Here is a 72,089-nt window from a genome sequence, read left to right as displayed (position 1 = left end):
ACATCAGTTTACAAATACATGAATATATTAAAGCCAGAATCTGATTCTTTTGCAAAATACATATTTTTTTGTCCTTCAAAAAATTTACTCAAATTTGTTTCTTCTTTAGTTAGTTTGGAAAGTTTTTCTTTTCAAGTAATTTTACCATTTCATCTATTCATCTATGTCTTTGACTTTATTGGCATAAAGTTGCTCACAATATTTCCTTACTATGTCTGTACAATGTGTGGTCATAGCCTTATTTCAACCCTGATATTGATAATTTGTGATTTCTTTTATTCTTGATTCATTTCTTAGACATTTAATGCTTTTATAGTATTTTCAAAGAACCAATATTTGGCTTTGTTAATTTTTTCTGGTTTTTTATTTAGCTGTTTTCTGCCTTATTTTACTATTTCTTTGCTTCTATTTACTTTGGAAAAGTAAGCTTCTGTAGATGGAAATTTAGATCATTAATTTTAAATGTCTCTTCTAATATAGACATTTAAAAGTACAGATTTTCCTCTAAGCTTTGTTTTAGCATCTATCTAATATGTTATCACTGAGTTTGAAATATTTCTAATTTGTGATGAATTTTTTTGACCTGTGGATTATTTACAAGTGTTATTTAAAACATTGGTGTTTTTTCTAGATATTTTTTATTTCTTATTTTTGACTAATTAACTTTTTATAGTCAGAGAACATACTCTGTAAGTGCTATTCATGCAAGTCCAAATAGCACTGAAAGTACACCTTGGTAACAGGAGGAATAAAACCTTCATTTTAAAATATTAAGTCAAACAAACTATTTTTCTTTTTTTGAGATTTTATTTTTAAGTAGTCTCTATACCCAGCATGAGGCTCAAACTCACAACTTCAAGATCAAGAGTCACACCCTCCACTGAGTCAGCCATGCACCCTGAAACAAACTATTTTTCTAATTGTCCCTTCCCATGGTAGTTTCTACTATTGACTGAGACATTATTCTGAATGTTTCTGTGAGGGCCATTTTGGATGAGACTGACATTTAAGTTGGTGGACTTTGAGTGACACTCTCCATAAGGTGGGCCTCGTCTAATCAGTTGAAGGCCTGAATGAAGCAAAAGACTTAACCTCCCCCAGGCAAGAAGGAATTCTGCCAGCAGTTGGCTTCTGAGCTTGAACTGCTACACTGGCGCTTCTTTGGTCTCCAAACCTCCAATGTATATAGCCACATATTTGCCATTTTCTGTACACTTCTTTCTTCTATGTAGAGAGGCACATTTCCAGCAAACATCATTTTTCTTCCACCTCAAAACTCCCTTTACTATTTCTTATAGTAGCATGATGGTGAATACATTGACCTTTGTTTGTTGGGAAAAGCCTTTATTCATCTTGATTTTTAAAGGATATTTTCACTGGATATAGAATTCTGAGTTTACATTTTTTCCTTCAGTCTCTTAAAGTTGTAATTTCATTGTCTTCTTGTAAATTCTCGTACTGTGTGGAATCATGCTTAAATTTATATTTTAGTCTATAACACAACCTTTTTCTGAGGTTTCTATACAGATTTTCTCTTAGCAACTGCTTTTTAGGACTTTGATTATGATATACTTTGATTTGGCCTTCTTTTCAAAGTACAGATAAGGGGCGCCTGGGTGGCTCAGTCGGTTAAGAGTCTGCCTTCTACTCAGGTCATGATCCCAGGGGATTGAGCCCCATATCGGGCTCCTTGCTCACCATAGAGACTGCTTCTCCCTCTCCCTCTGCCTGCTGCTCCCCCTGCTTATGCTCTGTGTGTGTGTGTGAAATGAATAAATAAAATCTTAAAAATTAAAGTACAGATATAATTGACATATTATATTAGTTCCAGGTGTACAACATAATGATTTGATATTGGTATACTGCAAAATAATACCACAGTAAGTCTACTTAACATTCATCAACACACATACGTACATTTTTTTCTTTTTTTTCCCTACGACTACTTCCAACAACTACCAGTAAATCATCTTGCTCACAAAGTGCTAAAACCTTACTCCACCAACTCAGTGGGGGAAACTGACCAATGAGGACAGGATACAGATTTTCTTCCTTGGATGAAAACTTTTAAGATCTGCTCTCTTAGCAACTTTAAAATACACAGTACAGTATTTTTCTCACTATAATTCCATTTATTTACCCCTTATATACAATATATGATCCTTTCAACGTGTAATCAAAATAAAAATGAGATATTTTACATTTTTTCCTACCATATAGTAATATTAACTATACTCACCATGCTGTACATTACAACCCTAGGACTTCTTTATTTTATAACTGGAAGTTTTGACTTCCTTTTGACTGTTTTCACCCATTTTTCTCACTTATCCCCCAACCCATGCCTCTGGCAACCACCAATCCATTGTCTATATTTATGAGTTTGGTGGGTTCTTCTTTTTTTTTAAATATTCCACATATAAATAAGATATCATATTTGCCTTTCTCTAACTCATTTCACTTAGTACAATGCCGTCGGGGTCCACCCATGTTGTCACAAATAGGAAGATTTCTTTCTTTTTTATAGCTGAATAATATCCCATTGTCTATATATACCACAGTTTGTTTATTCACCCACTGATGAATACTTAGTTTGTTTCCATAGCTTAGCTATAATAAATAATGCTGCAGTGAACATGAGAGTGATGTGAATTCTTTTTGTTTCTCCTACTAGAGGTTTATTATGCTTCTTGGATCTGTGAGTTTATAATATTCATAAAACTTAGAACTATTTCAGCCATTATATTTTTCTTTAACTTAAAAGATTTTATTTATGTAAGAGAGAAAGAGTGTAAGCTGGGGGTGGAGCAGAAGGAGAGAGAGATTCTCAGTGCGGAGTCTGACCTGGGGTTTAATCTCACAACCCCAAGATCATGACCTGAACCAAAATCAAGAGTCAGGTGCTTAACTGACTGAGCCACCCAGGCACCCAGCCATTATATTTTTCAATCTATTTTTTGTCTCACATGCTTTCTTCTTTGTCTGAGGCACATTTCCAGTTATACTACTTTGTATTGATCAACCTCTCATTTATTTTTTACTGTGGTGCAGTTTCCGTAGTTTCTATTGCCATGTGTTCATTGACTGCTCTTAAATAAAAACTTTATTGAAATATAATTCATATCATTTAATTCCCCAGTTTGAAGTGTGTAAGTCAATGCTTTTTTAGTATGTTCACAGAATAGTGCAACTATTACTACAGTCAATGTTAGAACACTTTAATTACCTCTAAAGGAAACCTACTTGAAGTAACTCCCTATTTCTCTCCAAGCTACCAAGCCTATGTAATCACTAATCTAATTTCTATTTCTATAGATTTGTCTATTCTGGAAATTTCATAGAAATGGAATCATACAAAATGTGATCTTTTTTGACAGTCTTCTTTCACTTACTCTATTGTTTTCAAGGTTCATTCATGTTGTAGCATGTATTAGTACTTTATTTTTATTGCCAAATAATATTCCATTGTACCAACCTACCACATTATAATTATCCATTTATCAGTTGATGGACATATGAGTTGTTTCCAAGTTTTGGTTAATATGAATAAGACTACTATAAACGTTCATGAACAAATTTCTATGTGGACATGTGTTTTTATTTCTCTGTGTATATACCTAGGAGTGAAATTGCTAGGTCATATGTTAATTCTATATTTAACTTTTTGAAGAACTGCCAAAATGATTTCCAAAGCGGTTGCACTGCTTTACATTCCCATCAGCAATGCATGAGTCCCAAGTTTTCCACATCCTTATCAACATTGGTTGGTTAGCCACCCTAATGGGTATAAGGTGATATTTCACTGTGGTTTTGATTTGCATTTTCCAAATGACTATCATGATATCGAACATTGTTTCATATGTTTGTCAGCCATATTTATACTTTCTTTGATATATGTCTATTCATATCATTTGCTCATTTTTAATTGGGTTGTCTTCTTATTATTCAATATAATAGCTCCTTACATATTTTAGATACAAGCTCCTTGTCAGATAGATGATTTGAAATTTTTTTCATGTTCTGTTGAGTATCTTTTCATTTTCTTGATATCCTCTGAAACATAATAGTTTTTAATTTTGAAGATTTCTGATTTTTTAATTTTTTTGTGCTGTTGCTGTCATATCTAAGAAACCATTGTCTAATCCAAGGTCACAAAAACTTAAGGGTTTTATAGTTTTGTTTCTTACATTTAGGTCTGTGATTCATTTCAACTTAATTTTTGTACATGATGAGAGGTGTTCAGCTTTATTCTCTTGCAAGTGGTTATCTCATTCTCTCAGTAACATTTGTGAAAATTCAACTTTTTCCCCCATCAAATTATCTTGGTGCCATTCCAAAAATCAAATGCCCATAGCATATGGGTTTATTTCTAGAGTTTCAATTTTATTCCACTGACTTGTATATCTATCCTTCGTCAGTGCCACCTTATTTTGATTATTATAGCCTTTTAGTAAGATTTGAAATCAGGAAATGTAATTCCTCCATCTTTGTTCTTCTTTGACAAGATTATTTGGTTATTTCAAGTTCCTTGCAATTCCATTATGTAATAGAAAGTCTACTTTAGGGGTTCCTGGGAGGCTCAGTTTGTTAAGCAGCTGCCTTTGTCTCTGGTCCTGACCTGGGGGAAGGGGGGTCTCAAGGTCAGCCCCCGCCCCCTCCACAGCGGTCAGGATCCCTGCTCCGCTGGGAGCCAGCTACACCGGCTTCCTGCCTCTCTCTGCCTCTCCCTGCCTCTGCCTGTGGCTCTGCCTACTTGTTCTCTCTGTCATATAAATAAAACCTTTTTTTAAGAAAGAAAATCTACTTTTTCTTTTGTTTTAAATTTATTTGAGAGAGAAGGAGTGAGCGCACGTGCGTGAGAGAGAGAGAGAGAGAGAGAGGGCGCATGAGCAGGGGGAGAGGAAGACGCAGACTCCCCACTGAGCAGGAAGCCTGATGCGGAACTCCGTGTGGGACTCCATTCTAGGACCCTGGGATCATGACCTGAGACAAACACAGACGCTTAAGGGACTGAGCCACCCTGGTGCCCCAATTTATTCATTTCTTCAAAAAAGTTCATTAAAATTTTGGTAGGGATTGCATTGAATCTGTAGAGCTCTTTGAGGAGTATTGCCATTTTAAAGATTTAATCCTCCAATTCATGAATATGGAATGTCTTTCCATTTATTTAGGTCTTTAATGTATGTCAGTAATTCTTTGTAATTTTCAGAACGTTAACTTTGCACTTTTTTGGTTAAATATCTTCCTAGGCATTTTTTCCTTTTTATGACACTGTAAATAGAATTGTTTCCTTAATTTTCTTTACAGATTGTTCATCATAGGTGTATACAAACACTACTGGGTTTGTTCAGTGATCTGTGTACTCTGCAGCTTTGAATTCATTTATGAGTTCTGGTAGCTTTCTTACAGATTTTTAAATGATTTTCTATGTATAGGATAATGTTGCCTGCAAATATAGATGGATTGACTTCTCCTTTTCCAATGTGGATCCTTTTGATTTCATGTTTTTTGCCTAATTGCCCTGTCGGAAACCTCCAGTACAATGCTGACTAGAAGTGGTAAAAGCAGGCATTTATGTCTTGCTTCAGCTCATAGGAGGGAATCATCCAGTTTTTTGCCACCAACTATAATGTTAACTGTGGGTTTTCCTTCTATGTCCTTCATCAGGTTAAGGATATTCCCTCTATTCCTACTTTTTTGAGAGTTTTCTTTATTATTATGAAGAGTTGTATTTTTAAAAAACTTTTTGGGCAGTTCATGGAAATGAAATGATGACATGAAATAGTAATGTGGTGAGGTTTTTTATTCTATTAGTATGGTGTATACATATATTGACTTTCTTGAGATTAACTTTGCCTGGTAATGGTCTATAATTCTTTCGATATGTTTCTAAATTCAGCTTGCTAGTATTTTTTGAGGATATTTGCATCTATAGCATAAAAGTTATTGATCTGTAGTTTTCTTGTGATTGTCTGGTTCTGTGATCAGGGTGATATTGACCACTTTCTCCTCACTGAGAAGTTTTAAAAATTATTACATTAATTTCTTTGTTATCAATCTATTCAGGTTTTCTGTTTCTTCTTGGATTTGTTTTGGTAGTTTGTGTATTTCTAGGCATTTGATAATTTCATCTGATTTATTTAAGTAACTGGCATGCAATTGATTATAGTATTCTCTTATAAATTTCACTTTAAGTACATGAATCCCATAAATAGTGGTATGTTGTGAGTTAATTTTCATTTGTGTCAAATTATTTCCTAGTTTCCCTGTGATTTCTAATGACGTTCATTATTTCAAATTACATTAATTTCTACATATTTTCAACTTTCCAAATTTCTTTCCATTATTAATTTCTAATTTCACTCTGTTGTGATCACAGAATATACTTTGTATAGTGCCAATCTTAAAAATGTTATTGAAGCTTTTTAATTGCTTACCATATGGTATATATATAATTAGGTCTAGCTGATAGATTCCATCTCATTTAACTTTTGCCTATTTATTCTATTATTAAAAGTGGTATATTGAATTTCTTACTGTTATTGTCTATTTATCCCTTAAATTGGCCAGTACAAGTGGGTATCTTTAGTTAAAATCCAAAGCAATCATAAAGCTCACCCTGATTCTTTTCTGTCAGGGACCACACCATTGTACTCTCAGTTGTACAGAGTCTGAAAACAGTCTTAGTTGTTTTATATATTTGTCCAGTTATCTGGTTATTCAAAGCAGAAGTATATGCCTGATCCCAGTCTGCCCATAATTTTTGTCATTTGGTTTATTTTAGCATATTTTGTACAATTCTAAAACAAGTTGCTTATAGATTCCTCTCTCCCCATGTATAGTCAAGTTGGAATTTGTACTCCTTAGTTTCCTAATAACAGCATTATAACTATTAATTTAGTTAGTATATGAAAAGTGCTTAGAGGAATTAAGCAGTACATAAGAAGTATTAAATAAGTTGTATCACTGGTGTTGTTATAATGAACCACAATGACCTCTCCACAAAGTCAATGGCTCCCACATTTCCATTTCTTTACCTCCTACCCTTATTTGTCTCCTTATACTGACTTGGGGGAAGGAAGACTAGGATGATTGTTATAGGTAGTAGAGCTGGCTTAGATGCCTTTTGGCAAGCTCTTATGAAGGTATCTGGTCCCAATTGTTGGAGTTTCTTCTTATGACATATAATGACTCTTTGTCCTCACCTGTGAGTCCCATCAGTTTATAGTAGGCAAACAAGACAAATCTAACCCAATATCTTACTTTGCTTGTATTTGCATGTATTTTCATACAAGCTTCTACTTAGAAATGGAGATGTAGAGGGATGCCTGGGTGGGTCAGTCGGTTAAGCATCTGCCTTTGGCTCAAATCACGATCCCACGGTCCTGGGATGAAGTTCTGCATTGGGCTCCTTGCTCAGCAGGGAGCCTGCTTTTTCCTCTGCTTTTGCCCCTCTTTCTGCTTGTGTCTCTCTCTGTCAAAATAAATAAATCTTTAAAAATCTTTTTTAAAAAAAGAAAGAAAGAAAAGCTCAGTCAAGCATCCAACTCTTGGTTTCAGCTTAGGTGGGCTCAGGTCATGATCTCAGTGCTGTGACATAGAGCCCTGTAGTTCTGTACTCAGCAGGGAGTCTCCTTGGGATTCTCTCCTTCTCCCTCTGCCCCTCCTCCTCCTGCTCTCTTTCTCTCTCTCTCAAATAGTAAATAAATCTTTAAAAAGGAAAGGGAGATGTATTCCGTGAAATGTTCAGATCAACAAAAGAAGTTCCTATCTACTAAGATTGTTGGAGGATGAAATAAAATAATTCAGGACAGTGATATGATCGTATTTGTTGCTTGGAATCATCATTCTATTGGAAAGTAGCAAGATGTAAGGCAAGGAGATCAGTAAATATTGTGGTTGTCCTGGAGTTTGTGGCTGTTTGTATTAGGGGAGTGGCAGTAGAGGTATAATGGAAACTGGAAGGATTCCTGAGATCCTTAGGAGGTAATCATTGAGACCTGTCATTTATTGGAGCACTTGGTATTTTTCAGTCATGTACTAAATTGTTTATATAAATTATATCATTTAATCCCAACAACTCTATGAAGCATTAGCCTCATTTTGTAGATGAGACACAGGGAAGTTTTAATATCCGAATTTTAGATCCAAGTTATACAACATGTAGGTAAATGCAATTAATTCAAACTCAGATTTGCTCAAAGCTATGCTTCTTAACACAGTGCTAAAATCTTCAGCACTTGGATCCTTCCATGTGTCATGAAAACCAAGAGTCTAACCATCTGCATGAAAAGCTGTTCACAGAGGATCCAGGAATTCCCCACCCTATCAATAAATCTTATGCCTCTATCACAATTTAACATTTTGTGTTAAGTTTCTCAGGTGAGGTAAACATAACACCAGGCAAGGTGGGTGCAAGGCAAGATTTATTAAAGGCACTCTCCGGCAAAGTTTCAGGGCTCAGGAGAAGGGGAGCCAAGAAAGTCACACTGGGAGGAGGTGGGCACCCTTGGGCGAGGTTCTTCAACTCCTGAAAGGGGAGTAGAGGAAGTCACACTGGGAGGGAGTTGGTGGGGATATTTTACCGGGCCAAGGCAGGGCATGGGCTCACATCCATATTTGGTGATCGGAAGGTATGGGATGAGGGCTCCTGATACTCCTGTTTCCTGCATAGGTATTGGGTTACCTATGGAGCCATGACCTGGGCGTACACCCTTTTGGCTGGAGAGTCTAGAATTAAGGAAGGGGGTGGGGAGGGGACTGGAAGATGGTGGCCCCTGTGGTCATTTCTATTGTTCCTCCTGCATTCCTGGAACTGCTGACCCAACATTTTGTAATAACTGCGACAACAATGCTTCACTCTTCTTAAGACCTCTTCTCTTTCTTTTAAGTATTTTCTGGAATCATTTATATCAAAATTGTTAATGGCAACTTTTCATTCATAATGAGCTACAGTTTTTCTAAAAACAAGTTTTAAGAACACATTCCTCTTTGCAAAGGAAACAGTCAACAAAACTAAAAGGCAACCTATGGAATGGGAGAAAATATTTGCAAATGTCTTATCAGATAAAAAGCTAGTATCCAAAATCTATAAAGAACTTACCAGACTCAATACCCCAAAACCCCCAAATAATCCAGTCCAGAAATGGGCAGAAGACATGAACGGACATTTCTCCAAAGAAGACATACACATAGCCACCAAACATGTGAAAAAATGCTCAGTGTCACTTGGCATCAGGGAAATACAAATCAAAACCACAATGAGAAACCACCTCATATCTGTAAGAATGACTAAAGTTAACAGCTCAGGAAACAATAGGTGTTGGTGAGGATGCAGAGAAAGGGGATCCCTCTTGCACCTTGATGGGAATGCAAACTGGTGCAGCCACTCGGGAAAACAGTATGGAAGTTCCTCAAAAACTAAAAAATAGAGCTACCCTATGACCCGGCAATGACACTATTAGGTATTTATCCAAGAGATACAAACATTGTGACTTGAAGGGGCACCTGCATCCTCATGTTTATAGCAGCAACGTCCACAATAGCCAAAATGTGGGAAAAGTCCCCTGATAGATGAATGGATAAAGGAGATTTGCTATCTTTATCCATTCTATGTAGATATAGACAAAGATATAGATATATTTATCTATTATATATATGTATTTATCTATTTATATATGTATCTATATCTATCTATTGTATATATGTAATATATATATGCCAATATACATTGTATATATACAGAATGGATAAAGATACCACATATATAATATATACATTACCAATATTCATATATATATACACACACACCACATATATAATAGAATATTACTCAGCCATCAAAAAGAATGAAATCTTGCCATTTACAATGATGTGGATAGAACTAGAGGGTATTATGCTAAGCAAATAAGTCAGTCAGAAAAAGATAAATACCATATGATTTCACTCATATGAGGAATTTAAGAAACAAAACAGATGAACATAGAGGAAGGGAAAAAATAAAATAGGTAAGAACAGAGGGAGACAAACCATAAGAGGCACTTAACTATACAGAACAAACTGAATGTTGCTGGAGGGGAGGTAGGAGGGGATGGGGTAACTGGGGTGATAGTCATTAAGGAGACCACCTGAAGTAATGAGCACTGGATGTTTTATGCAACTCATGAACCACTGAATTCTACCTCTTAAACTAATAATACAGTATATATTAATTAAATTTAATTAAATAAATATAAAAAAAGAAATCAAAGGAAAAAAGAACACATCCCTCTTTCTGTTGTATATATTTCAAACTAACATATCACCCAAACTAATTCACTTAGATTAGTACGAAAATCCTTAGCAACAAATAATTTGGTAATGTGACCAGTTTCTGTTAGTCTTAATTCCTCAGTGTGGCTGAATGAGGTCTAAGAAAACATTAATAAGATGACAGTGTCTGGGAGAAAAAAAACTCTTTGATTCTTAATAAGAGTATGGAGGAAAGGTAGGATCTCTTGCATATAGGAACTAAAGAAATAAAACTGCATAGTATAAACAGAGAGAGAGAGAGAGCTTGATACTGAGATCAAACCAGTAAAGTTTTATGACTGATTTTTGAGATCTGAAATTCTAGGGGCAAAGTGCTGTTGGGTTATGGCCTCAGTAGTTCATCTAACCAACGGGCTTCACATGCTTAGGAGCTCCTCAGAAGAGTAGTAGCCTCCAGCTGCCCTGTATGTTTTAAACTTCCAAAAATGTGTCTGCCTGGAGGGTCTATATTTATCTTATGACTCAGCAGAAGAAACAGGTCACTGAGTCTTTTTTCCCTCCTATCTTGAGTCTTTTTTCCGAATGTACTCATTGTTACTATATTTCTGATTAAAGAAGAATATAATAAATTGATGGAAAAATGGAAGAGTAGGAAATTATCAGAACAAAAGTGAAAAACCACAATCTCAATCATTACTTCCTTTCCTAATTTATCCCACCCCCTCTAATTTGATTTCAAGAAATGAACAGCAAGGCAAATGGTGGCTATTGGTGAGTGGGGGGGGAGGCTGTGTTAGTGGAGGGAAAACTGCTACCTTTTTTGTTGTACCTTAGAAGAGGATGTGCAATCCTCTCAACACAACCACTGAAGTAACAGTGGTTAACATGACTATGGGAAGATGCAGCCCTTCTCTGGTAATCAGAGAAAGGCAAATTCCAGCCACAGGGAGAAGGGGGTCACTTTTGACCTCCGGAATTAGCAGTGATGAAAATGAGTGACAGGGCCTGGTGTGGTGGGGAGGTGGGAGGTTGGTATGTCGTTGCACTTCTGCAGCACAGCTGGTGGGAGGGGAAAGTGGGGGCCAGAGTTGGAGGATGACATAATCCTCACGTGACCAGGAGCTGCTGCGAAGTCCTTATATTCCCGGGCTTCTTTCTCCTCTGGGTACCAGCTCCTTACTGTCCTGTAGGCGTTCCTGCTTGTGGCCAAGAGAAAGAGGACTTAAATTCATTAAATCTCAGAAGGTTGGTTTGAGGAAACTGTTGGGACGCCTGGGGTGGTAGTGGCTGAATCTAGCGACAGGAATAGGTCCAGGCTTACTTTGCCCAAATCCCTGCAAACTCGTTGGGAGATGATTTTTATTTATTTATTTATTTATTTATTTATTTATTTGAAAGGACGGTGGGGAGTAGGTGGAAGTCTCCTGAGAGACACCTACAGATAGAGTGATAGTTTAGAAATAATCGGCTTCTCTCGGATTGGCACGCTTTCCGTTTATCCTCCTCTTCCTCCAATTCCGTTGAGGAAATGAGGTGTGGGCTGTTGTGTGGGGAACGGCTAGAATCCTGGGGTGGAGGCAGAAATTTAGACGTAATTTGAAAATTCCTCTCATTCAGTGGCTGCCTGTGGGTCCTGCGGTGGGGGGGTGGGGGTGGCGAGGGGACAGCAGCCCTCGCAATGGCTAGGCCAAAAGGGTGAGGGGTTGGGGGTGGAGGCAGGGATCCAGGAAGAAGGGATAAGGATAGGAGGAGGAACCAGGAGGTAGGAAATTTTGGACAACGACGGTTGTGAGGATCTTGGGCTCATGATAATGAGTGTCTTGTCTCTCGGACTGGTGTATCCACAGAGAGAGCTCCTTTCTCCCCGCTCCCTTCCTTTCTGTCTGCAGGTCCAAGGGTCTGTGTTCACAGACATCTCGAGGCAAGAAAAAGAGAAACTATCCCGAATCCTCACAGGTCAGTGCGAGGGAGGCACTCAGCCCGGGTCTCTGAGGGTGGAAGTTGGGAAGGGCTAGAGCTGGGTAAAATTTGCCGCCTCACAGCTTAACTACTGGTCTGCTCCCTTTCTCCCAGGCCGGTCAGAGAGGCCATTAGCCTTGTCTGCTGGGGAAATGGTGGGTTGCAGAGGGAGGAGAAAGGAGGCGGAGTTGGAGTGCGGGAGGAAGGGGCGGTATCTCAAACTTCAGAGGGCTGGACCTGTGTGGCAGCGGGTGGGAGATTAGGTATCTTGCTTCAAAGAGAAACTGACAAACCTGAATCAAAAGAAACGAAGCGATTATGCTGAGTGAAATAAGTCAAGCAGAGAGAGTCAATTATCATATGGTTTCACTTATTTGTGGAGCATAACAAATAGCATGGAGGACAAGGGGCGTTAGAGAGGAGTAGGGAATTTGGGTAAATTAGAAGGGGAGGTGAACCATGAGAGACTATGGACTCTGAAAAACAGTCTGAGGGGTTTGAAGTGGCGGGGGGGTGGGAGGTTGGGGTACCAGGTGGTGGGTATTGTAGAGGGCACGGCTTGCATGGAGCACTGGGTGTGGTGAAAAAATAATGAATACTGTTTTTCTGAAAATAAATAAATTGGAAAAAAAAAAGAAAAAAAAGAAACGAAGCAATTCGCTCTACATTTTCTCCCCGGGCTTAAGCTGGAAACAACATCATGCAAAAACCCTGCAAAGAAAATGAAGGAAAGCCCAAGTACAGCGTGCCAAAGAGAGAGGAAGAACGCCCCTATGGAGAATTTGAACGCCAGCAAACAGAGGGGAATTTTAGGCAAAGGCTGCTTCAGTCCCTCGAGGAATTTAAAGAGGACATAGACTATAGGCACTTTAAAGATGAAGAAATGACGAGGGAGGGAGATGAGATGGAAAGGTGTTTGGAAGAGATAAGGGGTCTGAGAAAGAAATTTAGGGCTCTGCATTCTAACCATAGGCATTCCCTGGACCGTTCCTATCCCATTTAATGCATTTCTCCCCTGAATTCAACTATTTTCTGTTACTAATATTACCACCATTGGCGTCTTTTTGTCTGCATTTTCTTGCTAGATATTGCTACCTTTTTACTCCTATCCTCCAGTGTTCCTTTGATTTGCATATGACTCCTGTTACCAACGTCTCATCTTTTGACCCAATCTCACTCATTTAATGAGGATGTTTTATTCATTTGCATGGGAAGATGCTTATTTATATTGTAAAGTAAAAATAATAAGTTGCAAAACAGTGTGTGTATATGTATATATATATACACATATGTGTACATTTATATATGACAAAATGCAAAAGAAAAAGTATGAATTATTATACACCAAAAGGTTAACAGTGAACCTCTGTGTGATTTGTACTTCATTTCTTTTTTGGCTATCGGCATCTTCTCGTTTTCCACAAAATGAATATATATGTGTGTGTATGTGTGTGTATTGTGTCACAAAAAAACTAAAATAAACAGACACAAAAACCTTGTCAATCACCTTTGAAGGACAGTAAAACACTTAATAAACTTCTGACAACAGAACTATAAAAAAGAAATGTAAACTTCAAATTACCTCTGGATCTTTTAGCCAGAGGAATAAAATGGCAATTATTACAGATATACTTGCTTTAAGACTCAGTCTTTTTCACAGGGAAAACATTTGGTTCACAGGGCTGCTGTGAGGAAGAAATGAGGTGACTCTGAGCTGTGCTTGGTGGACTCTTGTTCCCACCTGTGCATATAGAACCCCAACCTGCTGCAGAGCATCAGTTATTTGAGGGCGGGCCCTGACACGACTCACCTGTGGTCAGGAACAAGTCCATTAGTAGGCAAGGCAGTGGGGGCTTCATGCCAGTATTTCTTGAGCCCTGCCCTCCTCTTCCCCTGGGTTCTGCCCCCTGGGTTCTCCCCTGCTGGGCACCTGCTGCCTCTTTTGCTGGGACCATTGTTCTCTGCTGGCCCTCACTGTTCCTGGTGCACTGGGGTCCCCCCAGGTGCCAAAATTCACTCACTTTCCTGGAGTCCCTAGTGGGCTGAACCCCTCACTCTGTATTCTGAAGCCTCTCTGCTTCATGGGGACCCTTCACACAGGTGAGACTGCTTGGGCCACAATGCCTTGCAGGGTTCCTAGCAAGACAGCCTCTTCTGTTTTCAATCCTAGGACCCCTCCTCTGTGTTAGGGGTCGGACATGATGAAGCCGTTTTTGGAGTTGGACCAAGGTACAAGTTAGAATAAAAAAAAAAACCCTGTAGTTAGAGTTGCCTTAGGTCTAAGGACTAAGGTTTTGTCTTCCTGCTCTTGTGAGATGATCTCTTCCTGAAGGCTCCTTGCAGGCCTGCCCTGCTGGGTCAGAAGACTCTCAGGGGACAGGTATAAATTGCACAAAGCAATGCAGAAAATAGATCTAAGAAAGCTATCCCCATCTTTCTATTACTTTCCTTCCTGAAACATGGAAAAATTTTGTAAGACTAATATATATGTATTATATATATAACATTATGTATAAACATATATATATGTCTATATATGTATATGTCCTTTTTAGTGTACATATGTACAATATGTATTGTACATATATTTAGTGCATATGTGTGTATATATAAATATATATATGTTTAGTCCTACAAAAACATATATACACACACATAGCTATACTTATATATATTACACACATACATATATATATATGTGTGTGTATATATATACATATTGGTATATGTATATATATATTTAAACATTATTTCCCAATTGGACTTCTTGCATTTTGCATCTCAAAGTAAATACCGTATCGTGTATTTCATTATACTTCTTTTGATTAGTGACTTATATATAGTGGATAAGTAATAAATTTTTACTTAAAATCTAGTGTTCTTGGCCCAGTTTTACTTCTGCTTGCATAAAATGGCAATAATCTATTTCACTGCAAACTATAATTTGCATTTTCAAGTAGGACCCAACAGGAAAGGGATTATTTCTAATATTCAGTCTATAAAATTATTATAACATTGCATAACTGATTTCTCAAATAGCTCTTTACATTATAATCATCTGGAGTACTTGCTAAAAATGCAAAATTTGGACACATGTCCCCATACACACTGATACTCTTACTCTGAATCAGAATCTCTGCATTTTGCCCTGGCCCTCCATTTGGGGTCTCCTATGATATCATGGTCTCCATTATTGCTTCATATACTCTCATCATAGACCCTGTTTCAGCTAAGCAGTGCAGAAGTCTCCTTATAATCAAAGAGTCAAATGGTTTGCAATTCATAATTTAGGGCTCCTGAAAGTCAAAATGGTGGTTATCATGGCCTAAAAATTGTGTATCTAACAAGTAAGTCTATGTGAACAATAAACATTATTCAGCCTCAGTAGGAGATGAAAAATCAAATGGAAAATAAAATTTAAAAATTGCCTATCAAATAGACAAATGTTTGCTTACAGTACTCAGTTTTGTTGAGGATGTAGGCATTCTCATACTTGTTGAGAGAGTAAATTGCTACATCCATTTTTTTTTTTGCTTCTATTCACAGTAAGTGCCAAATGCTGTATATATTGCATATACCATGACGCAATAATTCTACAGTTTGGAATGTGTCCTAAGGAAATAATCATAGTAGTGAGCAAATGTTTAGCTATAAACATTTTTTATTTAAGGATTTCACATATTTATAAGGATTTTTTTAAACCTAAGAATCAAGTACATGTGCTATCCAATCAGAAGGAAATGAACATAGATTCCTATTCACCACATATACAAAAATACACCCCGGATGGACTGAAGATGAAAACGAAGAACAAGGAGCCCCTGGCTGGCTCAGCTGGTGGAACATAGGGCTCTGAGCTCAGGGTTGTAAGTTTGAGTACCACAATGGGTGTAGAGATTACTTAGAAACAAAATCTTTTAAAAAGAGAGAAAGAATGTAAATGTGAAGAACAAGAATAAAATATTGCAATGAAAATTAACTAAAAACATGTAAAATCTTGTGATGTCATTATCTTCTTAAGCATGAAAAAAAATCCAGAAATTATAAAGAAAAAAATATAAAATGTCCAAAGACAAGAAACAGCCTGTGAAGAAATATTTTCAATACCATGACAAATAGTGGGAAAATATCTCTATAACCCCAATAGACTTTACAGATGGAAAAAAAAGATAAACAAACCAGTAAAAATTTGTATATACCATATGACCCAGCACTTCCACTGCTTTGTATTACCATAGAGATATATGTACACATATGCATGGGAAAGCATAGATTGATGTTTACTGTGTCATTGTAAGTGCCAATATATTAGAAATAGCCTAGGTCATCAAAAGGGAAAGGTCAAATAAAAAGTTGTCTATCTATGCTAAGAAAACTACACAATAGTTAAAAAGAATGAGATTCTTATATTGAAGCATCAACATAGGAATATTTTTAAGTAAAGACATAAAGCATCTTGGGGTGCCTGCATGGTTCAGTCAGTTAAGAATCTCCCTAAGGCTCAGGTCATGATCTCAAGGTCCTGGAATCAAGCCCCATGTTGGGTTTCTTGCTCAGCAGGGAATCGTCTTCTCCCTCTGTCCCTCCCAGCTCCTGCTCTCTTTCTCTCTCAAATAAATAAATAAATAAATAAAATCTTTAAGAAAAGACATCATGTATCTTTATGTTTCTATTGTCACAAATAATATTGTCATAAATAATTAATTACCTGGTTCATACTGCTTTAACCATACCTCTAATTTCAATCTCCTCCCTATAACACTTCTCAGTTTGATGGATATCCATCTAGAAATTTATGTATTTCTGTTTTTCATTTTAATTACATATTATAATACTACATTGTGATTTTCAGGAACCCTTAATTAGGAATCATGAACCATTATAAAGAGACTTCTGCACAACTCAGCTGAAACAGGATGAATGGTGAGTGTGCATATTAACATAGCTTTATAATTATTGTTTTATGCATTTGTCTTTTAAGTCATATAGGAAAAAGGAGTTATAAATCAAATATGAAAAACTACTTGTTTTTATATTTACCTATGTAGCTACCTTTACTGTTGTCCTTTATTTCTTTATATGACTTTGAGTTACTTGTATTGTTTCTCTTCTTCTCAGCATGGAAGTCCTATAGGACTTTCCAGAGGTCTGCAAATACAAATACAAATGAATCTATTTTCTATAGTATGAATGTACTGTATGTTATCAAAATTGTTCCCCATCACTCAACATGTATTTCTATACTTTGCCCACTAAAAACAATGCTGTCTGCAACTAAAATGTTTGCACATATATTCAAATTACTGGTGATTGTATTTCTACAGAATAGATTCTGAAAAGTAAGATTGCTTGATCAAAAAGTATGTGATCTCTTAGATTTTCCAACTTCCCTTGCACATATGTTGGGGTCCCAACGTAATATCTTATATTACCAAACGTAATATAAGACACTTCTAAAACAATGCTTGGTAATCTTTCCATCTCCTTTCAGTGATCTTGGAAACCATGTGTACCATCTGGAACACATGACTGTGAGATGAATGCAGGCTAGATACCTGAATAATCAATAGAGCAGAGCCATGCAGGAAAACCAATAACTTTCATTAAACTATGATGTGAATGAGTAATAAATTGCTTAAAATTCACTGAGATAGCCTATTTCATCTTAATATACTGTTTTACCCACACCTCCAATTTCAATCCCCTTCCCACAATTAAACACACTAGTTTGATGGATATCCATCTAGAAATTTATATATTTCTGTTTTGCATTTTAACTAAATATTGTAATATTACATCTATTGCCCTGTTGTTTTTATGCAACAATATTCCTGGAGGTGCTTCAGTATAAGAATCTTATTCTTTTTATTTATTGTATAGTTTCATTGATAGAGATAGACCACAGTTTATTTAACATTTCCATTTTTTAAAAGATTTTATTTATTTGACAGACAGAGATCACAAGTAGGCAGAGAGGCAGGCAGAGAGAGAGAGGAAGGGAAGCAGGCTCCCTGCTGAGCAGAGAGCCCGATTCGGGTCTTGATCCCAGAACCCTGAGACCATGACCTGAGCCAAAGGCAGAGGCTTAACACACTGAGCCACCCCGGCGCCCTAACATTTCCATTTTGATGACTTGAGCTATTTCCAATACTTTGGTTCTTACAAGCAATGTCATAATAAACATTTATCTATGCTTTCCTGTGCACCTGTGTGCATATATCTCCATGGTAATATTAAGTAGTGAGAGTGCTGGATCATGTGATATGTACATATTTTTGTTGGTTTGTTTATTTACCACAAAGCATACCATAAACATATCCATCACCTCCAAAGTCCTGATGAATATTGATGCAAAAATCCTCAACAAGGGCTGCCTGGGTGGCTCAGTTGTTAAGCTTCTGGCCTCAGCTTAGGTCATGATCCCAGGGCCCTGGCTCTGGTCTTGATCCTGGCTCTCTGCTCAGCGGGAACCCTGCTTCTCCCTCTCCCACTCCCCCTGCTCGCATTCCCTCTCTCACTATCTCTCTGTCAAATAAATAAATAAAATCTTAAAAGAAAAATCCTCAACAAAATACTAGCCAGCAGAAGGATTTTATATCCTGATGAATTGGGGTTTACCCACAAAATTCAAGGGTTATTCAACATATGAAAATCAATGTCAAAACCTTATATTAATACAGGAAAAGGAAAAACACATTATCATCTCAATTGATAGAGAAAATAAAAAAGCGTTTGACAAACTCCAATACCCTTTCATAATAAAAACACTCAACAAACTAAGAATATAAGCAGATTGTTTCAACATAATAAGGGGCATTTATGAAAAACTCAATGCTAGATCATACTCTATAGTGAACAATTGAAAGCTTTCCATGTGAGATCACAAATAAGACAAGGATGTTTGCTTCCATCAGTTTAGTTCTGAAAGTTCCAGCTAGAGAAATTAAGCAAGAAAAAAAATTGAATCCAGATTGGAACAAAAGAAGCAAAATTATTTTTATTTGCCAATGGCATTATCCTGTATATAGAAAATGCTAAAGAATATGTAAGAAGTCTACTAAGACTAATAAATGAACTTGGCAAATTGCCAGATACAAAATCAGCTCTTCCAAATTGGTTGTATTTCTATACACTAGGAATGAGCAATCAAAAAATGAAATTAAGAAAACAATTCTATGTACAAAAGCACAAAACAGAATATAATACTTAAGAATAAATTTAAGGTATCTCAAGATTTGTACACTGAAAATTACAGAATTGCTGAAAGTAATTAATAAGACCTAAATAAATGCAGAGATGTTCCATGTTCATGGATTGGAAGACTCAATATTTGTTAAGACAACAATAATTCCCAAAGCAATGAAAGGATCGAATGCAATTCCTATCAAAATAAGAAGTCTATTTTTGAGAAATAGAAAAGCTGAGAGTAAAATTAATATGGAATTGCAAGAAATCCCAAATAAATAAAAAATGCTGAAAGTAAGAAGACTCACACTTTCTTATTTTAAAAGCCTACAAATTTATAGTAAAACCATGTACTTCTGGCATAAGAATAGACATGTAGATCAATGGAATCGAACTGAGAGTCTAGAAATAAACCCATATATCTATTGTCAATTGAGTTTGAGCAAGGATGACAAGTCCTTTCAATGGGAGACAGAATAAGCTCTTCAACAAATGGTGATGAGACAACTGAAAATCCACATGCAGAAGAATGAGATCAAACCCCTGCCTCATGTTATTCCAAAAATAAAACTCAAAATGGAAACAAGCCAAATGCCCATCAACTGATGAGCTGATAAACAAAATGTAATGTATTCATATAATGGAATACTATTCCACCCTAAAAAGGAATGAAAGACTGATAACATGCTACAAGGTTCAAGGATGAACCTTGAAAAAAATTATGCTAAGTAAAAGAGACCACACATGAAAGGTCACATTCATATCAGATGTCAAAAATATGTAAATACATAAAGACAAAAAATGAATTAGTTGTTGTCAGGGTTGAAGAGAGAACAGAATGGGTAAATTGGTAAAGGGACTCATTTGTGGGGGTAATAAAAATGTTTTGGAACCAGATAAAAGTGAGCAGTTGCGCAACGAAGTGAATATTCTAAATGCCACTGAGTTATAAACTTAAAATAGTTAATTTTATTTTATGTGAATTTCACCTCAATACAAATATTAAACATGTTTTAATTATTAGAAATATTTCCATATTTTGCTCCTAAAAGGTTATACCAATTAACAGTTGCATCAACAATGCATAGGAGTATCTATTCCATCTCATCATAGCCAGGACCATATTAAAAACCTTTTTAACTTGTAGTCTTTTCAGACTAAACCAGTTCATGAAAACTGCTACTTTCTCTAAACTCTTCTTGTCCTTTTCCTTGTAGTCCATAATCATCCTCAAAATATGTTCATGTCAATGGGTTTTAACTACTTAGCCAAAATGTCATTTCCAGTAGGTCAGTTATGTCCTCTTAAACCTAGCTCAGTGCTAGAAATACAGTGATTTCTATTTGTATTTTTTACATTTAGAACCATGGACTTATACCTATGTTGTAGATATAATTCTAACTTTACAGATGAAAAAGCAGTTTCAAAATTTTATACAATGCCTTTTAACACTGGAGTATGTCAAGCCTGAGATTCTAGCTCCAATTTACCTACTTTTCCATGTGTCCTCCCTATGAATTGATGAGACCTACCTGTCAATATCTATACATTCATGTTATGATGGCCATCCTATGTTGTGAATGTATAGAGGTTTACTTAATGGCACTCCCTGATGAGGATAAGGATGGCAACGAACTCTTGTCCCACGGGTTGAGAAGTCTGGGTCCAGATTGTCTGGTGTCCAAGTGAGCATAATATTAGAGCATTATAAAAAATTATTTAGCTCTTACTGCTGAATTTGAAAGGCTATCTTTATCATATTCTAAAAACCAAGTTTTTCCGAGATCTGTCAACTTCAAATGCTCTTCCTTAGTTATTTTCTCTATTGTCAAGAAGTCACTTTTAAAAATGTATTATTTCGGGCGCCTGGGTGGCTCAGTGGGTTAAGCCTCTGCCTTCGGCTCAGGTCATGATAAGCCTCTGACTTCGGCTCAGGTCATGATCTCAGGGTCCTGAGATTGAGCCCTGCGAGCCCTGCATTGGGATCTCTGCTCAGCAAGGAGCCTGCTTCCTCCTCTCTCTCTCTCTCTCTCGCCTGCCTCTCTGCCTACTTGTGATCTGTCAAATAAATAAATAAAATCTTTAAAAAACAATAAATAAAGATAAAAATGTATTACTTTATCTGGCACTACTAGTTCACCTTTATTATTTATTTTCATAAATTTATTTGCTTCTTATGAGCATTTGTAATTCAGAGGAATTTTTGAACATTTTTAAGTTCCAAAATACACTCTTTGTGATTTAAATTATGAATTTATGCATAATTGACATTTTTTACAGTAATTATCCTACATAAGATCTTGGACTCCTATCTTCTAAATAACCAAAAGATGTACTTCTTGCTTATTCTCTCAGCATTCCATGATAACAAGGCCGCAAGCTGCTAAATGCTCATATGTAAATAACTCAAAGTTCCTTTTTATCCTGGAGAAGGTGGCAGTTTCTTCTTCATTACATCATCCCCCCCAAAAAAATTTTTTTTCTAACAGTACATGTCTCACAGGACCATGGGAGAAAGAAAGAAAATACTGAGTAGCAGTGATTTTTATAAGGTTTTGTATTTTGAAAAAGTTAATCCATTAGATGGTAACAACACATGATAACAGTGAGGCCAGCAGGTAATTTTTCACATTATTCCAGGAGAGAAGTGACTGGGGGCGGGAGGGGTCCTGAACCTGAACCAGGGCAATAACAGACAGTAGAATTGGAAAGCAAAAGTGGACAGAGGTGGAAGATAATTAAAATGTTGGGTTCTCAGGAACTGGTTATTGAGGAGATTGAGGGAAGTAAGGGAACAAAAGTGAAGGATGATATCCATGTTTCTGACTTGAGCATCTAAAAGTATGCTGGCATCATTCATTTAAACAGGAAGCATGGTAGTGGCTTAAATGTGTAGTGGTAGAAGAGTTGGAGAGGAAAACTAGTCTTTATTGTTTACCTTTTTGTTTATTGTTTTTAAATTTTTTTCCTTTTAAAAAATTTTAATTCCAGTATATTTAACATGCAGTGCTGTATTATTTTTTTTCTTTACTTTAAATGTTTATTTTAAAGCTATCACATTCTTTTTTTTTAAAAGATTTTATTTATTTATTTGTCAGAGAGAGCACAAGCAGGCAAAGTGGCAGGCAGAGGCAGAGAGAAGCAGGCTCCCCGCTGAGCAAGGAGCCGGATGTGGGACTCGATCCTGGGACTCAGGGATCATGACCTGAGCCGAAGGCAGCAGCTTAACCGACTGAGTTGCCCAGTCATCCCTAAATTTTTATTTTAATTCCAGTTAGTTAATTTACAGTGTCATATTAGTTTCAGGTGTATAATATAGTAATTCAACAGTTCCATACATCAACTGGTGCTCATCACAACATATTCTGTTAGTTTCAGGTATGCAATACAGTGATTCAACAATTCTATACATTACTCAGTGCTCATCACAATAAGTGTACTCTTAAAGATTTTATTTATTTATTTGTCAGAGAGAGATCACAAGTAGGCAGAGAGGCAGGCAGAGAGAGAGAGAGAGGAGGAAGCAGGCTCCCTGCTGAGCAGAGAGCCCGATGCGGGGCTCGATCCCAGGATCCTGAGATCATGACCCCAGCCGAAGGCAGCGGCTTAACCCACTGAGCCACCCAGGCGCCCCACAATAAGTGTACTCTTAATCCCCTTCACCTCTTTCACCCACCCACCACCCACATCTCCTTTGGTAACCATCAGTTTGTTTTCTGAAGGGCCTCTTTTTTGGTTTGTCTCTTTTTCCCTTGTTTGTTTTGTTTCTTAAATTCTGCATACGAGGGAGGTGATATGGTGTTTGTCTTTCTCTGACTTATTTCACTTAGAATTATACTTTCTAGCTCCATCCATGTTGTTGCAAATGGCAAGATCTCATTTGTTTTTTTAAAAAATAATTTATTTATTTATTTGACAGACAGAGATCACAAGCAGGCAGAAAGGCAGGCAGAGAGAGAGAGAGAGAGAGGCTCCCTGCCGAGCAGAGAGACCTACGTGGGACTCCATCCCAGGACCCTGGGATCATGACCTGAGCCAAAGGCAGAGGCTTAACCCACTGAGCCACCCAGGTGCCCCAAGATCTCATTCATTTTAATGGCTGAGTAATATTCCACTGTGTGTGCATGAGCATGTGTGGAGGGGTGCGCCACATCTTCCTTATCCATTTATCTATTGATGGACACTGCTTCCATAATTTGGCTATTGCAAATAATGCTGCTATAAACATAGGGGCAGATGTATCTTTTCCAACTGGTGTTTCCATTTTCTTTGGGTAAACACCCAGTAGTGGAATTATTGGATCATATGGTAATTTTATTTGTAAAGTTTCAGGAATCTCCATAATGTTTTCCACGGTGGCTCTAACAGTTTGCATTTCCACCAACAGTGCAAGAGGGTTCCCCACATCCTTGCCAACACTTGCTATTTCTTGTGTTGTTGATTTTAGCCATTCAGACAGGTGTGGGGTACTATCTCATTGTGGCTTTGATTTGCATTTCTCTGATAATAACTGATGCTGAGCATCTCTTCGTATGTCTATTATCTGTATGTCTTCTTTAGAGTAATATCTGTTTTTGTCTTCTGCCCATTTTTTTAAAGATTTTATTTATTTTTATTTGACAGATAGAGATCAGAAGTAGGCAGAGAGGCAGGCAGAGAGAGAGGGAGGAGGAAGCAGGCTCTCCGCTGAGCAGAGAGCCCAATGCGGGGCTTGATCCCAGGACCCTGGGATCATGACCTGAGCCGAAGGCAGAGGCTTTAACCCACTGAGCCACCCAGATGCCCCTCTTCTGCCCATTTTTAAATTGGATTTGTTTTTGTGGTGTTGAGTTGTATCAATTCTCTATATATTTTCGATACTAAGCCTTTATCAGATATGACATTTGCAAATATCTTCTCCCATTCAGTAGGTTGTCTTTTAGTTTTGTTAATTGTTTCATTTGTTGTGCAGAAGCTTTTCATTTTTATGTAGTCCCAATAGTTTACTTTTGCTTTTATTTTTCTTGCTGCAGGAGATAATATCTAGAAAATTGTTGTCATGGACAATATCAGAGAAATTATTGCTTATGCTCTCTTCTAGGATTTCTGTGGTTTTGAGGTCTTTAATCCATTTTGAGTTTATTTTTATGTATGGTGTCAGACAGTGGTCCAGTTTTATTCTTTTGAATGTAGCTGTCCAGTTTTCCCAGCACCACTTGTTGAAGAGAGTAATCATGGGTTTATTTCTGGGCTCTCTATTCTGTTCCATTGATCTATGAGTGTATTTTTGTTCCTGTACCATACCATGTTTTGATTACTTCAGCTTGGTAGTATAAATTGAAATCCGGGATTAATCTGAGGATTGTGATACCTCTAGTTTTGTTCTTCATTTTCAAGATTGCTTTGGCTATTTGAGATCTGTAGTTCCATACAAATTTTAGAATTATTTGTTCTAGTTCTGTGAAAAATGCTTTTGGGATTTTGATAGGAATTGCATTGAATCTATAGATTACTTTGGACATTTTTATAATATTTGTTCTTCCAATTCATGAACATGGAATGTCCATGTTGTTGCAAATGGTGAGATTCCATTCCTTGTAATAATGGCTGAGTAATATTCCACAGTGTAGTGGAATATTTTTCCACTATGTAGTAAAAAATTTTTGCCATCTTTAATTTCTTTCATAAATGTTTTATAGATTTCAGAGTATAGGTCTTTCACCTCCTTGTTTAATTTTATATTCCTGATATTTTATTATTTTTGGTGCAATTATAAATGGGATTGTTTTCTTAATTTCTCTTTCTGCTGCTTCTTTCTGCTGTATAGAAGTGAAATGGATTTTTATACATTGATTTTGTATCCTGAAACCTTACTGAATTCATTTATTAGTTCTAGTAGTTTTTTGGTGGCATTTTTAGGGTTTTCAATATATAGTTATATGTCATCTGCAAATAGTGAAAGTTTTATTTTTTCTTTACCAATTTGGATGCCTTTATTTATTTTCCTTGTCTGATTGCTGTGGCTAGGACTTCCACAATTATGTTGAATGAAAGTGGTGAGAGTGGACATCCTTGTCTTGTTCCTGACCATAAAGGAAAAGCTCTCATTTTTTCCCGATTGAGTATGATGTTCACTGTGGGTTTTTCACTTATGACATTTTTTATGTTGAGGTATGTTCTCTCTAAACCTACTGTCAAAGACTTTTTATCATAAATGGCTGTTGTACTTGAAAATGCTTTTTCTACAACTATTGTTGAAATAATTGTATGGTTTTTATAATTTCTCTTATTGATATGATGTATCATATTGATTGGTTTTCAAATATTGACCCACCATTATATCCCAGGAAAAAATCCCACTTGATAGTGGTGAATGATTTTTTTTAACATATTGGTGGGTTGTGTTTTTTATTGAGGATATTTGCATCTATATTTATCAGAGATTTTGGGTTGCAGTTTCTTTTTTGTGGTGTTTTTATCTTGTGTTGGTACCACGGTTATGCTGGCCTCATAGAATGAATTTGGAAGCTTTCCTCCCTCTTCCATTTTTTGAAAAGTTTTGAGAAGAATAGATATTAACTATTCTTTAAATGTTTGGTAGAATTTCCCTGTGAAGCCATATGTGAGGGAAACTAGTTTTAGAGACATATTTAAAGGTTAGATCCCGATAAATATCCCAGCAATTTATTTTGTGGGTGTCAATAAAGTCACTTCAATGTTTATAGGGAGAGGCAAAAGACCCAGAAAAGCCAACACAATGTTAAAGAAGAATGAAGTTTGAGGACTGATGACACTACTATCTAACTACAAGACTTATCATAAAGCTATAGTAAACAAGACAGTGTGGTACTGGCAAAAGAATAGATGGATAGATCAGTAGAACAGAATAAAGAGCCCAGAAATAGACCTACAAAATATAGTCAAGTGATCTTTGACAAAGGAACAAAGGCAATGCACTGAAGCAAAGAAATGTACTTCAATAAATGGTCCTGGAACAACTGAACATCTACATATAAAAGAATGAACCTAGACATAGACCTTATGCCCTTCACAAAAATTAAATAAAAAATGGATCATAGAACTAAGTGCAAAGAAATCAATGCAGGAAAATCTATACGACCTTGGATATAATAACTTCTTATTTTTATTTCATTTTTTAAAAGATTTTATTTTAAGTAATCTCTACAACTAATGTGGGGCTTGAATTTACAGCTCTGTGATCAAGAGTCACATGTTCTATCAACTGAGACAGCCGGGCCCCCCAGAGGATAACTTTTTAGATACAACTCCAAAATATAATCCGCGAAAGAAATAATTGATAAGTTGGACTTGATTAAAGTGGAAAACTTCTGCTCTGTGAAAGGTGATGTCAATAGAATGGGAAGATAAGCCACAGACTGGGAGAAAATATTTGCAGAAAACACATCTGATAAAGGACTGTTATCCAAAATACCCAAAGCACTCATAAAATTCAATAGTAAAAAAGCAAGCAACGCAATTAAAACACGGGCCAAAGAACATAACAGATACCTCACCAAAAAAATATATAGATGGGAAGTAAGCATACGGAAATATTCTCCACACCATATGTAATCATGGAAATGCAAATTAAAACAACAACAGGATACCACTATGGATCTATTAAAATGACAATAATCTAGAACACTGACAATATCAAATGCTGCCAAGGTTGTGGAGCAACAGGAACACTCACTTATTTATTGCTGGTGGGAATGTGAAATGGTATAGCCACTTTGGAAGACTGTGAATTTCAAATTGCTCTAAAAACGTTTTTTAAAGACTGTTTTAAAAAATATATATACACAAATGGGATCATACCCAAATAAAAGTCAGAGTCTCCAGGACTTGTTGATTGATTGTATAGGATGAGAGAGAAGGCATCAAAGTTGGTGGTATGTTGACACCAATTACTGAAATAAGGTTCATGAAAAAAAGGAGAAGGAATGGTGTGAGGGAAAGTTATAAGGGCAAGAGAAAGATAGCAAGATCATACTTGGACAAGTTGAGTTTGAGATGTCTGTGGGAGATCCAGATGGAAGTTTTATATATTCTAAATAGAGACAATGGAATTTGTGTCTAGGATCACATGCTATATAGTCAGACAAACCTGGATATAAATTCTAGATGTGACTCTTCATTTAGCTCAGTGAACTTAAGTATGCTGTATAACCTCCTTGAACCATGATAGACTTACCTGTAAAATGGGAATATTATCTGTAGTATCTACCTCATGATCTACATACATATATCACCTGGAAAACTTTAATTCTTTTAAAAAAATGATAGCTATTGTGAGCAATAGACATTTATTGGGCATGCTAGCACATCCAGAAAGCTGCTATTCATTGATTGTCTAGCCAACAAAAATTGCTTTGTCAGCATTCTAAACAGTATATGCTATATTACAGAGTGCTTTTTACCAAAGTTCTAGCCCAGCTCACCAGGCAGGGAGCTTACACAGGAATGGGTAAAACAATGTACTAGAAATAAGTAAGCATATGTCTTACCTGTATCCTGTCCATGTTTCGTATATAAGCATACCTTGGAAATATTGCAATATCTCCAAAGCAAATACTGCAATAAAGAGAGTCACATGAATTTTTTCTTTTCCCAGTGAAGATAAAAGTTTATATTTCTGTTCTACTATAGTCCATCAAGTGTGCAGTTGCATTATGTCTAAAAATATGTACATGCCTAATTAAAAAATATTTCATTGCCAAAAAGTGCCAACCATCATCTTTGCTTTCAGTGATTCATAATAATTGTTTTGCTAGTAAGGGATTTTGCTTCAATGTTGGTGGCTGCTGACTGATCAGGATGATGGTTGCTGAAATTTGGAGTGGTTGTGGTAATTTCTTAAAAGAGACAGCAATGAGAAACTTTCCGCATTGACTGTTTCTCTTATGAACAATTTCTCTGTCACAATCAATAGCATTTTACCCACAGTAGAACTTCTCTGAAAATTGGGAGTCCATCCTCTCAAACCCTGCTGCTGCTTCATCAAGTAAAATTATGTAATGTTCTAAATCTTTTGTTTTCATTTCAACAATCTTCACAGCATCTTCACCAAGAGTAGATTCCATCCCGAGAAATCACTTTCTTTGCTCATCTATAAGAAGCAACCCTTCACCCATTAAATTTTTATCATGAGATTGCAGAAATTCAGTTCCATTCAATCTCTACTTCTAATTCTAGTTCTCTTCCTCCACTGAAGTCTTAAACCCCTCAAAGTCATCCATGAGGGTTGAAATAAACTTCTAAACTCCTGTTAGTGTTGATATTTTGACCTCTTCCCACGAATCATGAATGTTCTTAATGGTATCTAGAATGGTGAATCCTTTACAGGATTCAATTTAATTTGCCCAGATCCATCAGAAGAATCACTATGGCAGCTACAGCATCATGAAATGTATTTCTTAAATCATAAGGCTTGAACAGGGAAATTACCCATTTATCCATGGGTTGCAGTGTGGATGATGTGTTAACAGGCATGAAAACATGAATCTCATTATACATCTCCATTAGAACTTTTAAAAAAAGATTTTATTTATTATTTATTTATTTGACAAAGGCAGGGGGCTACAAGCAGGCAGAGGGCCAGGCAGAGGAAGAGGGAGAAGCCTGATGCAGGGCTTGACTCCAGGACCCTGAGATCATGACCTGAGCCGAAGGCAGAGGCTTAACCAACCGAGCCACCCAGGCACCTTCCATCAGAGCTTTTGGGTGACCAGGTTCATTTGTCAATGGGCAGTAATATTTTGAAAGGAATCTTTTTTTCTTAGCAGTAGGTCTCATCTGTGAGCTTCAAACATTTTGTAAACTATGTTGTAAATAGTTGTGCTGGCTCTCAGGCTTTGTTGTTCCATTGATAGAGCACAGGCAGAGTAGATTTAGCATAATTCTTAAGGGCCCTAATATTTGCAGAATGGTACTTGAGTTTTGGCTTCAAGTTAGTCACTGCAATAACCCTACCAAGAGAGTCAGCCCTTCTTTTGAGGCTTTAGAAGCCAGGCACTGACTTGTCTCTAGCTACAAAAGTCTTAGATGGCATCTTCTTCCAACGGAAAGCTATTTTGTCTACATTGAAAATCTGTTGTTTAGTGTAGCCAGCTTCATGAATTATCTTATCTAGATCTTCTGGATAACTTGCGGCAGCTTCTGCATCAACACTTGCTGCTTCACCTTGTACTTTTATGTTATGGAAACAGCTTCTTTCCTTAAACCTAATAAACCAATCTCTGCTAGCTTCAAACTTTTCTTCTGCAGCTTCCTCACCTCTCCCAGCATTTAGAGAAGTGAAGAGACTTAGAGCTTTGTTCTGGATTAGGTTTTGTTTTAAGGGAATGTTGTTGCTGATTTGATCTTCTTCCCAGACCCCTAAAACTTTCTTCATGTTAACAGTAAGGCTGTTTCACTTTCTAATTCACATGCTCACTGGAGTAGCACTTTTAATTTTCTTCAAGAGGTTTTCCTTTGCATTTACAACTTGGCTAATTGTTTGGTGAAAGAGGCCTAGCTGTCAGCCTATCTTGACTTTTTACATGCCTTCCTTACTAAACTTAATCATATCATATCTTTAAAAATGAGAGACGTACAACTCTTCTTTTTACTTGAACATGCGAGTTACTGTAGGGATATTAATTGACCTAATTTCAATATTGTCATGTCTCAGGGCATAAAGTCCTGAGGAGAGGGAGAGAGATGGGGAACGACTGGTTGATGGAGTAGTTAGGACACACATACATTTATGAGTTAAGTTTGTTGTCTTACATGGGTACGGTTTGTGGTGTCCCGAACAATTACAATAATAACAGCAAAGATTACTAATCACAGATCACGATAACAAATATAATAATGAAAAAGTTTGAAATATTACAAACGTTATCAAAATGTGATTCAAAGTGAGGAAATACTGTTGAAAAATGAAGCCAATAGACCTGCTCAATGCAAGGTTGCCACATACATTTAATTTGTAAAGAATACAATATCTGCAAAGCTCAATAAAGCAAAGCACAATAAAACAAGATATACCTTTACCATTTTAGAAGTAGCAGCACAAAGTGGGGCTGGCTGAAGATTCAGAATCATAGTAAAACTTCTTTTTTTAAATCACTACAAATATCTGCATATGTTCTTTTACTAGAATGACACCACTACAAAAATACAACACTCGTGCTTATAACACACACACACACACACACACACACACACACACACACACCTTTGATGCAAAGGAAATAAAAAAGATTTGTCAAAGAAGATGTGCTAATAGCCAATAGCCCTAAAAGGAATTGTAGCCCCTCTCTGGTAAACAGAGAAAGGATAATGAATGTCACAGGGAAGGGCACTAAGAACTAAGTACAAATTAAGTAAAATGACTAAGAGTGAGCTAATGATCAAAAGAGAATACAGGGGTGCCTGGGTGGCTCAGTGGATTAAAGCCTCTGCCTTGGGCTCAGGTCATGATCCCAGGGTCCTGGGATTGAGCCCCCCCCCCCCCCGCATGGGGCTCTCTGCTCAGCAGGGAGCCTGCTTCCCCTCTCTCTCTGCCTGCCTCTCTGCCTACTTGTGATATTAAAAAAAGAGAATACAAACAAAGCTTCAGACAAGAGATTGAATACTGGGAGAAGCAACATAGTCACAACAGATTTTCAGATCATGTCAATTCGGTAGTTTTCTTAATTTTAGTAAAATATATATAAGATAAAACTTTCCATTTAAATAATTTTTAAGTGTACAGAACAGTGACATTAATTGCATTCACAAAGTTATGCAAGCATCACTCCTATCTATTTCTAAAACTATTTCAGGAGCCCAAGCAGCAACTGTATCCAGTAAGCAATAACTGCATTTTTCCCTCCACCAGTTTTGGTAACCTCCAAATCTACCATCTGTTTCTATTAATTTGTCTATTTTAGATATCTTATATAAATGGAATCATACGATATTGTCCTTTTGTGTCTGGCTGACTGCATTTAATGTAATTTTTTGAAGATTCATCCATATTGTAGCATGTTTCAGAACTTCATTCATTTTTATAAGTGAATATTATTCTATTGGATATATATACTACATTTTGTTTATACATTCATCTGTTGATGAGAACTTAGATTTTCCAACTTTTACCTATCGTGAATAAGATTGAAATGAATATTCATGTGCAAATATATGTGTCCCTGTGTTCAGTTTCCTTTGGTATTCTTTTGTCTACCTCTTTTGTGGTTTTGTCACAAATTACGTCTTTACCCATGTGTATCTAATAACATAAACTTATAATTATTTTTATGCATATTTTTTATTTCAAGCAGGCAATAAAAAGTGAGTTACAAATTGAAAGTGTAGTAATACTGGCTTTTATATTTGCCCATGCATTTACCTTTACCAGAGATCTTTATTTCTTATATGACTGAGGTCCTTTCATTTGAACATCTTTTAGCATTTCCTGTGGGTCAGTTTTCTTAGTAACAAACTCACTTAGCTTTTGCTTTTCTGAGACTGTCTTAATTTCTCTCTTATTTTATTTTATTTTTTTTTATTTTTTATTTTATTTTTTTTTAAAGATTTTATTTATTTATTTGAGAGAGAGACAGTGAGAGGAGAGAGCATGAGCGAGGAGAAGGTCAGAAAGCAAAGCAGACTCCCCATGGAGCTGGGAGCCTGATGCGGGACTCGATCCCAGGACTCCAGGATCACGCCCTGAGCCGGAGGCAGTCGTCCAACCAACTGAGCCACCCAGGCGTCCCATTTTCTCCCTTATTTTAAAAGGGCAGTTGTACCAGATATAGAACTCATGGTTCACTTATTTGTGGAGCATAAGAAATAACACGGAGGACATTGGGGATGGAGAGGAGAAGTAAGTTGGGGGAAATCAGAATCAGAGACAAACCATGAGAGACTGTGGACTCTGAGAAACAAACTGAGGGTTTTGGAAGGGAAGGGGGGATGGGGGTTTGGGTGAACCTGGTGGTGGGTATTCAAGAGGGCACATATTGCATGGAGCACAGGGTGGGGTGCATAAACAATGAATTTTGGAACACTGAAAAAATAAAATAATACAAAATTTAAAGATATATATATACAGGGGAGGAGTCAAGATGGCGGAGAAGTAGCAGGCTGAGACTACCTCAGCTAGCAGGAGATCAGCTAGAGAGCTTATCTAAAGATTGCAAACACCTGCAAATCCATCAGCAGATCGAAGAGAAGAAGAACAGCAATTCTAGAAACAGAAAAACAACCACTTTCTGAAAGGTAGGACTGGCGGAGAAGTGAATCCAAAGCGACGGGAAGATAGACCCTGGGGGGAGGGGCCGGCTCCCGGCAAGCGGCGGAGCAGCGGAGCACAAAATCAGGACTTTTAAAAGTCTGTTCCGCTGAGGGACATCACTCCGGAGGCTAAACCGGGGCGAAGCCCACGCGGGGTCGGCGTGACCTCAGGTCCTGCGGGGTCACAGAAGGATCGGGGGTGTCTGAGTGTCGCAGAGCTTGCGGATATTGGAACGGGAAAGCCGGCTACAGAGACAGAGCCGACAGTAAGCTCGCAGCTCGGAGTTGCCTTGAACCAGTCGCAAGCTTGGTGAGCTCGGAGCGCGGCCGGAGGTTGGGCAGACGCGAGTTACTGGGAGCTGTTCGCTGAGGGCGCACAGGGGAGTGGGGCCCCGGGCTCTCGGCTCCTCCGGGCCGGAGACCAGGAGGCCGCCATTTGTATTCCCGTCCTCCGGAACTCTACGAAAAGCGCTCAGGGAACAAAAGCTCCTGAAAGCAAAGCCGAGCAGATCACTCAGTCCGGCCCCTGGTAAGGGCGGTGTAATTCCGCCTGGGGCAAAGACACTTGAGAATCACTACACCAGGCCCCTCCCCCAGAAGATCAACAAGAAATCCAGGCAAGACCAAGTTCACCTACCAAGGAGTGCAGTTTCAATACCAAGGAGAGAGCAGCAGAATTCCAGAGGAGGAGAAAACAAACCATGGAACTCATGGCTTTCTGCCTGTGATTTTTTAGTCTTGCAGTTAATTTAATTTTTTTTCTTTTTCATTTTTTTTCTCTTCTTCTGCTAAAATTTTTTATAACTTTTAACCTTTTCTTTTTTAACGTTTTTAACTAGATTATCTAATATATATATCTTTTCTTTTTTATACTTTTGTTTATTCATTTTCTTTTTTTTTTAATTCTTTTTTTTCTTTTTTTTCTTTCTTTCTTTTTTGAACCGCTTTTTATCCCCAAATCAGAAGAGATCCTAATCTCTTCAATCTTTTTTATCTTAATTCTTTTTTAAATTCTTGATTGAATTTTTAATTCAATCTCTTTTTTTTTTAATTCTTTTTTTCTTTTTTTTTTCTTTCTTTCTTTTTGAACCTCTTTTTATCCCCAAATCAGAAGAGATCCCAATCAGAAGAGATTGGGAGATCCCAATCAGAAGAGATTGGGAGATCCCAGTCAAAGGAGATCCCAATCAGAGGAGATCCCTCACCCAATCGTGAGGGGGGAGAAATCCCCCCTCACGATTTGGGATCTCTTCTGATTTGGTTAAAGCATATTTTCCTGGGATTGTTGCCACCCTTTTAGTATTTTACTTGCACCTTCATATACTCTTAGCTGGACAAAATGACAAGGCGGAAAAATTCACAACAAAAAAAAGAACAAGAGGCAGTACCGAAGGCTAGGGACCTAATCAATACAGACATTGGTAATATGTCAGATCTAGAGTTCAAAATGACAATTCTCAAGGTTATAGCCGGGCTTGAAAAAGGCATGGAAGATATTAGAGAAACCCTCTCCAGAGATATAAAAGCCCTTTCTGGAGAAATAAAAGAACTAAAATCTAACCAAGTTGAAATCAAAAAAGCTATTAATGAAGTTCAATCAAAAATGGAGGCTCTCACTGCTAGGATAAATGAGGCAGAAGAAAGAATTAGCGATATAGAAGACCAAATGACAGAGAATAAAGAAGCTGAGCAAAAGAGGGACAAACAGCTACTGGACCATGAGGGGAGAATTCGAGAGATAAGTGACACCATAAGACAAAACAACATTAGAATAATTGGGATTCCAGAAGAAGAAGAAAGAGAGAGGGGAGCAGAAGGTATACTGGAGAGAATTATTGGGGAGAATTTCCCCAATATGGCAAAGGGAACAAGCATCAAAATTCAGGAGGTTCAGAGAACGCCCCTCAAAATCAATAAGAATAGGCCCACACCCCGTCACCTAATAGTAAAATTTACAAGCCTTAGTGACAAAGAGAAAATCCTGAAAGCAGCCCGGGAAAAGAAGTCTGTAACATACAATGGTAAAAGTATTAGATTGGCAGCTGACTTATCCACAGAGACCTGGCAGGCCAGAAAGAGCTGGCATGACATTTTCAGAGCACTAAACGAGAAAAACATGCAGCCAAGAATACTATATCCAGCTAGGCTATCATTGAAAATAGAAGGAGAGATTAAAAGCTTCCAGGACAAACAAAAACTGAAAGAATTTGCAAACACCAAACCAGCTCTACAGGAAATACTGAAAGGGGTCCTCTAAGCAAAGAGAGAGCCTACAAGTGGTAGATCAGAAAGGAACAGAGACAATATACAGTAACAGTCACCTTACAGGCAATACAATGGCACTAAAATCATATCTCTCAATAGTTACCCTGAATGTTAATGGGCTAAATGCCCCAATCAAAAGACACAGGGTATCAGAATGGATAAAAAAACAAAACCCATCTATATGTTGCCTCCAAGAAACTCATTTTAAACCCGAAGACACCTCCAGACTTAAAGTGAGGGGGTGGAAAAGAATTTACCATGCTAATGGACATCAGAAAAAAGCAGGAGTGGCAATCCTTATATCAGAACAATTAGATTTTAAGCCAAAGACTATAATAAGAGATGAGGAAGGACACTATATCATACTCAAAGGCTCTGTCCAACAAGAAGATCTAACAATTTTAAATATCTATGCCCCCAACGTGGGCGCAGCCAACTATATAAACCAATTAATAACAAAATCAAAGAAACACATCAACATTAATACAATAATAGTAGGGGACTTTAACACTCCCCTCACTGAAATGGACAGATCATCCAAGCAAAAGATCAACAGGGAAATAAAGGCCTTAAATGATACACTGGATGAGATGGACATCACAGATATATTCAGAACATTTCATCCCAAAGCAACAGAATACACATTCTTCTCTAGTGCACATGGAACATTCTCCAGAATAGATCACATCCTCGGTCCTAAATCAGGACTCAACCGGTATCAAAAGATTGGGATCATTCCCTGCATATTTTCAGACCACAATGCTCTGAAGCTAGAACTCAACCACAAGAGGAAGTTTGGAAAGAACACAAATACATGGAGACTAAACAGCATCCTTCTAAAGAATGAATGGGTCAACCGGGAAATTAAAGAAGAATTGAAAAAAATCATGGAAACAAATGATAATGAAAATACAACGGTTCAAAATCTGTGGGACACAACAAAGGCAGTCCTGAGAGGAAAATATATAGCGGTACAAGCTTTTCTCAAGAAACAAGAAAGGTCTCAGGTACACAACCTAACCCTACACCTAAAGGAGCTGGAGAAAGAACAAGAAAGAAACCCTAAGCCCAGCAGGAGAAGAGAAATCATAAAGATCAGAGCAGAAATCAATGAAATAGAAACCAAAAAAACAATAGAACAAATCAACCAAACTAGGAGCTGGTTCTTTGAAAGAATTAATAAAATTGATAAACCCTTGGCCAGACTTATCAAAAAGAAAAGAGAAAGGACCCAAATAAATAAAATCATGAACGAAAGAGGAGAGATCACAACTAACACCAAAGAAATACAAACTATTATAAGAACATACTATGAGCAACTCTACGCCAACAAATTTGACAATCTGGAAGAAATGGATGCATTCCTAGAAACATATAAACTACCAAAATTGAACCAGGAAGAAATAGAAAGCCTGAACAGACCCATAACCAGTAAGGAGATTGAAACAGTCATTAAAAATCTCCAAACAAACAAAAGCCCAGGGCCAGATGGCTTCCCGGGGGAATTCTACCAAACATTTAAAGAAGAACTAATTCCTATTCTCCTGAAAATGTTCCAAAAAATAGAAATGGAAGGAAAACTCCCAAACTCATTTTATGAGGCCAGCATCACCTTGATCCCAAAACCAGACAAGGATCCCATCAAAAAAGAGAGCTATAGACCAATATCCTTGATGAACACAGATGCAAAAATTCTCACCAAAATACTAGCCAATAGGATTCAACAGTACATTAAAAGGATTATTCACCACGACCAAGTGGGATTTATCCCAGGGCTGCAAGGTTGGTTCAACATCCGCAAATCAGTCAATGTGATACAACACATCAATAAAAGAAAGAACAAGAACCATATGATACTCTCAATAGATGCTGAAAAAGCATTTGACAAAGTACAGCATCCCTTCCTGATCAAAACCCTTCAAAGTGTAGGGATAGAGGGCACATACCTCAATATCATCAAAGCCATCTATGAAAAACCCACTGCAAATATCATTCTCAATGGAGAAAAACTGAAAGCTTTTCCACTAAGGTCAGGAACACGGCAGGGATGTCCATTATCACCACTGCTATTCAACATAGTACTAGAAGTCCTAGCCTCAGCAATCAGACAACAAAAGGAAATTAAAGGCATCCAAATCGGCAAAGAAGAAGTCAAATTATCACTCTTCGCAGATGATATGATACTCTATGTGGAAAACCCAAAAGACTCCACTCCAAAACTGCTAGAACTTATACAGGAATTCAGTAAAGTGTCAGGATATAAGATCAATGCACAGAAATCAGTTGCATTTCTCTACACCAACAACAAGACAGAAGAAAGAGAAATTAAGGAGTCAATCCCATTTACAATTGCACCCCAAACCATAAGATACCTAGGAATAAACCTAACCAAAGAGGCTAAGAATCTATACTCAGAAAACTATAAAGTACTCATGAAAGAAATTGAGGAAGACACAAAGAAATGGAAAAATGTTCCATTCTCCTGGATTGGAAGAATAAATATTGTGAAAATGTCTATGCTACCTAAAGCAATCTACACATTTAATGCAATTCCTATCAAAGTACCATCCATCTTTTTCAAAGAAATGGAACAAATAATTTTAAAATTTATATGGAACCAGAAAAGACCTCGAATAGCCAAAGGGATATTGAAAAACAAAGCCAAAGTTGGTGGCATCACAATTCCGGACTTCAAGCTTTATTACAAAGCTGTCATCATCAAGACAGCATGGTACTGGCATAAAAACAGACACATAGACCAATGGAACAGAATAGAGATCCCAGAAATAGACCCTCAACTCTATGGTCAACTAATCTTCGACAAAGCAGGAAAGAATGTCCAATGGAAAAAAGACAGCCTCTTCAATAAATGGTGTTGGGAAAATTGGACAGCCACGTGCAGAAAAATGAAATTGGACCATTTCCTTACACCACACACAAAAATAGATTCAAAATGGATTAAGGACCTCAATGTGAGAAAGGAATCCATCAAAATCCTTGAGGAGAATACAGGCAGCAACCTCTTCGACCTCAGCCGCAGCAACATCTTCCTAGGAACATCGCCAAAGGCAAGGGAAGCAAGGGCAAAAATGAACTTTTGGGATTTCATCAAAATCAAAAGCTTTTGCACAGCAAAGGAAACAGTTAACAAAACCAAAAGACAACTGACAGAATGGGAGAAGATATTTGCAAACGACATATCAGATAAAGGACTAGTGTCCAAAATCTATAAAGAACTTAACAAACTCAACACCCAAAGAACAAATAATCCAATCAAGAAATGGGCAGAGGACATGAACAGACGTTTCTGCAAAGAAGACATCCAGATGGCCAACAGACACATGAAAAAGTGCTCCATATCACTCGGCATCAGGGAAATACAAATCAAAACCACAATGAGATATCACCTCACACCAGTCAGAATGGCTAAAATCAACAAGTCAGGAAATGACAGATGCTGGCGAGGATGCGGAGAAAGGGGAACCCTCCTACACTGTTGGTGGGAATGCAAGCTGGTGCAACCACTCTGGAAAACAGTATGGAGGTTCCTCAAAATGTTGAAAATAGAACTGCCCTATGACCCAGCAATTGCACTACTGGGAATTTACCCTAAAGATACAAACGTAGTGATCCAAAGGGGCACGTGCACCCGAATGTTTATAGCAGCAATGTCCACAATAGCCAAACTATGGAAAGAACCTAGATGTCCATCAACAGATGAATGGATCAAGAAGAAGTGGTATATATACACAATGGAATACTATGCAGCCATCAAAAGAAACGAAATCTTGCCATTTGCGACAACATGGATGGAACTAGAGCGTATCATGCTTAGCGAAATAAGTCAAGCGGAGAAAGACAACTATCATATGATCTCCCTGATATGAGGGAGTGGTGATGCAACTTGGGGGCTTAAGTGGGTAGGGGAAGAATCCATGAAACAAGATGGGATAGGGAGGGAGACAAACCATAAGTGACTCTTAATCTCACGAAACAAACTGTGGGTTGCTGGGGGGAGGGGGGTTGGGAGAAGGGGGGCAGGGTTATGGACATTGGGGAGGGTATGTGCTTTTGGGTAAATTGGAAGGGGAGATGAACCATGAGAGACTATGGACTCTGAAAAACAGTCTGAGGGGTTTGAAGTGGCGGGGGGGTGGGAGGTTGGGGTACCAGGTGGTGGGTATTATAGAGGGCACGGCTTGCATGGAGCACTGGGTGTGGTGAAAAAATAATGAATACTGTTTTTCTGAAAATAAATAAATTTGGAAAAAAAATAAATAAATAAATAAAATTAAAAAAAAAAGATATATATATACATACTTTTGTTATTCGTTTCTTTTTTCTACTTTATTTCTTTTCTAAGATTTTATTTATTTCACAGAGAGAGAGAGGTCACAAGTAGGCAGAGAGGCAGGAAGAGTGGTAGGGAGAAGCAGGATCGCCGCTGAGCAGGGAGCCTGATGCAGGGCTCCATCCCAGGACCCTGAGATCATGACCTGAGTGGAAGGCATAGCCTTAACCCACTGAGACACCCAGGTGCCCCTTTTCAGTACTTTAAATATGTCATTGCACTGCCTTCTGATCCCCATGATTTCTAGTGAGAAATTAGATGATGATCTTATTGAGTATCCTTAACTTGTGATAAGTCACTCTTCTTACTGACTTCGACTCTTTTTCTTTCAATGGTTCAATTTTATGTCTTGGTGTAGATCTTTTTTGCTCTATCCTTCTTGGAGTTGTTGAGATTCTTTGATGTGTAGATTTAATGTTTTTCACCAAGTTTAGTAGTTTGGGCCATTATTTTTATTTCATCTTGAGTCACTTTCAGTAGTTTCTGTCTTTTATATGGATGTGTCCATTTAATCTAAGTTATTGACTTTGTTGCATTTAGTTGTTCATAATATTCCCTTATAACCCAGTTTATAACAGTAAAGTTGATAGTATTGTCCCCTCTTTTATTTTTCGTTGTAGTAATTTGTCTTTTCTCTTTTTTCAGTCTACCTAAGTTTTGTCAATTTCATTCCTCAAAGAACCAATTTCTGGTATTGTTAATTTTCTGTATATTTTCTCTTCTGTATGTCACTAATTTCTTCTGTAATCCTTAGAATACTCTTCCTTCAGGTTGCTTTCAGTTGAATTTGCTCTTCTTTTTCCAGATTTTGTTTGTTTTTTGTTTTAGCAAATTGGGAAGTTTTCAGCCACTCTTTTTTTTAAAGTAGTTTTATGTCCAACTTGGGGTTTGAACTCAAAACTCTGAGATCAAGAGTTGTATGCTCTACTGACTGAGCTAGGCAGGCACCCACAGCCCTTATTTCTTTGAATATATCCTTCTACTCTTTTCTCTTTCCTCTTTTTCAGGTACTCCCATTGCACATATGTTGGTGTGTCTTACATCTTTTGAGTCTCTGATCATTTTTCTCTGTTCTGTTTTATCCTTGTTCTTCAGATTGCACAATGTCATTCTTCAACTTCACTTATATTTTCTTCTTCTATTGAAATCTGTTGAGCACCTTTAGTGAATTTTTCATTTTCATTATTATACTCATCTGATCGAGTTTCCATTGTTTTTCTTATTTTTAAAAATCTTTGTTGATATTCTCTATATGTTGATATTCTCTATTTATATCTCTGATATAAAACATTGTCTTCATATCTTACATTATTTCTTTAAGCATTGTTTGTTAGTTCTTTGAGGATATTTATAATGGCTACTTTAAAATCTTTGTATGTTCAGTCTGACATCTGGTATTCTCACAGCATAGTTTGTGTTGCCTCCTTTTTCCTGTACATGGGTCTCATATTCTTCTTTCTTTGTACTGACTTTATATGCAAGGACTTTTGAGAGAGAGAGAGAAAGGGAGAGAGAGAGAAAAAGCTCAGGAGCGCAAGCCAGGGAGGGGGATGGGGTAGAGGGAGAGGGAAGCAGGCTCCCTGCTGAGCAGGGAGCCCAACATGGAGCTCAATCCCAAGACCCTGAGATCACGACCTCAGCCGGAAGCAGATCTTAACCAACTGAGCCACCCAGGCATCCCAAGCCTTCTTCTTGATTAGGCCCTGTCCTTGGACTGTCAAGATTAGTTTTAGTTTTGTCAAGATTAGTTTCATCCTCTTTTTAGCGAGAATCCTGGTAAGCTAGTTTAGTAAGAATCCTTCCACCCTTGAAAGTCAATTAAGTTCCTCTTCCTCCACCCTTGATATCTAATCAAGTTCCTGTTAGTAATTTTAATCCAATGACTTTTTCTCCTTGTGTATTGATTATAAAAATCCCCTGCTGCCCCTGTTATAGTAGTTGGAATTAAGTTCAATCTCAAGGAATAAATCTTGTCATATTTTACTCTGTACAATGCAATTTTTCTTGACAGAATATTTTGTAACTTTTGTTGAAATCTGCACAGGTTAGGTAGTATATTTTAACATCTTTGAATACAAACTAACACCCCCCCACCTTCTGCACTCTTTGTTTTGGTTGTTGTTTGCTTGCTTGTTTTGTGACTTAAATAGGTTATGTTAGTGAAGCTGTTTCCCCCACTGTGTGAACATTTTGGGTATCACTCCTCAGAGGGTGCAAACAGGCACATATACAGGCATCCTGGAATTACAGTTGTTTCTGCCAACACACTTTTTGACTGTCTCTTTCTCTGATCTCTGTATTAAGCTGTTTGCTTCATTTGGTATTACACTTGGCCTATTAGGCTCCGCTAATTATAGGCTGATTGATCTGTTTTCAACAAAGTCCTGGGGGATAAAATGCTTAAAAGTTTGATCCAGTTAAATTCAATCAGGTATAGTTTTTGAGGCCAGTCTTTCAAGTTTATTCTGACCCTCAGGAGACTCTTATTTATTAACTCTCCCCCTAATTTTCACTGGTGTACTAGCTGGCCTATAGTTTAACTTGTTGCTTTTATTTAAGGAAAGCTAATGTTTTCTAGTGTAAGTTTAAACTTTATCTTCCCCAGACTGTGTTTCAAATGGAGTCCTCTCTTTTGGGGATAGCTGAGAAGCTATTTTTATGGGCTACTTCTCTCCCAGGGCAAAAACTGTGAACTGCTACTTTTGGCAGGGCTGTAGCCTCTGGTTTTATTTGTTTATTTATTTATTTGATTGCTTTTCCTGGTATGAAATCTCTGCTCTAAGAGGAATCTATGATGAGGGCATTTAGGACCCCTTTATTCCTGGTTTGCCTTGTTGGGTAAAACATCTGTCTTTTGGGTAGTGACTGGTTACTAGAAAGGAATCCATGACTTTTTGGTCACATTCACTAAGAATTTAGCTTCTTCAACTCTAATTTGGAGAAGGTAAGAAATTCTGGTGACCTAACCTCCCAGTGAGACATAAACCTTGATTGGGAACTGAGGGGGAAAGGAAGCTCTGTAATTTTGGCTGTGCCTCCAGAGTATAGTTTCTGTTAAGCTGAGCTGGAGGTGAAGAGGAAGGAGGCAGCAGGTCTTGGTTCAAATGCCAGGAACGCTTATTGTTTTTACCAAGTTTTGGTAGATTTTCCTTTAATGAATGTTTCTTCATGGGCTATTTTCCCTTAGGATAATTCCTAAAGACTTATTAAATGGTTAAATGTTTAATTGTTGAGTGGGTCTTCATAGCTCTTCCTGTTGTCACCACAAAAGTGGGAATTATGTCAATTTTTAAATTGCCATGCAGTTTCACTTAATAGATATAGGACTGGTTAGATTTTCTATTTCTTCTTTTTTTTTTTCCATTTTGGTAAGTTGTGTTTTTTATAAATTCATGGATTTAATCTAAATTTTAAATTTACTAGAATGACATTGTTCTTATTATTCTTTTATTATATTTTAAAAATCTGTAGAATATGTACTGTTCTTCTTTCTTTTATCCTTGGGACTTATATTATGTCTTCTGTTTTTTTCTTGGACAATTTTTGATTCTATTAGTATTTACATGCAATTAACTTTTGTGTGCTTCTTTTTTTGTTTCATTTCTTTTTTATTAATTTCTATTCTTAATTATTTCTTGTTTTAAGAATCATATGGATTTGTTTTCCCCAAAAAACTTATTTTAAGGCAAACATAAGATAATTTTTAAGTCTTTCTTTAATTTTAAGATTTTAAATTTTAAGATTATTTTTCAGTCTTTCATTTTTTCTAATATATTCACTTAAAGCCATAGAATATTTTATTAAGCACAGATAGCTGCCTCCCACGGGTTTCCATTATCATTCAATAAAGGTAATGCTAAATTTGATTGTAATTTCTGTTTTTACTCATGAATTACTGAGAAATGTATTGCTTAATTTCCAAACACTTTGAGATTTTTGTTGTTGTTATCCATTTGTCATTATTAGGCTTATTTGTCATCTGAGAACATATTCTTAACTATTTTAATATTTTAAAATTTGTCACTACTTGGTTAAAAGACTGAGTAAAAGGTTGATTTTAGCAAATGTCTCCTGTTTGCATTTGAAAAAAAATGTATATTCTCCAATTGTAGTTTGTATTGCTCTATATGTGTAAATTAGGTCAACTTTGTTAGTCTTATTGCTTAAATCTTTAATACTTCTGCTGATTTTTTCTAATTATCCTATTAGTTATTTAGAGAGGTATATTTACATGTTCCACCATAACTTTACATTTCTCTAATTTTCCTTTTATGTCTGATATTTTTTGTACTGTATATTTTGAAGCAATGTTAGTAGAAGGATACAGACTTCAATTTTAGTACCTTCCTATAATATTGACAGTTTAATCATCATAAAATATATCTCTCTATAATCATATCAAAAAATGGGCAGAAGATATGAACAGACACTTCTCCAATCAAGACATACAAAAGGCTATCAGACACATGAAAAAATGCTCATCATCACTAGCCAACAGGGAGATTCAAATTAAAACCACATTGAGGTATCACCTTACACTAGTTAGAATGGCCAAAATTAGCAAGACAGGAAACAACATGTGTTGGAGGGGATGTGGAGAAAGGGGAACACTCTTCCACTGTTGGTGGGAATGCAAGTTGGTGCAGCCTCTTTGGAGAACAGTGTGGAGATTCCTCAAGAAATTAAAAATAGAACTTCCCTATGACCCTGCAATTGCACTACTGGGTATTTACCCCAAAGATACAGAGTCGTGAAAAGAAGGGCCATCTGTTTCCCAATGTTTATAGCAGCAATGGCCATAGTCGCCAGACTGTAGAAAGAACCAAGATGCCCTTCAACGGATGAATGGATAAGGAAGATGTGGTCCATATACACTATGGAGTATTATGCCTCCATCAGAAAGGACGAATACTCAACTTTTGTAGCAACATGTATGGGACTGGAAGAGATTATGCTGAGTGAAATAAGTCAAGCAGAGAGAGTCAATTATCATATAGTTTCACTTATTTGTGGAGCATAACAAATAGCATGGAGAACAAGGGGAGTTAGAGAGGAGAAGGGAGTTGGGGGAAATTGGAAGGGGAGGTGAACCATGAGAGACTATGGACTCTGAAAAACAATCTGAGGGGTTTGAAGCGGCGGGGGGGTGGGAGATTGGAGGAACCAGGTTGTGGGTATTAGAGAGGGCACGGATTGCATGGAACACTGGGTGTGGTGCAAAAGTAATGAATACTGTTATGCTGAAAATAAATTAAAAATTAATAAATTAATAAATAAAAATTAATTAATTAATTAATTCAAAATATATATATCTCTCTCTAGTAATATTTCTTGGCTTATGGCCTACTTTGACTTTCAGTCTTTCTGTGTCCTTAAATTCATGTTGTGTCTCTTTAAGCAGCATTTGACTTATTACTTCTATCAAGTGTGATTTGAAGTGTTTAGTCTGTTTATATTCACTCTGATTATTGATCTGTGTGTATGTCTTTCATCTTATTATTTGTTTTCTATCTGACCCTCCTATCTAGGTTCCTACTGATTAAACTGGACTACAAAGCCTTAATAAAGGCTACTTGTGGATCCCCTTAAACTTGTGTTCAAAATTAAATGCACATATGTGCACAGGGATGGATGAATCCATTTATTCAAGGTGTATGTATATGCTAAGGAGAAAGTCTATAGTTCTCATTAGTTTAGGAAGGGAGTTTATGATATAAAAATAAAATGAGGGTCACACAGCTAGTAAGAGGCAGTGTGTGGATTTTGTTCCAATGCCTGGACTCTTACCAAGTATCCTGAGGCTATCATGGGTAAATTTTTTTATATCCTTACTGATATTTTTCTGACTGTACAATTAGTTACCAAGAAACTTCTGTTATTCTTTCTCACTATGATTGTGGATTTTTCTACTCTTCCTTTTATTTTGGTTTTTATTTTTGCTTTATGTCTTTAGGTGCATATAAATTAGGTATCATAATACAATCCTGGTGGACTGGCCTTTTTTTCTTTATTAAATATCCTTCTTTATAAATCCCCATTGCTTTAAATCTTAACTTGGTTGATATTTAAAAAGCAACAATAGCTTTTTTATAGACACAGTTTGCATAATATACCTTTTTAAATTAAGTTTTAATTCCAATATTGTTAACATACAGTGTTACATTAGTTTCAGGTGTACACTGTAGTGAATCAACAATTCTATACATTACTCACTGCTCATAATGATAAGTGTACTCTTTAATCCTCATCACCTATTTCACCCGTCCTCCTGCCCACCTTCCCTCTGGTAACCATCAGTTTGTTCTCTAGAGTTAAGAGCCTATTTCTTGACAGGTATCATATGATTGGTTTGTCTCTCTCTTTTTTCCTTTGTTCGTTTTGTTTCTTAAATTCCACATATAAGTGAAATCATATGGTATTTGTCTTTCTCTGACTGACTGACTTTGGGTAGCATTGTACTCTCTGGATCCATCTATGTCCTTGCAAATGGCAGTATGTCATTATTTTCTATGGCTGAGTAATATTCCATTATATACATATACCTCATCTTCTTTTTCCATTCATCAGTCAATAGCATTTGGACTATTTCCATAATTCAGCTATTGTAGATAATGCTTCTATATGCTTTGGGGTGCATGTATCCCCTTGAATTAGCATTTTTGTATTCTTTGGGTACATACCTAGTAGTACAACTGCTGGATCATAGGGTAGTTCTATTTTTAACTTTCTCAGGAAACTCCATACCGTTTTCCGGAGTGGCTACGCCAGCTTGCATTCCTACCAACAGTACAAGAGGCTTCCCTTTCCCTTTCATCATGTCCTCACCAATATCTGTTTTTCCTTGTATTGTTTATTTTATCCATTCTAACATGTGTGAAGTGATCCTTCATTGTGGCTTTGATTCTCATTTCCCTGATGATAAGTGATGTTGAATATCTTTTGATTTGTCTGTGGGTCCCTCGATGTCTTCTTTGGGGAAATTTCTATTCATGTTTTCTCCCCATTTTCTAATTTGATTGTTCATTTTTAGGGTATTGAGTTGTAGAAACTCTTTTTTAAAATTATTTGACAGAGAGAGAGAGAGAGCGAGAGCGAGAAAGGGAACACAAGCAGGGCGAATGAGAAAGGGAGAAGCGGCTTCCCACAGATCAGGAAGCCTGAGCGGGGCTCCATCCCAGGACCCTGGGATCATGACCTGAGAAGAAGGCAGATGTTTAACAAATGAGCCACCCAGACACCCCTAGAAGTTCTTTATATCATTTGTATACTAAGTCTTTATCACATATGTCATTTGCAAATATCATCTCCCATTCTGTAGGTTGGCTTTTAGTTTTGATTTTACTTCACTGTGCAGAAGCATCTTATTTTGATGAAGTCCCAATGTTTATTTTTGCTTTTGTTTTCCTTGCCTCAGGAAATATATCTAGAAAGAAGTTGTTCTGTCCAATATCAAAGAGGTTACTGCCTTTGTTTTCCTCTAGGGTTTTGATGGTTTCCTGTGTCACATTTACATATATACATTTTTTTATTTATTTTTGTGTATGGCATAAGAAAGTGGGAAGTTGTTCAATTTTGCAACTCTTCTTTTGCATATAGCTTTTATTTTGCATGTAGCTGTCCATTTTCCCAATACCATTTGTTGATGAGACTGTCTTTTTTCCATTGCATATTCTTCCTTCTTTGTCAAAGATTAATTGACCATATAATTGTGACTTTAGTTCTGGGTTTTCTGTTCTGTTCTATTGATCAATGTGTCTATTTTTTGCCAGTACCATACTGTTTTGATCAGTACAGCTTTGTGACATAACTTGAAGTCTGGAATTGTGATGTCTCCAGGTTTGCTTTTCTTTTTCAAGATAACTTTGGCTATTCAGGGTACTTTTTGGTTCCATACAAATTTTAGGATTGTTTGTTGGGGTTGGTATGTTGATAGGGATTGTGATAAATATGTAAATTGTTTTGGGTGGTATAGATAGTTTAACATTTGTTCTTCCTTCTTCCAATCCATGAGCATGGAATGTCTTTCCATTCCTTTGGGTCTTTTTCAATTTCTTTCATCAGTGTTTTATAGTTTTCAGAATACAGTTCTTTCACCTCTTTGGTTAAGTTTATTACTAGGTATCTTATTGTTTTTGGTGCAATTGTAAATGGGATTGATTCCATTAATTTCTCTTTCTGCTGCTTCATTATTAGTGTGTGGAAATGCAACAGATTTCTGTACATTGATTTTATATCCTGCAGCTTTACTGAATCTGTTGGTAAGTTCTAGCAGTTTTTTGATGGAGCCTTTTGGGTTTTCTATATAGAGTATCATGTCGTCTGGAAATAATGGAAGTTTTACTTCTTCCTTGCTGATTTGGATGCCTTTTATTTCTCGTTATATTCTGATTACTGTGGCTAGGACTTCCAGCACTATGTTAAAAAGAACAGCGATGAGAGTGGACATCCCTGTCTTGTTCCTGACTAGAGGAAAAGCTCTCAGTTTTTGCCCATTGAGGTTGATATTAGCTGTGGGTTTTTCATATATCGCCTTTTTCTGTTGAGGTATACTCCCTCTAAACCTACTTTGTTGAGGGTTACTTCATGAATAGATGTTGTACTTTGTCAAATGCTTTTTCTGCATTATGAATATTGTTATTATTGCCATTGTTTTCTGCATATTCTGAACTAATATGATGACATATAGTCAGAATTGTTTTAATTGCAATACGATTGGAACTGTAGAAAAAAATAAAATATAAGAACCTGACATTGACGTACATACAACAAAAATTTTGCCTTCAATTACACATCCATTCCAAATATCACCAGTGGTGAGTTTCTTTAGGTCTATTTGTATGCACATTTCTCTATATATTTATACACCTAACTTTCTTGATTATTAGATTGCAGCATCAGCAACATATACCATTGATTTAGAAACACTTTTTTTGAGAAAAAAATAAAACCATCACATATAATCTACATACATATTTTATTATGTTTTATAATATGAAAAATGTTGGATGATTTTTTTAAAAACAGATACTAACAATAGAATAAGACAGTTTAGGTCATGTGATATATGCATTGCTAGGATCTCTGACATTTTGAGGTATTTCCTTGCAGTCTTTTTCTAGGCATATTTGTACTTACCATAGACTAAATGTGTCCCCCTGCCAAATTAATATGTTGAAAGTTAATCCCCACCTTGGTAGTAATTAGGGGTTGGGCCTTTGGGAAGTGATTAGGTCCTGAGGGTGGACCTCTTGTGAATGGGATTAGTGCCCCTATAAAGGAGACCTCTGCATGCTCCTTTGCTCTTTATGTGATATGGAAAGCAAGGAGACTTGAAACATGAAATAGACCCTCTCCAGATGTCAAATCAAGATGCCAGGGCCTTATCTTGGACTTCCCAGCATCCAGTACTACGAGAAATAATTTTCTGTTATTTAAGCCACCCAGTCTATGGTACTTTTGTTATTGCAGCCCAAACAGACTAAGTCAATACTCAATATAATTGTATTTCTACTGCCCTACCATGGTTCTCCAGTGTTAGTCCACATTAGATTCTCTCAGAGGAGCACGATAATAATGTATGTTTTGGGGCCCAGTTAGAAGTGTGTTTAAATCATGGAATATAGGAAGGGGTGCTAAAGTCTACATTGTTAGCAAGAGAGAGAGAAAATTCTAAAGCAGGCAGTCTATGTGACACATTTAATTTGCAAATCAAATTAAGTTTTATTCATGTTTTAATTTGGCATGCCATCCAGACCCTACTAGGCTCCTTAGGAAATATAAGTTGGCCTCTAGAGAAATAAAATTACTTACTTGCTGTTCTTTAGTTAAGAGTTAGAACTGCCTCAAGGACAAGGATTCCCACAGAGTCATAATGTGCATAGTGAACATTTATTCAACATTTACAATGTGTCAAACATTACAATAGGCACTAGGAATATAAGGCTGATTAAGAAACTCTACTTGCTAAGAATGACACAATTTTGCAGAGGATTAATTGATAACATTTTTATGGATTTTTTAATCTTATAAAATATTTTAAACTCCTTCATGAAGGGACAAGATCAGGTTTTGGGGGTGTTACTCTGCTTTGATGTAAGGAGGTGAAAATGCCTGGAATTTATATACTTCATTTATGCCTGTTACCCTAGTGGGTGGATCTGCCCAGAAGTCAACTGTGGCAAGAACGTGGGAGGCATAAAAAGCCAATGTTGTGTTATTCTTGAAATTTCCACTACTAAAATATATAGAAAACCAACATAGTCTTTATTATAATTAAGATAATATATGACTGGCTCCAATTGTTTAAGCTATCATTTTATTTTATTCATCATTTACTTTATTAATGAAGTCTCATATTCATGTGTTGACCCAACACTCTCCATCCAAATGGAATCATGTCTGAGTCTCTGGAGAGCAGAGGACTCATAAGTAAAACAGAAAAGGCCTATTTTTACTAAGATCTTGACTAAGATGTTCAATTACTGAGGCACATTTTTGTGGTACCCACCTTCATAAGTGTGACAATGATCTCATAGATATCAGTGGGGTTTTGTCACCTTAAAGACCCCAACATCAACCACTGTCAGCATATGGAAAAAGATGAAGGAGAGGTGACAGTAGAGTCTAGAAGACATGGCAGAATCCAGCGAAGGGTGGCACCCACTTTTCAGCTACCTGAACTTGTTCCTGGGCACAGGTTAGATATCTCTCAGCCCTCCCTGAGTATCTCTGGGGTTTACAGTTCTGAAAAGGCAAGCACATGGGGTAGGGTCTAAGTCAACACAGTTCACACATTCAGTACCACATCTGATTTACTCAGCAGCTCTAGGAGGCAAATAGTATTCCCTCTTCTGTCACCGCCAGCGTGACAAATCAACCAGAAAAACGTGAGAGTTAAGAGGATGGTGAAAAGAATTAATAGACAAAGAGATGGGGGCAGGAGGAGCACTGAGGAGGATGTCCAACAGTACGGATTTTATTCCACATCTTACAATCATTTATAAGGCAAACCACAATAGGAGGAGTAATACATCGGTACCTAGTCAGATGACCGCAAGTTTTTATAACAAGTTTACATCAACTACAAGCAAACCTCATCATGCCAGGTAGTTTCAGCTAAAGACATTAGCAAGACAATCAACCAGGGAGTGGGTTATGGGAGGTACAGGAACAACAAGGACCAACTAAGAATTCATGACCCTGACCACATTGTTCCCTTTTGTAGGGAGAGTGTGTGAGAAGTCACGTAGGCGAGCGCACGACATGCAGCACAGACCCTTTCTCAGTGTTACTCAACTTTCCCATTCTTAACCTTGTCAAGGTGTCCAGACTTTGAAGGAGACACAAGTCAGGGCCTGGTTTGATCCTCGACTCCAGCCATGCCGTAGCCTCCAACCATGCCATAGCCTCCAACACTTTTCACAGGTGACAAGAGTGACCCTTTAAAGTTATGGTAATAAGTACTGGAGTTATAATGCTAAGTAAATTCTAAAAAAAAAATAACTTGAAATGCACTTTTGAAATTCTTTCAACAAGTTTATATTAAATGGCACTAAAAAAGCTGATTGACACATTACTTTAACTATTTTTATTATATTTAAGGATACGAGTAATATATACAAATCCTTGGAAAGTATGAAAGACAAAAAACTTTAAACCATCTATAAGTATGACATATAAAGATAAACAGCCCCATTTTAGTAGATACATTTAAGACTGTTCATATATATAATACATAATTAAAAAATAAGTAGCAATAAATTTACACATTGCTCTGTAACTTTTTCATTTTAAAATCCATAATGAGAGGCACCTGGGGGGCTCAGTCGTTAAGTGGCTGCCTTTGGCTCAGGTCATGATCTGATTGAGCTCCCCTCTGGGCTCCCTGCTCTGCAGGAGGCCTGCCTCTCCCTCTCCCTCTGCTTGTGTTTTCTCTCTTTCTGTGTCTCTCTCTGTCAAGTAAATAAATAAAATCAATAATGAATGGTACACCTGAAACAAATGTAATATTGTGTGTCACCTATACTCAAATAAATAAATATTGACCATCTTTCTATTCAAATGTGTGAAACACCTCTGCTGACAAAGACTTGATTTATTCAGAATGCAATATTCAAATAGGAGTTGGCAATACTAAAAGCTCTGAAGTAATTGAATCAGCAAAATTATATCAAGAAAAGGTGAAGGGGGGCGCCTGGGTGGCTCAGTGGGTTAAAGCCTCTGCCTTCTGCTCAGGTCGTGATCCTAGGGTCCTGGGATCGAGCCCCACATTGGGCCCTCTGCTCCGTGGGGAGCCTGCTTCCTCTTCTCTCTCACTGCCTGCCTCTCTGCCTACTTGTGATCTCTGTCAAATAAATAAATAAAATATTTTAAAAAAAGAAAGAAAAGGTGAAGAAACAGAAAACAATACTTGAAAAGTAGTAACTCCAGAGTAAACCTTAGTTTTTAAAGCATAAAGAAAAACTCATCATGGTGGTGATGCTGAGAGTAATTTCATTAAGGCCATGTGGACTCTACCTTAACTTTGTTTACCTGAGTTTAACTCTCTCATCCCTTCCGTGAACCATTCCATGTCATCTACATCTACAATGTTGATGTTATTGACACGACAATTGGGCACTCCTCTTCTAAAACCCGGGGAAAGTGTAGCCCAACTCCATTATTGCCTTCAGGCTCTTTGTCTTCATTCCCTCTCATGGGGGCTGGGGGTGGGGTCTTCCTTTCCATTCTGCAGAGAGACCTGTTTCTCCTCCTTTTTCCCTTTTCTTTTCTTTCTTAGAGGACGTTTTCCATGTTGAAATCCCTCCTCGGACCCGCCCGCTTATTTTCTTTAGACTCCATTACTCCTAGGAGACAAAAGGCAAACGAGAGGACTGAATGCTTGGTGGAAAGATTAGGACCCAGGACAGGGGCCCTACTATGTGCCTTTCCAATGTTCCGATATCAGGAAGGATTTGTTTTGTTTTGTTTTCAAGTCTATTTTTCCCCACCTGAGAGGACTCTTGCGCCCTCTAGTGGACATCTAGCCACAGCCCCACCTCCACTCACCCCTCTCCCCGCTCGCTCCTCTTTTCCTCCCTCCTCTGAAGCTCACCATCTTTCCTGTACATACCTTCCCCGGGACTTACTGCATTCACCAAAAGGGAAGACCCGGAGGGGAGCCCTAGAAAGGGTGTGTTTCCCATCTCCACCACTGTTCCTCGCACCGACCCGAGCCTATCCTTGTAGTCTCCTTCCCCTTTCACGTACGCATTCTTGCTGGGAGGCATGCAGCCCTGACCCGCTGACCCGCGGAGGAACGGGGTGGGAGGATCCCTGGCAACTGCAGCCCAGAGCTCGCTGCAGACCTTCCACTCGCCCCTTACCTCCCAGCACCTTGTGTCCCAGCTTTGTCACTCTTTATATTACTTCTTTCTCCAAAGCCACCCTCTGCCTCCAGTATTCCTGGTCTTTTAAATACCCACAATGGTGGAAGAGGGTATGCTACTTAAAACAGAACTTTTACCTTCTGTGTCTCTCTGTTGCCTTCTGCTCTGATTCATTTCCACCCCTCTATTACCAAAATGTTTTGCACCAAAAGGGCATGGGACACATGGGAGCGGGGCTTGTGTTAGTTGAAAGCTTTCCAGAGTGTACCCGTGTATCCATATTCATACACTGCTTGCCCCCAGGACAACCCACAGTGGACTTTGGGTAAGTAGGGGGTGTCAAGAACGAAGGCTATCCCAATTAGTGGTTCTGCCTTCAGCTGCCAGCCATCCTGGTGCCAGAGTTAGTCCAGTCAGCTCAAGGCAGAACACAAATCCAGGGCGTTCCTGGACAATTGTTTGCCCCCATTCATTTACTTGAAGTTTTTCCTCCTCTGCAACAGGAGTCTTTACTCAGGATACAAAGCAATAAAGGGACTTGGGCCCAGAGAGACTCCAGTCATGTGACAGCCATGTCACAGTGGAGTATAGACTTCCAGTCCTCCCTTCCACTCAGGCAGGGCAGTGGGAAAACTTCATCCCCTCCTCCTCCTGTCACACTGGATCTGGAATGTCTCTTTTTCCACTTTGGCATTTCAGGAGGCCGGGTAGATAGAGTCTTTGGCTTTCTCTAATCATCAGCAAGAGGCAGCGTTTTCTCTTGAGTCACTGTCCATTTGCAGTTCTTATGGAATTAGCCCTTTCCTCATTTCCCCTGCCCCCCAACCAGTTCCTTCTCCTGGTGTCCTCTCACCCTTGTCGTTATTTTTCTCCTGAGGCCCTTGCTTGCACCTAAATGGACATAAAGTTAGGTATCAGGAAAGAAGGCTGGGAGTGGAAAGTGGAACATTAACTTTTCTTCGTGTACTTTTCTGTTCCATTTTTTTAAAATTAAAATTCTTTGTTTTTTTACATTATAGAAATACAATACTTACATTTTGGGCGAGGGAGAGAATGAGTATCCCAATATTTCTCTTTTCGCAGGAGTGCCTTGTTATTTGAGTAAATTAACTTATAACCAATAGAAAATATTTTGCATCAGCTACAAATGAAAGAGCTAATTGTTCATAATGTTTAAGACAGTATGACTCTTTGGGGAGAAAAGTAATTTAGAATTAAAAAAATAAATTTTGGGGGTGCCTGGGTGGCTCAGTGGGTTAAAGCCTCTGCCTTCAACTCAGGTCATGATCCCAGGATCCTGGGATCGAGCCCCACATCGGGCTCTCTGCTCAGCAGGGAGCCTGCTTCCTCCTCTCTCTCCCTCTGCCTGCCTCTCTGCCTACTTGTGATCTCTCTGTCAAATAAATAAATAAAATCTTTAAAAAATAATTTAAAAAAATAATTTTTTTATTAAATAGGAAATCCTTCATAACTTGGTCATGTTTGTATTTGTCAATTAGAAAATGTTCTAATAACGCTTCCTAAATATTTTTTTGAAAATACAGACTAATTAGTTTGACAATTTTAAACCTAAATTTTTCAAAAACAAATCAACATTGTACATGTTCAGTAAATTAATGTCTCTAGAGCTTAAGTGTCTTTTTTTGTCCTGTTTTAGAGAAATGATCTAATGTTTCCACTTCTGAGAGGCTTTTTAAAAATGTTTTATTTATTTATTTGAGAGAGAGAGTGAGTGAGAGAGAGCACAAGCAGGGGGAGCAGCAGAATCAGGCTTCCTCCTTAGCAGAGAGCTTGATGCAGGGCTCCATCCCAGGATCCTGAGATCATGACCCAAGCTGAAGGCCGATACTTAACAGACTGAGCCACCCAGGCACCCCTTCACTTCCAAGAGTTTTTAATCTTCATAAATAATTGTTTCAGCTTTGTTCTCTTAGAAGAATGAAGCCTGCTAGGCATCTCACCTGTGGCCTCCATATCTGCAGGGAACTCCAGCCTAGCCTTGCTGGAGGGTTGCTGCCTGCCATTCCATCCCCACCATGGTGGCACCTCATCCAGTCTTAGGCCAGTGTTTAAACAACTCTCAACCACTAACCATATAAAATTCTTTTCTTAAGGGGGGGCATGCAGAGGGAGAGGGAGAAAGAAAATCTTTTAGCAGGCTCCATACCCAATACAGAACCCGATGAAGGATTGATCTCACAACCCTGAGATCATGACCTGAGTCATCAAGAGTCGGAGGCTTAACCGACTGAGCTACCCAGGCATCCCCCATTCACTGACTGTATCAATTAACCTAGACCAGGTGTTCTCAACCCAGGAAGTCTATGGATGGCTTAAAATTCTAAACAAGTTTGTGCATGTTTAGGGCTAGTGAGGTACATGAAATTTTGTGGGAAAATTGTTGTACCATAGGAACCTGAGAAAGCCTAATACATGAGCAGGGTGGCATTATGAGGAAGCTGAAACTATGAGGTAGAGCCAAGACGCAGAAAGGGGAAGGGGATGTTAGAGGAAGGGGGAATGAGACAGCAGCTGAGCCAAGTTAATGGCAGAGCACTATAGTGTGCTGGTTCTGGTGCCTAGAGGTCCACTAGAAACTGACTGTTTGTTCTCAGATTCCCTTAACATCATAGTGCTATTTACTGCCCCATAAATACTCACCATGGATCCTGCTTCAGTTGAGCTAGCCTAAGTATCTATTCCTTACAACCAATGAGACTAACTGAAACAATAGTTTTCTGTAATAAAATGTTCTTTAAAAAACTCAACAGAATAACAGTAGTTATCACTACCTGAAAACTGGTGAAAAGACATCAAAAAGTTATTGACCAAAGAAGACATCTATGTGGAGAACCAAGCATAAGTTTTTCAGACTCCCTAGTGGTCAAAATATACAAATGAAAACTTCATTCTTATTCACCTGTCAAACTGAGGAATTTTTAAAAAAATCATACTAGCTATTTTATGTGAGGTTATGCATATGGACTCTCAGTACACTTGTAAATTGGTAAAATTAACTTGTAGGCCCTTTGGCAATATACATTTAAAATTCTAAGATTTTTCAAACTTTTAGACGTAGCAATTTCAATTTTTGAAATTTTTCCTTAGGGAGTAACTATGATTTTGTGCAAAGATTTCAGTGATGGCTTGGCTTATGATAGAAAAAAAATGTAGAGGAAACCTAAATATTAAGCAGCAGAGAATTGACTTAATTACTGTTAATTTTAACATGATGAAATACAGTAAGAACAAGTTGAGTTATCTTAAAAATGTGTATTTCATTGTTTTGTGTGTGTAATCCAGATAAACAAATGAATTTAGAAAATATTTAAGAATTATAGACATAAAATTAAAAAAATCCACATTATCATAAAACTTATATACTGATAAGATTAAATACTTTGTTATGATTTTTCCCCACTAACATTGCAACTTATGTTAATATGCTATGAAGTAGGGATCTAAATATTTCATAGGTAAATTTGACTAGGTAGGATTTCACTGACTTATGCTGACTTTAGAATCCAGCCAGCTGCAACTCCATTGCACTAACACATCCAATCAGGGATGATAATTGAGAAGAAAAGTCTGGAAGAGACCTGTGGATTTGGGTTGACAACACCTAGTAAGCACCTAATTAATATTTACTGATAATGAGGGAATAAGATATATGTTTGAGAGTCATCAGATAAATGAAATTGAGTGTAGATTTTTGAGGGTTTTCCTCCAAATGTATTTTTGAATATAGCTAAGATAATTTTATACACATTGTTTTATAGACTGCTTTTAAATAATAATATTTATTGTGTTTATTTGTAAAAGTAAAAAATTTTCATTGGAAAAAAAGTCGGGGAACTATAGATAAATGCTATTTGTCAAGCAGAGCCAAAAATAAAATGTTTTCTTTTTCTATTCATGTGTATTTCTAAAAGAATTGAGTTCCAGGCGGGTGGGCAGTGCCTGGGTGGCTCAGTCAGTTAAGCGTCTGACTCTTGATCTCAGCCCAGGTCTCTATCTCAGGGTTGTGAGTTCAAGCCCTGTGCTGGGCTCCGCACTGGGCATGGAGCCTACTTAAAAAAAGAAAAAAGAATTGAATTGGTGAACTGGTAACTAAAACTATTTTATAATCTGCTTAAAATATATTATTGCTGGGTGCCTGGGTGGCTCAGTCATTAGCGGCTGCCTTCAGCTCAGGTCATGATCCCAGGGTCCTCGGATCCAGCCCCAAATCAGGCTGTCTGCTCAGCAGGAGGCCTGCTTCTCCTTCTCCCACTCCCCCTGCCTATGTTCCCTCTCTCATTGTGTGTCTCTCTCTCAAATAAATAAATAAAATCTTTTAAAAATTTTTTCAAAATATATTATTGCTAACAATATTACTCTTTCTGGCAAAACACTATCTTAGGAAGAAAGGTTTCTCACCAGGTAAAATTTAGGGAAGAGATTCCTCCCTTTCCTATGTATGACTAGTGTTACAGCTTGACTATCTCAAACTTAGATTGGAGAAGGCATAGTCAGAAAAATAAGAAGAGTCTCATTTTAATGCATATTACTCACAAACAAGGCAAGAGAACCAAATATGAAGAATTCAACCATTGCAAGGGCCTTAAAAAGGTAGTGGAGCTCTTATATCAGATCCTACTCCACTACAGAAGAAGTATATATGTGAAATATGTGCTATGAAATAAGATTGCACTGTTTATAGACTACTCTTTATTATAGAAGTTACACACCCCCACTGAGAAAATGTAAAAGAATCCACAAAGAAGTATATATAAAAAGAGAGCACAAATCACCCATAAGCCCACCAATCATCCAATCATACCCACTTTTAATATTTTGGTGTATATTGTTCCATAATATTTGCTATGCATACATACATATAAGTAGCTACACACATATTACTTTTTTTAAAAAATATTTTATTTATTTATTTGACAGAGAGAGAGAGATCACAAGTAGGCAGAGGCAGGCAGAGAGAGAGGAGGAAGCAAGCTCGCTGCTGAGCAGAGAGTCTGATGCGGGGCTCGATCCCAGGACTCTGGGATCATGACCTGAGCCGAAGGCAGAGGCTTTAACCCACTGAGCCACCCAGGCGCCCCCACATATTACTTTTTTAAAATTAGATCCTCTGTAAGTTATATTTTGTAACCTGCCTTTTTCACACACCAATATATTATAAAAACACTTCCATTTCAATAAACTATGGTTGACAAGGTATTTTATTTCTTCTACATGTTTACAAAGGTTTCTCTAATTTTTCTGAATATTATTAATTAATACATGACTATTAAAGAGAAAATTTAAATATATAAACACAACACTTAGAAAGTAAAAGTTGCCTTTATATTAAATGTTCATTCTCAAATATATCCTGTGGGAATAGTTCAGTGTATATTCATTCGCATTTCTACTATGATATAGAAACACAATAAGACCCCACAATAAGATGGCATTGGATCTAATATGGTGGGTGATGGGGTATGGGGAAAGGCAGAAATGGAAGGATGACATTTAAGCACCAGTGTAGAGTAAACAACTGTTACAAGGTGGCCTCAGAACTCAGTGGAGTCCCTCAGGGATTTGGATTTTGCACCCAGCTAACCAAAGAGGCTCACATCATTCATTCATCTCTTAATAACACAACCTGAAATTTTATAGGAATTAATTTTGTGGACTATAAGTATGTTATGGTGCAATTTAATTATATGCTCATATTTATTTATTTATTTATTTTTAAAAGAAGATTTTATTTGTTTATTTGACAGACAGAGATCACAAGTAGGCAGAGAGGCAGGCAGAGAGAGAGAGAGAGAGAGGGAAGCAGGCTCCTCGTTGAGCAGAGAGCCCAATGTGGGGCTCAATCCCAGGACCCTGAGATCATGACCTGAGCCAAAGGCAGAGGCTTAACCCACTGAGCCACCCAGGTGCCCCTATATACTTATATTTTAAATGCTCCCAAATAAATATATGTATGTTGTGACAGAAATGCAGTTCTAGATATCTTAACTTTCAATTTGTCTTTTTTTATTTATATGTATGCATAATATAATGGTTACTTTCCATTTCTAAATGGTACATACCATTGGTGTAGTTTGAATTGTTTTAACAGAATCCATGACGTTTGCCTTCTTTATCCCCTATCAGAATAATCTGGGAAAATCTTTGGCTCATGAGAATGTGCACACACGTGTGTAAATGTGCACATGCACATGCTTGGGTACATATCTGCTATTGCCTAGAACAATTCTCTCTCTGTGTTCCTTCATTGCTGCTTTTCAGTTGGGGCTTCTCTTTGTTTATCCAAGTCTAAGTCAAAGGACTGATGCTAGGAATTCAGATCTATGGACTTTGGTGTGGCAAATCATTGTGAGTACCATTAAATATTTTCTTAGGATGGGTACCTAAAAATGGCTTTATAGGCTCAAGAGAATGCGTATTTCAAATACTTAGCAATTGCTTAAGTAAGTCCTGTCCAGAAAGGTTGACCAATTCAGATTCCATGACCTGGAAATAAGTGAGAAAATCCTTGGGGGTAAGTGCAGAACATGTCACAAAGTCCTTACACTGACCCTGCTTTCAGATGATAGCCACTGGCAATAGAATTAAACCCCCTTAAGGAGGAGCAAGAGGACTTCTACCCAGAAAGGCAGCAAGAGACAGGCTAGGGTGATGATAAGACCACAAGGCCTAGGTTCCGTCCGACTGCTATCCTTTCCTGCCCACCCTCCATCTAGGTCCTGCACACCCTCTGAGGCTCAGGTCAAGTTTTTTTGTTTGTTTGTTTGGTTGGTTGGTTTTTTTCATATTTTTTTGTTTTTGTTTTTGTTTTTGTTTTCCCTGCTTGAAGCTTTCTCTGACTATTTTGGGCTAACTGGTCATGGACTTCTCTGAGTTCCTGTTGGCCTGGCCATCCACTCTTTCCTTTAGATTTCTTGAAATAGCCTTGTGTGAAGGAGCCTTTTCAGCTATCTCATTGATTCTACCTTTAGTGTGAACCCACAGGGAATGTGAACCACTCTCAGGATAGACTTAGAGAAGAGGCACAAGTGGGACTTGGATTTGGGCTCCAGGTCCTTTGGGCAGGATATTCTAGGGTCTTAGGTATCTAGAGTGTGGTCTAGAAGGAAATAAATGAAGGCTCCAGGTAAACACATCTTGCCCCACTGACTCTTCACTAACCTGGGGAAGAAGCCATCCAGAAGAGGGTCAGATGCTGACCCTCTAAAAGTGGGCCCTTGGGCTGAGGCCTTTTCTGCTCAGATATAAGGAGACAATGTCTTTGGGCATATTGTTTTAATTCTTTGTTTAGAATAAGAAATGTGTGTATATGTATACATAATGGAAATGAATTATATAAAATAGAAATGAAAATATCTTCCTTGTGGTTGGTTGGTTTGAGAATATAAAATGAGATAATGGCAGTAAAGCATCTTTCACTTTTCAGGACATTCTAAGGATTTCTGGAACTATTTTCTTCAAGCTAAAGGAAAGCAGCTGCTATTCAGGATGTTTCAGTTTTCCTACGGACAATATATTGAAATGTTTTACCAATCACAAGCTTCTTTCTAAAGTTCTGAGAGCTTGCCTGTGCTCTCCTGTTTGGTAGGTAAGGCCAGTACAGGGAGAGTGACTTAGTAAGGGTCACACAGTCTACGTCTGGCACTGGGACTAACATCTGTCACACCAGTATTCTGTTTGGCAGGTCCGAACCATTTTATCTTGGGTTTTCTGTTACTCAAATACACACTCTTCCCAGAAGTTAGAGAAAATGTGACAGAAGGGCAAGTGAAATAAAAGCAACATGGGGTTAAGGTTTTTTTCTTTCTACAAAATCTGTTGAGCTCTTTATTCTGCCTCACAAAGGGTCACTCTAACTGATACAAAACAAAAATACATGTATGTCTCCTGTTATCTTTTAAATGTTGCCTCTGAGAACTATGTAATTTGTATTGGCAAATTTGTGAATTTGAAAAGACTGAAGTGAGGCTGAAAGGTAATCTGTATCTGTTGAAGATAATATGAGCCAGGTATCATTTAGAATTCCCAAAAGCCAGTTCTATGAGGTGTACCCTTATTATGTCCTTTCACATGAGGAAACTTGGGATCATAATGTGTATTTGACAGCTGACGATTCTGCAGGCAGTGCAGCTGCCTAGGAAATACTGCCATCAGGACTTGGAAGTGAAACATATTTTCTTTTTTAAAAAGTTTTATATCGGGGTGCCTGGGTAGCTCAGAGGGTTAAGCCTCTGCCTTCATTCAGCTCAGGTCATGGTCCCAGGGACCTGGGATGGAAACCCACATCAGGCTCTGTGCTCAAGGGGAGCCTGCTTCTTCCTCTCCCTCTGCCTGCCATTTCCTGTTTGTGCTCCACCGTCAAATAAATAAATAAAATCTAAAAAAAAAGTTTTGTATCATTTTCCCCAAATGAAATCCCAGTATAATTATAATAATAGCTTGCACTTTTATTTTTTATTTATTTTTTTTAAAGAAATAGCTTGCATTTTTAGAACCCTTACAACAGGCCAGGGAACTATTCTCGGGACTGTACGTGTGTTAAGTCATTTAACTAAAGTAATTTTGCTTTTGTCTTTTCTGACTATAACAAAAATGTTACTCTTGTTTAAGAAAAGAACGTACAAGTATTGAGAATAAAGTGAAAACTAAATTTAAAAATGTCACTCCTGTCCCAGGCTCCTTTTTTTTTTTTTTAACACACCCCGCTGCCAAACCGACCCTGTTCCACAACAGCCAGGAACCAGACTGCAGATGAAATGGAGTCTAGGGGAGGGGCGATGGATGTAGGAGTTCCGTCCTGCGAGCTGAAGGCACCGAAGTGACAGTTCTTAAAAGAAATAGAAAAGTTTAGTAGCTCCAGAAAAAAAGATGCAGCCCCTCCCTAGTAGTCACAGAAAGACGAATAACATTTTGCCCTCCGGGATAGGCAACAATAACAAAGAATGACAAGTCAGATGTATGGGGGGTGGTATAGGCGGGCCCACTTCTGCCGCGCTTTTGGTGGGAGTGGAGATTGGGGACCAGAGCTCACTGGTGACGTACAATTCACGTGACCAGGAGTCGACGTGTGCAGAAGTCCTGCTAGTCTGGTCCTTGTTCCCGTCTGGGTACCAGATTTCCTTTAGCAGTGCAGACGGTGGAGCCTGACGCCAGGGAAAAGAGGAGCCAACTTCTCGGAATTTTGCAGGTTGGTGTCAAAATAGGTACTGCTTGGGGATTTCTAGGGTGGGAGTGGCCTAGGGCAGAAACTTGTGAGGGAACCCTGGTCAAAACCATCCCTCCACCGCCCTCCTCCAAGTCTGCAGGGAATGATGACCCTTGGGAAAGGGACTAGGAGTCCCGGGAGAAGGACAAGGAGACCTGTGATTGTTTAAAAAATAATCATCCTCTGCCACTTCAGACCGCTTTCCCAAGACCTACCCTCCCCCGCCAACCCGCGCCTCAGTCTTAAAGATAGTTTGGAAATAATCTGGTTTTCCTACTCCCTGTCTGACGGGAAATTCGAGCTAACTTGCACTGTGGGGCGAGGAGAGAAGTGGGAGAAACAGAAAGTGGGGAAGTTTTCATAACCAAATACCTTAATAAGGAAAAAGGTACGAGGTGCGGGTGGGCCCACCGAGCGCTCGCCCCTCCCCCACCCTCCCCCCTTTCTCCAACCCTCCCTCTACCCCTAGCGTTTCCCGTTTGTCCGCAGGTCTGCAGGTCTGTCGTTCCGAGCACTACACAAGGCTAGAAAAGGGGAAGAAGAAACCGATCGGATCAGTACAGGTAGGTGAGGGGAATATTTTAAAGACCCTTGAGGTGGAGTGGGGCGAGAGTGGGACAGAGGTTGTGGGCTCCACTGTTCTACCCCACCCCCACCCCATCCCCACCCCATCCCCACCCCGCGCCTGTTCTCCCTACCCATTCCGTTCTAGGAGGATCTTGCGTTTTGCCTTGTGCGAAGAAACTGTTGGGGAGGGCCTTGAAAAGGGCTGGAGGGAGGGAGGGAGGAGAGAGAGGTAAGGAGGTGGAACGTGGAGGTTAGAACCTCAGGCTCAGGGAAGCCCTGATTGCTAATTAAGTCTCCCAAGTGGAAGATATTTAATGATAGCTCTGAATCGAAGAAAGTAAATGATGAGAGACTTCTGTCCAGAGCACTGGTTCATTCACCAAGCCTTTGACTTAACGGTCACCTTGCTTTCTAGAAGTAATTGTATTCAAAGAGGAATAAAGCAGGAAAAAAGAAAGGAAGAGGAAAGGAAAGAAGGAAGAAAGAGAAACTCACAAGATGAAACCCTGTCAAAAAATTGAAGGAAAACCAGAAAATGAGAGTGAACCAAAGCTTGAGGAAGAGCCAAAGCCTGAGGAAAAGCCAGAGGAGGAAGAAGAGCCCCAGGAGGAGGAAAAAACAGAAGGAACTTTTAGAGAGAGGCTGATTCAGTCTCTCCAGGAATTTAAAGAAGATATACACAACAGGCATTTAAGCAAGGAAGATATGTTTAGAGAAGTGAATGAAATAGATGAGATAAGGAGAGTAAGAAACAAACTTATAGTCATGCGTTGGAAGGTTAACCGAAATCATCCTTATCCCTATTTAATGTAGTTTGCCTTGATTTTAATTTTTTCTGATATTAACATTGTCATATAGCTTTCTTTTGATTTGCATTTTCCTGATATACCTTTGTCCATCTTTCTACTTTTAACTTGTTGCTATTAGTGATTTTGGATGTATCTCTTGTTAATCTGCATCTCATTGTTTATCATATTTTGAACCAATATACAAGTCTCTATCTTAGGAGAGCTTTACTCATTTGTACAAAAAGAGGTTCCTAACAGGATATAAAATGAAAAAAAGGTTACTTGGTAATATGTAAATGTCATATTTTTGAAAGGAAGACTACATCTGTATATTACATATATGCACAGAAAAAAATTGTGAAGGATGAAAGACAAAAAGTATAGTCAGTGGTAGGATTATGAGTAATTTTTTATCCTGCTTATTTGTATTTTTCCTTATTCCTAGAATGTACACACATTATTGCTAAAATAATAAAAGTTTTATAACAAAAAAGAGGTGATCTACAGGACTCAATCAATTTATTTCTAAAGGTACTGGGGCACTTAATATATGTGGACAGAATTTTAGAAGCAAACATGAACTCCAGGTTACCACTAGACCACTACTTAGCTAGAAGAATAAATTTTTTCTATCTTTTCTCATACATAAAATAGAGATAATAATCTCTAAGGGATCATGTGAGGACCAAATAAGGTAATGACTGTGTGCTCTATTTTAACAGGTTATTTCCCCCATCTGCCCAGGTAGGATCCCAACTGCCAAGGGCTTTGTATCAGATATTTGGAACGATGGATAAAGCAGTTCTTACCCGAGCTTAAGAATAAATCCAGACAGGGGTGCCTGGGTGGCTCAGTGGGTTAAGCCTCTGCCTTCGGCTCAGGTCACGGTCCCAGGGTCCTGGGATTGAGGCCCACATCAGGCTCTTTGCTCAGCGGGGAACCTGCTTCCCCTTCTCTCTCTGTCTGCCTCTCTGCCTACTTGTGATCTCTCTCAATGTCAAATAAATAAATAAAATCTTAAAAAAAATCCAGGCAGCTGTTAGGTGGGTGCCCCATTGTTTCTTTCCTGTGGTGCCTGCTCCACCTCCCTTTCTTCTCCCCTTGTTACTATCATGTATATTGGGTAGTTTGTCCCCTTCATCCAGGCCCCTACCTATCTGCTCATGATGTTCTGGATTTCTCAAATAGTGAAGCCCAGTTGGGTGAATCCTCAGATTGACCTATGACCTACAGAAGTGGGAAGAATGTCCATTTTTTCAGTTTAGATAGATAATTATGAAGGGCAACTCGGGCCATGGTATCTTAAAGATATCTCGACAGTGAGGAATTTTAGCCACAAGCCTGAACTTCCCCCATAAGACTGACAAGATGGGTCAATTTGGGGATTGGACCAGAAGGCAAATTTGAGTAACAGACGTTATGCTTTAGTCAGAATTTCTTCACTTTGAGCCTAAAGATTATGGTTTTATCTTCTGATGATTTCCTTAGGGTGAGTGATCTCTCCCAGATGAATGGTGGCAGCCCTCTTTGCCAGTTCAACAGATGCCTCTAGACCTGTGTAAATTTTAAAAGGAGGTTCAAGTCAGATTTGGGGATACTGCCCTCCTTGCTTGGAAATGCAAAAGTGCTATTGAAGCCTAAATCTGTATATGTATCTACCTATACATATCAATGGCTCATAGTTTTTCCAGTTGTGTGTTATTTTATTTTTCCTCTGATACTCTTTCTGGGTCAATTCATGACTCCAGACTATTTTTCAAGGCTGCAACAGCCTGATGGATGCAGGTCGGGCTGGATTCTGACTGGAGTGAGATAAGCTTGCAGCAGCTCACTGCCAGTTGACAAGACAGGGTGAATCCACCCCCCCCCGCACCCCGTGCTCAGAGGGGCAGTGCTCAAGTAGTATGTGGAAAGGCTCATCCAAGTTACATTTCTCTTGATTTTGGTTTCTCTGCTCTAGCCTGCAGCAGGCACCAGACTCTCTGAGGCTGGTGGCCAAATTGTCCTGGACACACTTAACCTGGAGGATGACAGCTGTCCCTGTAGTAGGTCAGAGCACTAGACTTAGTTTCTCCCTTTTTTCCTTCACAAGGGGGCTTGATGAGAATTTTTTAAAAATATTTTATTTATTTATTTGACAGATAGATCACAAGTAGGCAGAGAGGCAGGCAGAGAGAGGAAGGGAAGCAGGCTCCCTGCTGAGCAGAGAACCCGATGCGGCGCTCGATCCCAGAACCCTGGGACCATGACCTGAGCCGAAAGCAGAGGCTTTAACCCACTGAGCCACCCAGGTGCCCCTTGATGAGAATTTTTTATGGGAGAGAAGATAAGACCTCAAAGTGGACTAACTAAAAACATTGGTTGAGATAGTCTGTCCCTGCCACAACTCCTGAGGAAGCAGTCAGTTTGGGATTTAATCAGAGGGCCTGATGGTGGGTAGGGATGATTTTAGAGAGTACCCAAAAATATTGTGATATTCATGTGTTTATTTGAATGTGAATAAATGGTCTGTTGCAGGCAAATGATGATAGTATAGATTTAGTACAGTATAAAGTTCCCTTCTCAAAAAAGTATTCAAATTAAGTCACCAAGTCAATTTGAAGACAGACATGAAGTAAAACACAATACTAAGAGCACAGGCAGTACACAGACAGCAAAAATCCTAGTGGGAAACAGTGCACTAACATAACTGATTTAGGGGTAATACCTGGAACTTGTCAAGAATTAGGTGATCTGGGGTGCCTGGGTGGCTCAGTGGGTTAAAGCCTCTGCCTTCCGCTCAGGTCATGATCTCGGGGTCCTGGGATCAAGCCCGGCATCGGACTTTCTGCTCAGCAGGGACCCTGCTTCCTCCTCTCTCTCTGCCCATCTCTCTGCCTACTTGTGATCTCTGACTGTCAAATAAATAAACAAAATCTTAAAAAAAAGAATTAGGTGATCTGAGATTTTACCCTACATAAACTCAACAAGTTAACCTCCTATTGTTTAATGGACACTGGCAGAAGACATTAGAATCCTGGGTCAGAGACAAAGGACATTATCATTCATGGCAAGAGCCATAGCCAGAGCTTCATGTTGGTTTGTATTAGTTCTCCATGATCCTCAAGTCCTATGGGGTGACACAGGCCCTTTTATGGATGTCTGCACATGTAGGGCATCGTGTAACAGGAAAGAAACCCTGTGCTTGGAGAATTCATTGCTTTTATTGTAAACAGAAGCAAGTCTGCTCTGTATCCAGGAAAGATGTTACCTCATTTATCAAAGTTACTTGTGGCAAACACAACTCTGAGACATGGCCTGCCTGCATAAAGAGTGTTCAGGGTCGTACATTCTTTGTATATGCAATAAAAATGTGCAGGGATGATCAAGATCCAAGGTGGATTGACTTCCAGTAACAGTTTTCTCTGTGCAATAAATCCTAATGTGAATGGTAAGCCTTTCTTAACAGCACAAATTTGGATTTATAATTCCAAGTTTAAAAAGTAGATAATGCATTATACGGTTGAGTGTAAACAGGGCATTTGTAACTTTCCAACTTTTATTAATACATAGGATTTTGAACGAATCCTAATAAACTTAAAAGAAAACTAAGAAACTAAAAGTAAATAGTCTATGAAGAACTTTAAAGTTACAATAAGACATAGCTACCATGATGAACAAAATAAAAGGAGCAAAATGATTTATCATGATGTTAATGACGGAGTAATCCTTTGCAAAATTTTTCACTGAGAAACTGACAGGAAGAGTGTGTGTTTGAAAATTAGCCTCAGATCACATACACACATAGTCACCACACCTCTATGAAAGGAAAAGGCAAAAGCCAAGAGAAAAGCTGATCTGTTCCCTCTACAAGGAAAGTTCAATGTAGGGTTATGGTTGATGGAGGGCGGGGCCTCTCATAACAGTCCAAAAGCAGTTATTTGATACTCTGACACCAGTGTTTTGCAAGAGCCTTAGCAAAAACAGCTGAACCATTGGATGGATAATTTAATTGGGTATGGAGCATCTTTTTGTGTGCTTATTGGCCGTTTTTACATTTTACTTTGAGAAATGTCTATTCAAATATGTTGCCTGTACCCCCATCAATATTTTCAGTATAGTGTGGGTAAGTAATCTTTAAAGGAATAAGGTAGATCCATACGTACTACACATTAACCAGCCATGATTAAAAGAAAAATGAAAGACAAGAGGTATAGTATAAAAATATATACACAAAAATACATACCCATCCCCACAAATAATTAAATAATAAATTCCCTTTAGCTCACTAAAGAAAATGATCATGTCTTTTTAAGTGGCATTTTGATATCTCACCATACCTCCTGCTATCTGGTTGTTTAAGAAATAAATATTTAAAAAATTTTCTCCTAATGGATAATTCTATTATCCTTGCTTTGTAACTGTCAAAATATTTTCTTGAACTTACAGAGTCCTTTTTCCCTTCAATGAACTTTTAGTCCTTTTCCAGGTATTGTATCATTAGCCTACAATTTTTTTTCTCTTCTAAGATTTTATTTAAATTCAAGTTAGTTAACATAGAGTTTAGTATTGTTTTCAGGAGTAGAATTTAGCGACTCATCACTTCCATGTAATAACAAGTGCTCATCACAAGTGCCCTCCCTAATGCCCATCAGCCATTAACCCATCCCCCCACATAACTCCCCTCTAGCAACCCCCACATACCTCCCATCTAGCAACCCTGTTTGTTATCTATATTTAAGAGTCTCTTTAAAAAAATATTTATTTGAGGGAAGCCTAAGTGGCTCAGTTGGTTAAGCCACTGCCTTTGGCTCAGGTCATGATCCCAGGTTCCTGGGATCAAGTCCCACATCAGGCTCCTTGCCCAGTGGGGAGCCTGCTTCTCTCTCTGCCTCTGTCTGCCACTCTGCCTGCTTGTGCTCTCTCTCTCTCTCTCTGACAAATAAATAAACTCTTAAAGAAATACTTCAAAAATATTTATTTGAGAGAGAGAGAGAGAGAGAGCAGGGGGAGGAACAGAGTCAGAGGGAGTGGGATTCTCCAGCAGACTCTGCACTAAGCACTGACCCAGACTTGGGGATCAGTTCCAGGGCCTTGAGATCATGACCTGAGCTGAAATCAAGAGTCAGACACTTAACTACTTGAGCCACCCAGGCTCCCTTTATTTAAGAGTCTCTTATGCTTTGCCTACCTCTCTGTTTTTATCTCATTTTTCCTTCCCTTTCCCTATGTTCACCTGTTTTGTCTCTTAAATTCCACATATGAGTGAAATCATATGGTATTTGTCTTTCTCTGACTGACTTTCCATGTCATTGCAAATGACCAGGTTTCATTCTTTTTGATGGCTGAGTAATTGTCCATTGTATACATATACCACATCTTCTTTATTCATTCATCAGTTGATGGACATCTTGGCTCCTTCCATAATTCGATTATTTTTTATAGGGCTTCTATAAACATTGGGGTCCTTCAAATTAGAATTTTTGTATCCTTTGGACAAATATGTAGTAGTGTAATTCCTGGGTCATAGGGTAGTTCTATGTTTAACTTTCAGAGGAAACTCCATACTGTTTTCCAGAGTGATTGCACCAGTTGTTAGCCCACTATTTAATAAAAAAGGAAAGTGAAACTAAGAGAAATTAAGTGTCTTGGTCAAGGCAACCCAGGTATTAAATGAAATGCCTGCCTAAGGTCAAAGCTCTTGCTTTTAATCTCTACTCTGCAACAGTTGATACTTACTAAATAGTAACAACAATAACAACAACATCGTTCTTAAAGAATTCCCATTGTTTCTTCAAAGCTCCATGCCCTTTTGGGTCCTGATCTTGGTTCCCACAGTTCCCCCTGACTGAAACATTCTCTTAATCACTCTTCACACACTTAGCGTGAATAACCCCTACTCATCCACCTCAGGGATGTTACTTCTTCTTCTTTTTTTTAAAAGATTTTTTATTTATTTATTTGACAGACAGAGATCACAAGTAGGCAGAGAGGCAGGCAGAGAGAGGAGAAAGCAGGCTCGCTGTGGAGCAGAGAGCTCGATGAGGGACTCATTCCCAGGATCCTGGGATCATGACCTGAGCCGAAGGCAGAGGCTTTAACCCATTGAGACACCCAGGTGCCCTGTTACTTCTTTTTTTAAAAAACAAATTTATTGAGATATAATTCACATACCATACAATTGCCATCTTTTGCTTATTATGAATAGTGCTACTATGAACAGGTTTTGTAAAGACACATGTTCTTATTTCTCTTGGGTAGGTATCTAGGAATTGAATTACTATTGAGTCATACAGTAATTCTATGCCTAATTGTTTCAGGAACCGCCATACTGTTTTCCAAACTGGTTGACCATTTGACATTCCAATCAGCAATGTGTAAGGGTTCCAGTTTCCCCATATCCTTAACAACACTTTTTATTATCTGACATTTTGATTCTAGCCATTTTAACAGAGATGAAATGGTATCTCAGTGTGGTTTTTATCTGCATTTCCCTATTGACTAATGATGTTGAATATCTCTTCCTGTATTTATTAGCCATTTGTATATCTTACTTGGAGAAATGTCTATTCAAATCTTTTACCCATTTTTAAATTGTGTTCTCTGCCTCTTTATTATAGAGCTGTAAGTTTTTATTTATTCTGGGTACAGGCTCCTTATCAGATATATGATTTGTACATATTTTCTCCCATTCTGTGAGTTGTCTTTTCACATTCCTGATGGTGCACTTTGATACTCAAAAGAATTTAGTTTTGATTAAGTTCCATTTTTGTTGTTGTTGTTTTAAGATTTTATTTAGTTATTTGACAGAAAGTAGAGATAGACACAGAGAGAGCCCAAAGAGGGGGAGCAGCAGAGGGAGAGGGAGAAGCAGGCTCTCCACTGAGCAGGGAGCCTGATGTGGGACTTGATCCTGGGACACTGGAATCATGACCCAAGCAAAAGGCAGACGCTTAATCCACTGAGCCACCCAGGTGTCCCTGATGAAGTTCAATGTAGTTTTTTGTTGTTGTTGGTCATGTTTTTGGTATCATATCTAAGAACTCTTTGTCATATCAAAGGTCATAAATATTTACCCGTAAGCTTTTTTTTTCTTAAGATTTTTATTTATTTGACAGATGCTTAACTGGCTGAGCCACCCAGGTGGCCCCTATGCTTTTTTTTTTTTCTAATGGTTTTATTATTTTAGTTTTTACATTTAGGTCTCTAATTTATTTTTAGTTAATTTTTTTTGTATACAGTGTGAGGTAGAGATCTAGTATCATTAGTTTGCTACTGCTATCTAGTTGTTCCAGCACTATTTGTGAAAGGATGTTTTTTTCATTGAATGATCTTGGTACCTTTATTGAAAGTCAGTTGACACATGGTTTTATTTCTAGACTCTTGATTCAATCCTACTCACCTATATGTCTATCTTGTTCCAGTATCACACTGTCATGATTACCATTGTTATGTGTAGTAAGTTTCAAAACCAGGAAATGAGAGTTGATGTACTTTATTCTTTTCCAAGATTGTTTTGGCTATTTAGAATCCCTTGCAATGCCATACGAATTTAGAATCATTCCATCAGTTTCTACAAAGAAATCAGATGGGGTTCTGAAAGGGATTGCACTGAAACTATAGATCAATTTGGGGAGTATGGCCATTTTAATGATATTAAATTTCTCAATTCATGAACATGAGATTCTTTTGATTTAATTGTTTCTTTTTTTTTTAAAGTAAGCTCTATGCCAACATGGGGATTGAGCTCATGATCCTGAGATCAAGAGTCACATGCTCTACTGACAGAACTAGCTAGACATCCGAAGGTTTATGTTATTTTTTTTAGTAACATCCACACCCAACATGGAGCTCAAACTCCCAACCCCAAGATCAAGAGCTGCATGCTCTTCTTACTGAGCCAGGCACATGCCCCATCTTCTTTAATTTCTTTCAGTAGTATTTTACAGTATTCAGAATATAAATTTTGTAATTCCCTTATTAAATTTATTTCTAAGTATTTTATTCTTTTAATTCTATTACAAATAGAATTCTTTTCTTAATTTCCCTTTCAGATTGTTCATTACAAGTGTATAAAAGTGCAACTGAGTTTTGTATAGTGATCTTGCATCCTGTAACCATGCTGAAGTTGTTTATTCTATTAGTGTATGAGCGGATCCCATAAAACTCTCTACATACAAGATCATGTCATCTGTAAATATAGTTCTACTTCTTATTTTTCAATCTGGATGGCTTTTATTTCTTTTTCTTGCCTAATTGCTCTGGCTAGAACCTTTAGAGCAATGTTGAAAAGAAGTGGTAAGAATACACATATTTGTCTTGTTCCTTATCCTAAAGGTAAGGCATCCTGTATTTCAGCATTAAGTGTGATGTCAGCAGCGTTTTTTAAGTAATGCCCTTTATCATGTTGAGGAAGTTCCTTATTTGGGGATGTTAAATCAACCTTGCATTCTGGGAGAATTCCTGCATAGTCATGATGTACAATTGTTTTTATATGTTGCCAGGTTTGTCTTCCTAATATTTTGTTGGGGATGTTTGCATCCATGTTTATAAGAGATTCTGGTCTACAGCTTTTTCTTGCAATATCTTTGTTTGCTTTCGGTATTAGGGTAATACTGGTCTCATAAAATGAGACGCGTATTCTCTTATTTTCTGTTTTTTAGAAGAGTCCATGAAAGCTTCTTTTTTAAATGTTTGGTAGAATTCAGGAGTGAAGCCATGTGGGCTTGCACTTTCCTTTATGGGGAGTTTTATTATTATTATTATTATTGTTATTATTATTATTACTACTACTACTAATTTGATTTCTTCACTTCTTATAGGTCTTTTCGGATTGCCTACTTTTTCTTGATATGGTTTTGGCAGATTGTGATTTTTGGGTAATTTGTCAA

The 72,089-nt window shown here is 37.9% G+C and overlaps 3 protein-coding genes across 6 annotated transcripts; 2 read left to right on the top strand and 1 right to left on the bottom strand.

Moving 5' to 3' along the window:
• The first annotated feature begins 12,140 nt into the window (after positions 1 to 12,140).
• On the top strand, positions 12,141 to 63,714 carry TCEAL9 (transcription elongation factor A like 9). 4 transcript variants are annotated; one of them, XM_044235584.1, is made up of 4 exons: positions 12,141 to 12,207; positions 61,717 to 61,846; positions 62,354 to 62,427; positions 62,850 to 63,714. In XM_044235584.1, exon 4 carries the CDS (start codon positions 62,930 to 62,932, stop codon positions 63,242 to 63,244), a length of 315 nt encoding a protein of 104 aa, XP_044091519.1. In that variant the 5' UTR covers positions 12,141 to 12,207; positions 61,717 to 61,846; positions 62,354 to 62,427; positions 62,850 to 62,929; the 3' UTR covers positions 63,245 to 63,714. The 4 variants fall into 4 exon arrangements, with proteins under 4 accessions (XP_044091519.1, XP_044091516.1, XP_044091518.1 ...); XM_044235581.1 differs by having other exon boundaries at positions 62,847 to 63,714; XM_044235583.1 differs by lacking the exon at positions 12,141 to 12,207 and adding an exon at positions 58,537 to 58,565 and having other exon boundaries at positions 62,847 to 63,714.
• Positions 12,156 to 13,839, top strand: TCEAL7 (transcription elongation factor A like 7). The gene is made up of 2 exons (XM_044235585.1): positions 12,156 to 12,207; positions 12,897 to 13,839. Exon 2 carries the CDS (start codon positions 12,911 to 12,913, stop codon positions 13,211 to 13,213), a length of 303 nt encoding a protein of 100 aa, XP_044091520.1. The 5' UTR covers positions 12,156 to 12,207; positions 12,897 to 12,910; the 3' UTR covers positions 13,214 to 13,839.
• On the bottom strand, positions 29,313 to 29,993 carry LOC122897373 (tigger transposable element-derived protein 1-like). Its single transcript, XM_044235580.1, has one exon. The coding sequence runs from the start codon at positions 29,786 to 29,788 to the stop codon at positions 29,396 to 29,398; it is 393 nt and encodes a 130-aa protein (XP_044091515.1). The 5' UTR covers positions 29,789 to 29,993; the 3' UTR covers positions 29,313 to 29,395.
• Positions 63,715 to 72,089: the final 8,375 nt, after the last annotated feature.

This window comes from Neovison vison, chromosome X (genome assembly GCF_020171115.1).
Source record: "Neovison vison isolate M4711 chromosome X, ASM_NN_V1, whole genome shotgun sequence".
Classification (NCBI taxonomy): Eukaryota; Metazoa; Chordata; class Mammalia; order Carnivora; family Mustelidae; genus Neogale; species Neogale vison.
This window is presented reverse-complemented; position numbering and strand designations above follow the sequence as displayed.

Excerpts from the sequence above, each read along its gene's own strand:
- TCEAL7 (XM_044235585.1), top strand. The coding sequence starts at position 12,911 with ATGCAAAAACCCTGCAAAGAAAATGAAGGAAAGCCCAAGTACAGCGTG.
- LOC122897373 (XM_044235580.1), bottom strand. The coding sequence starts at position 29,788 with ATGAAGAAAGTTTTAGGGGTCTGGGAAGAAGATCAAATCAGCAACAAC.
- TCEAL9 (XM_044235584.1), top strand. The coding sequence starts at position 62,930 with ATGAAACCCTGTCAAAAAATTGAAGGAAAACCAGAAAATGAGAGTGAA.